This window comes from Phaseolus vulgaris, chromosome 10, assembly GCF_051622355.1.
Source record: "Phaseolus vulgaris cultivar YP4 chromosome 10, ASM5162235v1, whole genome shotgun sequence".
In the NCBI taxonomy this organism is placed as follows: Eukaryota; Viridiplantae; Streptophyta; class Magnoliopsida; order Fabales; family Fabaceae; genus Phaseolus; species Phaseolus vulgaris.
In genome coordinates, this window is record NC_143507.1 from 7,047,727 (window position 1) to 7,119,815 (window position 72,089).

Consider the following 72,089-nt stretch of genomic DNA (forward strand, 5'->3'; position numbering starts at 1 on the left):
AACAATATTTTGGTAAACATCAAATCCCAACAATAAATCATGTGAATGAACATTTACTCAGTCAAAACATAAAAGATTTTCGCTTTATCTTACCTCGTCACACCAGTATGAACAAAATAAAAAAAATAAAAAAACAAAGTTGATTAAAACGAAATAGTTAGTTTAAAAAGAATCAATTGATGTTCATTTTAATCAATTAAATTTGTATTAAGAACTATTACTTAAACTGATTATGCCTAATTCAGTTATAAGACAATTGAACATGTCTCTTGGAAGTGGTTTAGTAAACAAATCAGCTAATTGTTTTTATGTTACAATGACTTTTATTTTACAGTTTCCATTTGCAATATGTTCACAAAGAAAATAATGTTTAATCTCAATATGCTTTGTGCATGAATGCATGATAAGATTCTTTGTCAAGTTTATAACAGTAGTATTATCACATAATAAAGGAACGTTATTCAAGATTATCCCAAAATCACTTAGTTGTTGTTTCGACCATAGGATTTGTGCACAACAACTCCCTGCAACTTTGTTGTTGACAAAGCCACACAAGCTAGCTTCTTGCAATGTCATGAGATTAAGCTTGAACCATGCAAATGACAAGTTCCACTTGTACTTTTTCTGTGTATCTTACATCCTACAAAATCATAGTCAGAATAGCCAATTAAGTTTAAAGAAACATGACAAGGATACCACAAACCAACTTCTTTAGTTCCTTGCAAGTACTTTAGAATCCTCTTGACAACATTGTAATGTGACTCATTTGGTACAGATTGGAACCTTGCACACATGCAAACAACAAACATAATATCGGGTCTACTTGTAGTAAGATACAATAGTGAACCTATCAATCCTCTATACTTGGTTTGTTCCACTGAGTTTTCAACATCATCTTGATCTAGATGACATCTTTTTGATATAGGAGTGCTTACAACTTTACATTTGTCCATTTCAATTTTTCTTAGCAAATCCTTACAGTACTTTGTTTAACAAATAAAGATGTCATCCTTCAATTATATCATTTGAAGTCCTAAGAAATAGTTAAGCTCACCCATCATAAACATTTGAAATTCACTTTTCATAGCCTCCACAAAATCTTCACAGAGAGTTTCATTGGTTGAATCGAAAATGATATCATCTATATATACTTGTACCAAAAAATGTCATCTTTCTTTTTCTTAATGAAAATTTTCTTATCTATTATGCCTTTTTCATGTCCTTGAGATAACAAGAAATTACTTAACATTTCATACCATTGCTCAGTGCTTGCTTCAATCCATATAAGACTTTCTTGAGTTTGTACACATGATATAAAAATCTATGATCTTCAAACCCAAGTTGTTGTAATACATATAACTCTTCATTGATATAACCATTCAGAAAGACTCACTTCTCATCCATTTAAAATAATTTGAATCCACTCATACAAGCAAAATCTAAAAGAAGTCTAACAACTTTCAACCTTGCTACAAGAGCATAAGTCTCATCATAATCAATGTTTTCCTCTTGGTTGTAACCCTTTGCAACGAGCCTCGCCTTGTTTCAAGTGATGAAACCCAGTTCATCCATCTTGTTTCTAAACACCCATTTTGTGCATATTATATTCATCTCACCTGTTCTTGGAATCATAAACCACACTTCATTCTTAGTGAACTGATTTAACTCATTCTACATAACTAGAATCCAATTTTCATCTTGTAATGCTTCAGTAAATTTCTTTGGCTTAACTTGAGAAAAAAAGGCCATTGCTTCACATAAATTATTGAGTGAATTTTTGGTTGATACATCATTCACAATATTCCTAATGACATTATCCAAAGTCAAATCTTTGGGAGTTCTCCGTTCTTTAAGCAAATCTGGATTTACAACTTTTCCTTCAGCAGAAATAGAAATAGTTGTTTCTCAATCAATCGATTGATTTTTCTGAAGTATAGTTCTAAAATGATATGATTCAAGCTCATCTTCAACAGGCTTATGCATATAATTGTTAGTCTCATAAAAAAAACATGAACAAATTCTTAAACAGTTAAAAGCCTTCTATTATAGATTTTATATGCATCCATTCAAAGCATACTAATAAGAATTCCTTCATCAAATTTTGCATCAAATTTTCCAAGATTATCCTTGCCATTATTTATAACAAAGCATTTACAACCAAACACTCTAAGATGACTTATATTAGGCTTTCTACCCTTATATGACTCATAGGTTGTTTTCTTTAAAATTGGCCTAATTAATGTTCCATTTAAAACATATGCAACAATGTGTACAACATCAGCCCAAAAACACTTACGAAGATCAAATTCATTTAACATAGTCCTAGCAAGCTCTTCTAGTGATCTATTCTTCCTCTCGACTACATCATTCTGTTGTAGGATTCTAGGAGTAGAAAAACTATGTGTAATCCCATTTTTTTCACAAAACATATTAAATCTTTCATTTTGAAACTCTCCCCCATGATCACTTATAATGGATTTAATACTGTGGTTGTTTTCATTTTGTAAAACCTTAGGCAATTTCTTAAACACATCAAATGCATCAGTCTTAGAAGCAATGAATAATGTCTAGGTATATCTTGAGAAATCATCAACAATAACCAAAGCATACAAATTTCCACCAAAACTAGTTCTAGATGGTCCAAATAAGTTCACATGCAAAATGTCTAAAGGATTTTTAGAAGAAATTACATCTTTGAGTTTAAAGGAAGATCTAGTTTGTTTTCCTTTTTGACATGCATCAACTATTCTATTATTCTCAAATTTTATCTTTTGGAAAACCAAAAACTAAATCTTTACATTTTAACCTGTTTAAATGATTAGTATGAATATGTGCAAGTCTCCTATGCCACAACTAGGATTCATCATCTTTATAAATAAGACACTAATTCACAAAGATATTATGTTGAATATTAAGGTGATAAATGTTATTGAACCTCTTACCCGTGAAGACTACCTTATTATTGTCTTTATTGCAGATTTGACAGTTTTTAGATTCAAATTTCACCTTGTATCTCTTGTCACAAAGTTGACTAATGCTAAGGAGATTGTGTTTCAACCCTTCAACATACATAACATATTTGATGGTTTTTTATGCTTCAGTTCCTATATCTCCTCTTTCAAGAATCCTCCCATGGTTGTTGTCACCATAGGTAACCTACCCTTCTAATTTTAACTTTAGCATAGAAAACTGAGATGTATCTTCTGTCATGTGTTTAGAACACCCACTATCAAGATACCACTAATTTAACCCTCTTTATTATTTTGCTTTCTACAAAACAGATGTAAACAAAATAAATATGGTACCTTTAGTTTTGGGTCCATATGAGTTTTTACCTTTCCTTAGGTAGCCATTTGGTTAAACCCTTTGGAATAAGATAATTTTTTAGCATGAAAGACCTAGAAGTATGACCACTCTTCATGCAATAAAAACATGATATTGAATGCATATGTTTAGAACTGTTAAATGAGGCATACTTTGTTTTAGCAGGAATAAAACACTACATAACTTCTTAACATTGTTCTTCTTTCTAGGTTTATATCCTATACCACTTTTACCAAGCGTTTCAAGGTTGGCTCTTCCCATGGTAAACTTAATAATGTTTTCAGATGATATTCTATCTTGCTTTCCAAAACTTTGCAATTTTTATAGTATTACATTTTACTAGATTCAACACATTTACAAGAAGCATGCAAACATATTAGTTCAAGATTAACAAGTTGTGCTTGAGCATCATGCAATTCTTTTTCTAAAGATTTTGCTTTGGATTCAAGAAAGCTATTTGAAATTTTTAACTTGTTACCTATAACAACAAGCCTATTTGCTTCCTGGTGTGTTTCATGAAATGCAAGGAAAAATTGATCATAACTTCTAGAATCAGTAAAGAAAACACATATTGAGTCATTGTTCGATCCTCCATTACTGGCCATGAAAGAAAGATTAGCCTCTTCACTCTTTGTAGAGGTATCATTAGATGAGGACATGTCATTCTCTTCCCATGATATATGTTTTCTTTCTTCTGCCCTTGTATGCTTTTCTGCTTAGTGATTTCTCCTTGTTTTGATTGATTGGATAGTCAACTTCGATGTGTCTTGGCTTACCACAACCGCAACAAGTAGTTAACAGAACTAGATTCATTTGTTTAGAAACATACCTCTTTTTAGGCTGAAACCTTCCACGATTTTTCTTCTTTAGAAATCTATTAAATTTCTTTGTGAGCAGGCTTAAGGTTTCATCTTGATCTGAATCCTATTCATCCTCACTCAAATTCTTGTTTTGTGCATTGGGCTTGAGAGTTATGCTCTTTACTTTCTTTTCATAATTTTCCTACTCTTCCAGTCTGTTCCGCTCTAGCTCGTGTTCTCTCAACTTTCCAAACAGAGTTGTTGTAGATAGTCTTGACAAATCCTTGGATTCTAAGATTGTTGTAACTTTTGGTTACCGACTTTTATCCAAGCATTTTAGCACTTTGATATTCAACTTTTTGTTATTAAAGACTTTGCCCAAACTTGTCAAGTGATTCACTATGTGTGAACCTTTTTTGTACATCAGTTATGGTTTCTTCCTACTTCATCTTGAACAACTCATACTCCTGAATAAGAGCATGTTTCCTTGTTCTTTTGACATCGTTAGTTCCTTCATGTGTGACCTCTAGAATGTTCCACATCTCCTTGAAAAAATTGCACGGAGAAACCCTGAAAAATTAATCCATATTCAAAGAAAATGTAATAATATTTTTTGCCACATAATCATATTGATCTTTTTTTATTTTTAGTTTCAAACCATTCAGGCCATACTTTCTTAACATATTCATCTTTAACCACATGTATAGGAATAAAAGGACCAATCTACACAAAATCCCATTTATCCATATAAATAGATTGCATAAAGATCTTGATTTTAACTTTACAGAAAGCATAATTGACGTCACCAAACATAGGAGGACCATTAATAGACGCACATTGAGCAAATGGTAACTTAAACTTAACCATACTTAAAAGAACTTGATTAACTTTCAAGCCCTAACTCTTGATATCAATTGTTGAATTAAGGGGAAGCTAAGTTCAAGAGGGGAGGTGGATTGTACTTAGAAAGATTATCGCAATTAATTGTTTACAACAATTTAGACAAAATTTTAACAAATTATTTTTCAAAACAACGTATTGATTTTATAGAGAAGTACATTGATTAAGAAAACAACATTTCTTTTATTAAAAAAACAATTTATTAAATTCTTTAATACAAAGATCTTAAAACATAATCTTATAAATCAGAAACATAGTTTGAAAATATTTGAATCTATTTTAAAGAAACATATTTCTATATTAATTTCAACAGGTTGTTTTTGGAATTAAAAGATTGCTTTTTCTAATTGAGAATAACAAAAAAGATATTTGACAAATTCCAAGATAAGTGCAAAACTCAAATGTATCAAACAATGTCTTTAAGAAAACCCTTTGTTTCAATTTAACTTGTTTAACTTGTAACAAATACGAATGGATACAAACAATATCAATATACAATGTAACACTCAATATTGCTAATCACAACTATTTTAGTTATTACACAAAAACAAACAAATTTGCAGATAACAAAATAAACATGTTGGTTTTTACAAAGAATGATTGATTATACTAGTACAAAACATAATGTAAGGGAACAAATAAACCTTGATCGTGAACCAATAAATACAACAAGACCTCTCCAATTCATAACTGCAATGAAGAATCTTTGACCTTTATCTACATGATGAAGATTTGGATCCAAGAACACTCAAAGATCTTTTAAAGACTATTTTTTTCAAAAACTTTTCTCACTAAGATTCTCACATATGTAAAAATATAAGTTGTATGAGTAACATTTTTCCTAAAATAATGCATACCCTTTTATAGAGGTTTAACAAAAACGGTTTTAACAAAAATGTGTAGTTAAGTAAAATTAACATGTTAAAAAATTGAAACAATATGTTTATTTCACTTTAAAAGTGCAATATGCATGAAAATTATTTTTTCTCAAATAGAATGTACTCAAACTAAAAAAAATTCTTATGTTACATATTAAAACATGGTTTTCAGTATATAAAACATATTACAGAAAAATATAAAACTATTTCAGTATTTTTAATCAATTGATTTAAAAGATACAAATTTAAAAACTATAAATTTCTAAAAAAAAAGTTAAAACTAGTTGAAAAAAAAATTGTTCTTGGATTCATCATCCTTCCTAAAGGAAAAAAGATAAATCAAGACATACAAAATAAAAACTAAACTACCTAGAGACATAAGGCAACAAGTCTTTAATCATGGCTTTATCAAACACTAAAGTTGGATGCTTGAAATGTCCAACATTTATCACTTGTTTGAGCCTCATGGATATGTCTTTATAAGTCATTATTGATATGTACTGAGTTCAATTTCATTCCATCATGGCTTAATGTAATTGACAAATTCATGTATGTGATTTTTTCCCAAAAAATCATTTCTTGAATCATCAATGAGGAGACATGCAAGAATTTTCTACTTAAAAACATCTACCACTACATTTGCCTTTCATGGATCGTAATGTAATTCAAAATCATAATCTTTCAGAACCTCCACCAATCTTCTTTGTTTCATATTTAATTCCTTATTATCAAACAAGTATCTAAGACTCTTGTGATCTCTAAAAACCTCCAATTTACCACCATACACATAATGTCTCCATATTTTAAGTGCAAAATAGTGACAACTAGTTCTAGATCATGGGTTAGGTAATTTTTCTCATGTGTTCTTATTTGTCTAAAAGAGTATGCTACTACTTTTCTATTTTGAATAAAAGCACATCATAATCCCATTTTGGAAGCATTACAAAATATCACAAAGTGTCTAGTAGGGTTGGGTAGACTTCTTGAAAACTATTTTCACATTTTTCTATCCGTTCAAAGTTCTGACCTTTCTTAGTAAGTTGATTTAAAGGCATGACTATTCTAGAATACCCTTCATCGAATCTTCTATGATATCCTACTAAACCTAGAAAATATGAATTTCAGTCACTATTTCTTGTGGTTCCCATTGTAGAACTAATTCTACTTTGGTTGGATCCACTAATAGTCCTTCTTTGGAAACCACATGTCCAAAAAAAAATTCTCTAACCAGAATTCACACTTACACAACTTAGCATACAATATTTTTCCTCTCACAGTTTGAAGAATAGTCTAAATATGTTTCTCTTGCTCCTCAACTATTTTATAATAAATGAAAATATCATCTATAAAAACAACTACAAATTATCTAAAAATGGACGAAAAAATCTTCTTCATACAATCCATGAACACTTTAGAGCATATGTTACACCAAAAGGCGTCACTTCATATTCATAATGACCATACCTAGTCCTAAATATTGTTTTTCTTAATATTTTTTTATCTTTACTCCTATTTGATGATACCCTAACCTTAAATCTATCTTTTAACAAAAAAAATAAAGACTTCTTCCGATTGATCCACCAAATCATGTATATAAGGAAAAAGTATTTATTCCTAATAGTAAATTTATTTAACTGAGAAAATTTCATGATAGAGAAAATTTGGAGAGAGTTTAAAAAAATAATTGGAAAGATGATGAGTTTTGTAAATGAATAACTAAATAGTTGAACATAAAATTCTTTTTCTTTGAAATATGGCTTATAATTTCACATTTATCATTCTAAAATCAATTCTTTTAAACGGTAAAAAATCTTGATTCTTATACAATTAGTTAAATATAAATATATTGTAATTAGAAAAAAAAAATGATGAATATGATTTTATATTTTGAACATTGATAATACCACCATAAAACATACCTTATGCTTTTGGGTTTTAATTTTTTAAAAGATTTAATTTAAAGCCTTTTAAACTTTTATTTAGTAGCTAAAGTAATTATACATTATGATGTATTTTGAGTGATTTTTGGTTAGTGAAACTGAAGAATTTCATTTAAGCAAAATGTTGACCTAAAAGTCCAACTACTTAGACCCAATAAATTTTTTATTATAAATAAGAGTATAAATTGGACTACATTATGATGTATGGAGAAGAATTCAAAATTCTCATGTTGGATGAAGTTTTGGTTTTGAAACTCAATCTTGTTGTCTTACCTTTTTTTTATGGGTTGAATAGTGTTTTTTTAAAACTTTTTCATAAAGATGTAACCATTATTTATATTTTTTTAGAAATAAAAGAAAATTATTATTTTTCACTAATGCATTTTAAGCCAGAGTAATTTCAAAAGTCACTTCTAAAGATAACGTATGTATTATTTTCTTAGCTTATCCTAATTAATCACAAGAGTATTCTTTACAAATAAGTTTACTCTTAACAAGGTATTTATAGAATTGCATGATTTTCAATTTAATTAGTTCATAATACATAAATCATTCTTGAACCATCCAAAAACATTACTAGTAGTAGGTGTTCTTCACTTCTACCGTATGCCTTTTTGTTTTTTTTTTATTATTTCTTCATTCAATTTCTTCTTTTCTTCTTTGTATGTCTTTTAATTTTCTAAATCTGATTCAAATTGTTTAAAGTCATGTTAATTCCCAAAAATGTAAAATATTCCTAATAGTACTCTCTTAAAATTTGAGTCTATTGCATAGAATTCGTATGAATTGATGTGGGTTGCAATGATAGGTTCCCTTGACTTAATATAGTATACCTTATTTTTGACTAATCTTGGTAGCACATGCTACAAATGAGGTTTATGACAAAATAGAACATAATGAACAAAAGGGAACAGAGATGAACAAAATAGTAAACTGACGACAAATGATATGAGAATGAATATCTCTTCTTTCTTATTATTCAAATCAAAACAAATGGTATGAATATATACAAATAGTACATTCATTCTAGGTTTAACTAAAGAAGGAAATAATCAATAAATACTAGAATCATAACACACAAAGATAAGATAAAGGTTATTCCCTTTTATAAAGAGAAATAACTGATAATTAGAAAAAGACACCCAATTATTATCTTATATAGAGAGAAACAACTGATCATTATAAAAGACTCCCAATTAACTCTGGTATCCGTTGTTCAATTGTTATGTATATACAAGAAGATGTGCAAAGTAACATATGTTAGAGCAAGAAGAATGATGATTGTGTTTGATTGTTGCAATGATGATTGAATTTCAAAAATATCTCTCACAATGATCTTACGTGTTGCATGCTAATGATGGATCAAGCACGACATGTAATAAAACAATACGTTAAGTTCTTTTTTATTATTTTTTTTCACATTAAATTTAGTAAATAATATTAATTTATTGGAGTTTTTATAGACTTTATCTAGAAACTTAGAGATATCCACTCCAAACTTATAGGGGTGCCCATATGTGGATGACATGCACCACCATTGTATCATCCTACTACTATTATTTGAATTTGCATTTAAAAGAATTGTTTTGTAATGCAATTGTTGTTTCGAATACTTGTCATACAAACTAGTTTAATATATAAATTTTGCATATAAGTTTTTCTAATTTAAATATATAAAATTCTATCCATTGCATGTGAGTAAGTATCTATCCATTATAAAAAAAAATAAAAATTCTTGTTCTTGTCTATAAATAATTAATTACATAATTTATTTCTCTTAATGGTCATGATAAATTGAATAATAAAGTTGTATTACTGTAAGAGTTTATACAGATATTTTTGTAACAAAATATAAATAAATTAATATTCTAATAAATAATTAATAGTAATTATCATTAGTCAAATTTGTTTTATATTATTTTTTTATGAAACATTAATAATTTAAAATTAAATGTAACAGCAACATTTAATATTAATTTACATTTAAATATTTATTTTCATTAATTGCAATATTTAACATTAATTTATATTAAATTATTAAATTTAATTTAATAATTAATATTCAAATAAAATTAAATGAATAATACTATTTATTAATATTAATTGTGATTAACTTTCTTAAAATTCATAAATTCACTAACAATAAAATATCTATTAATTAATTAATATTAATTTAGCTTCATTTATATAAAAGTCATCAATTTTATTCAACAGATTAATTATTAATTAATTAATTTAATAAAATGAATATAAAATAATGGGTTCCTTTTGAAAGGCCTCATCCGAAATCTAAATGATGGGTTCTCTGCATTGCCATTGAAGTGTTATTCCCACTCAACCATTTCAAACATGTAAAACTATTTTCTGGATTTTTAAAACTATTCCTCATTTTTTGCCTTTTTTTTATTTAAAAAGTGCATTGGACTTGTAGTTAAAAACATTTTAGAGTTACAATATAAAAGTATATTTGAGATTGAATAATTTAGAAATGTATTTAAGATTGTATACTTTAAACTTCAGAAATACCGAATATTTTTTAATTAAAATAAAAATAAGAAATAGTTTAAACAATTAAGATCTTTGTATAATATTATTTGAAGAATGTAAATAAACAATAATATTATAACTTAAATAATTAATATTTATAAATTAATTTTGATTTATTAATTATAATAAAGTAACTTTAATTGTTCTAATAAAAAAATTAATTAAACAATCAAATATTTATAAAATTAAATATATTTTAATATATATATATATATATATATATATTAAACAATAAATAAATTGTTAAAAAAATAAAAAAATTGACAAGCTAGTTGGTCCACCAACCCATCATTTAAGAGACTGTTTCTTTCTGCACCTCCATATGTTCTTCTTCTACCCCTATACAAAACATGAAAACACCTTTTTATCCTTCTTGTGTCACTCCCATATTCCGGATTACATAATCTAAAAGTTAATCTCAGATTCAAAAATAACTTACGAATTATTTAATTCGACATACATTTTTAAAAATGGTATTCCAAATATTATGTAATCCAAACACATATTTATAAAAGGCTTCTAGATTATGTAATCCAGAAACTAATCATACATTTGAAAAAAGACTTCCGAATTATATAATCCAGAAGCTAATTATGAATTTAAAAAAATACTTTGAGAGAAGATATGGAAGCGGAGGAAGAAAGAGTCCATTTAAGAGGGTAGACTAATCTTTCTAACCATGTTGACCACCCTACCTAGTCCTATAACCCTAAATCCTAAAATGATTCACTTTGTCATTTTAGTTACACATTGTATAATTAAAACATGGTTTTAGATTGTAAAGTTTAGAAATAATTTTGATCTAAAAATGCATTTTAAATTATAAAATCCAAACTATTTTCTTATTATATAATCTCAAAATATATTATGAATTATAAAATTTAAAATATATTTTTAAATTAAGCAATCCAATAATATATTTTTACATTACTAATCCAAAATGCGTTTTCAATATATTTTAAATTATACGATTAAAATATTATATTTCTTAATTGCATAATATGAATTATATAATTTAAAATATCTTTCAGAAGATAAATTTGATAAACTTAACTCATCATGAAAAAAAATCCCATATTAGAAAAATTAAGCAATCCAATAATATATCTTTACATTACTAATCCAAAATGCGTTTTCAATATATTTTAAATTATACAATTCAAAATATTATATTTCTTAATTGCATAATATGAATTATATAATTTAAAATAACTTTCAGAAGATAAATTTGATAAACTTAACTCATCATGAAAAAAAAATCCCATATTAGAAAAATTTAAGAGTTTAGAAAGCACACACACTTTTATATATATATATATAATTATTTGAAATAAATTTTAATTGTGTATTTATTAATATATTAAACTATTTTTTATTTTTTTTTCTAATTCTTATATATATATATGTTTACATTCTTAAACGTCCTTTACTACTCTTTTAGAACAATTATATAAAAGACATTTGATTTGATTTCAAAATAAATAATCTAAAACATATTTAACACTATTTCAAATTATATATCCTGAAAGACTTCGCGTTATCCCATGTTATTTTTTTTTAAATGTGTCAAATTTCAAATATTTAATTTTGTCCATGAAATAAGAAGGCTGATTCTCCCTGCACCCCGATCATTTGTGATTGACACCCAATTGTAAACAAGAAAAGACTAAACTGTCCTTAATTAACATTGACATTTGGTTAGTGAGAGATCTGCATCCAACGTTTTCCTCTTCTTCATTTCTGCAGTGAACCTCACGACGCAGCCACCGTCACAGGCAGCACCGTCGATGGAGCACCACCGTCGCAGGTAGAGCAGGACCTCTGAGGCAGCGAAACCCAGGAGCGAACGTCGGAGAAGGAAGCATCGTCGGAGAAGACAAAGTAAATGTTGCAGATCAATTTATTCAAAATTCATGTATGCCTGCGGATATATTCATCCAGAACTCATGTGTGCCTACCAGATATATTTATCCGAAATTCAACTTTGTATACCGGATATATTTATCCGAAATTGATGGTTTGAGTTACGGATATTTTTATCCATAATACATTGTTTGACCTGCGGATAGTTTTTTTCTGGAAGTTGGGACAATGGAAACCTGCGGATGGTTTTGTCCGTAGTGAATACAATAGTTTCGGATGCCTACATCCATAATACAAAGTCCAGACTTTCGGAAGACGATATCTGGGATCGCATCAGTTTGAACGAAAACAAAGGGGTTGCATAAAGTTTGGAGTGATATGAAGAATATAGAAGCAGAAGGAACTAGCCAATAGTGTCAATGCAGTGTATAGTTTTAAGGAACACGGGGATAATGTTTTTGGGTTTTGGACTGTGTAGGCTACCAAAGGGGTTACATATTGTCCGACCACAACCACACTAAAAACACTTATTCTGCAATGAAGTTACCCTGCACCTCACCATTCAATGTTTTCAAAAGTGAAGAAGACAATTCCATGCATTCTGGATATTTTCATCTGTAGCACATTCCATGCATTCCGGATATTTTTATCCGTAGCACATTCCATGCCTTCCGGATATTTTTATCCATAACACATTCCATGCATTCTGGATATTTTTATCCGTAGCACATTTCATGCATTCCGGACATTTTCATCCGTAGCACATTCCATACCTTCCGGATATTTTCATCCGTAGCACATTGCCTTCTGGATATTTTCATCCGTAACACATTCACCATTCAATATTTTCAAAAGTAAAGAAGACAAGGGCATAATAGGATTTTTAAAAAAATGTCGGGTGCTAGTCACAATTGATCGGGTGCAAGAAGCAATTGCCAAATAAGAAAAGTGTGGAAGAAAATCTGTCTACTTAAAACATGGTTCCAACAATTTGTTGGATACTTTCTTCATCCACCTCCCTAATTTCTTCCTGCAACTCAATAAATATTTAATTTCCAAAAATATCCTTCAACAAAAAGGTGCATGATCTCATTTTCTAATTTTAGAATTCAAAGTATACTTTTGAATTTGAAAATACATTCTAAACTCTAAAATTAAAATAAAAAATTATAAAAGTGGAATTGTCATTTTACGTTTTTCATGAGGTGCATAAAGAAATTGTGGATCTTATTACACATTTCTTGTAGATATAACAAAAGATTTTTATTTACCAAAATAGGATAATTTAATATGTTATATGTTAATTATCAAAATGAAAAAAAAAAAAATTGAGGTGCAATTATACCAACACTAATGTACTAGATCCCATTAGAACTCTGCAGTTAAGTGTACTTGGACGAGAGTAGTACTAGAATGGGTGACCTTCTGAGAAATCCTCGTGTTGCACTTCTTTTGAACTGCATGCCCAAGGTTTTCTAAATTATTAAAAGAAGATTAATGAAAAAATTTATTTAAAAAAAGAAATAAATAAAAAATAAAAAATTATCGAAATGAATAAGTCATGCCAAAATACGATTTCGGTGTATCTGAACTAAAAGCATGTCAAAGTAACATGACTTACTCATTTTGATAATTTTTTTAAATTTTACCCAATTTAATAATTAATATATAAAATTAAACCAACAAAATGCGACTAAATAATTCAAGAAAATTTGAAGCTACAAATTATTATTTCTGTACGTACAGAAAATCATGAACAAATAAAAGTGAGGGGGTAGGTTGAGCTGAATCTATAGCACTTATTTAAGTAATGTAACTCCCTCTACCACCCACATGCATATGGTGTTATATTGTTAACTTAGCTTAAACAAATGTTAACACTGTTTTCACTTTCTTCCCATGATACACCTTAGCCTCTATACTAATGTCTGTACAGCAGGACACTACACATGGAATACTGAATATTACAAAACAAAAATAAATAAATAAATGATACTGTAAAGCCTTCTTCATCTGCTCAGTAATTTCTATTTTCTTCCATACAAAAGTGCAATTTGAGGTTATGCTCTCCCTTTCCTTTTTTCATCCAATGCCTATCACCAAAACAAGGTCCAAAATGTTGTCAGAAATACTTCTAGCAGACAATTTTACAGCATTTATTTAAAAAACTTTTTAATTGAACATGTTAAAAATGAAAGTAAAAAAAGACAACATAAAAACACTATAAAGCTAAGTGTGCAGTTACTACAAGAGAATAAGTGAACTTTAAGCCTAACTCAACCTCATAAAACCGGCTTATAAGGTGAGGTTTGCACCCACTTATATATTATGAAATGTCCTAATATGTAGTCGATGTGAGATCTACAACACTCCCCTCTCACACCGAAGCTACCAACTCATGTGTGGAACTATATATTATGGGTAATCCGACAACAACCCGATAGTGGCTGGCCTGATAAGCCCAACAAACTATCGTTAGGATAGGCTCAAAATAGCTCTGGTATCATATTAAGAAGTAGACTTTAAGTTTAACTATAATGAGGTTGCTTAGAAAATTAAACCTCAGTCGACTGTGCGTGTGCATCATCAACATGTGCCAGTATAAGATGATGGTAATAACTGTCTCGTTTGGCCAGCAAATAAACCCAGACTAAACATACTATATTATTTCAACAGCAGATCATCATCTTTTCGTAACTCCTTGAGCTTCCTCTTAGCATAGACGGTGTTGTACCAACAGTTACGCAGAAGCCAACAACATTGAGGATAATTTCCGGAGCAGATAGTGTGATCTTGATGTGCAGCATTAGCCAATGTTTTTATCAAAATTCCCGTATAAATTAAACAAATATTTCTGGCACCATTCCTACCAAGGATCCGATCAAGTAAGGCCAATACTTAACACAGGTTGCCACGGCACAATAGTTGTACAGTATGGAAACCCTGAGTAAAGCAACTGCCCGAAATTGATGAAACCAATTTCCCCCACCAGCAGATCTTAGCAGAGAAGCTTTCTTTGGATACTTTTCTAACCACTCAATTTTATGATGGAAGATTGAACCGATCATGAAAGGAAGTGATACTCCGATTGCTGCAGAAATAATTAGCAAGAATCCAAAGAAATAACCAAATGTCATCCCAAACACCCAAATAAAAGGCGAGGATGGCAAAACTAGGGTAGGGAATAACCCTATAGTAGCAAACACAACAACAGCTAATAACTCCAGAGAACTGAATCTGTTTGTCCCCAATTTATCATCGGAATAATCACCTTTTCTATGAACAAATGGGTCAACCCATTTGATAGCAACGAGAGCCATGAGGCCCAAAGGAAACAGAGCCCCAATTTGACCCAATACCATAGACGCGATCCTCTCCGGTCGGTGGTGGTTGTGGCCTCTGATTGGGGGTTCCACCTCAATTTGACGTATTCTCCTCCGTCATGATTACGCATCATGTCCTTCGTGTGATCAATGTCGACGTGAATGCCATCCTCATTGAAATATGTCATTGGAATTTGACAGGCTCGGATGGATTCGACGCTGCACACGAAGGACATGATGCGTAATCACGACGGAGGAGAATACGTCAAATTGAGGCGGGACCCCCCAATCGGAGGCCACAACCACCACCGACGGGAGAGGATTGCGTCTATGGTTTTGGGTCAAATTGGGGCTTTGTTTCCTATGTTTGGGCCTCGTGGCTCTCGTTGTTATCAAATGGGTTGGCCATTGTTCATAGAAAAGGCGATTATTCTGATGATAAATTGGGGGACAAACAGATTCAGTTCTCTGGAGTTAGTTGTTGTTGTGTTGGCTACTATAGTGTTATTCCCTACCCTAGTTTTGCCATCCTCGCCTTTTATTTGGGTGGCTGGGACCATCAAAGCAGCAAAAGAAATTGCAAAAACAATTTGCATATAACTCTATACTCGAAGTGACGAACGGGCCATCAATCTGGATGCAAGTGAGATTCCCAACATTGAAGCCAACATGAAAGTTGCAAAAATAAAACCATGGGGAATCTCTTCATCGTTTGGGCTCAATGCAGGAGTCCATAGAAACACAAAGGTGTACATTGAACCTTCAAAGAGAGACTGTATGGCACCAAGCAAGGCGATTTTTTCATCTGAAGCAATAGCAACAACAGTACCCCTGAATTGGGTAAGCAAGTCCTTGTTCTCGGAAGGATCCTCATAATTTTTTGTCCATGAAGATAGTATAATGGCCATACCAATAGCAAGAAAACATGAAGCAGCATCAAAGGGGGCCACAAGAACCAATGTATCAACAAGGACGTTTCCAAAAAGATGAACAAAATAGCAACAAGGCCATTTAAGACGTTTCTTCCTTCGACAAGGTTTTGTTCCCCTCCAATGGAATATCCCGAAGGACACTGTCAAACTTGTTTGGATCAAACACACCAGCTAGTATAGTTGTGACAAGACAGTCAGACTCACTCTTGGAAAGTGTTCTTCCCTTTACCAGACACCAATCTTTCACAATTTCATATTAAAAAGTAGACTTTAAGTCTAACTCAACCTCATAAAACCGGCTTATAAAGTGAGGTTTGCACCCACTTATATACTATAAAATGTCCTAATCTCTAGTCGATGTGAGATCTCCAACAAAATGTAAAATGAGTTAGAAGGAACAAAATAAAAAAACTGTACTTATTATTGTACTTATGGTAGCTGTTAAAAAAGAGTATCAGAATGATTCCATTATGGTATATTGGTTCCATTAAAAGTGTTAGATATAATTAGATATTATTAAATATTATAGATATTGTTAGATATTTCATATTTATGTAATGAGCGTAACCCATATGTTTCTTTTCCTATATAAACATAATCCTATGTGTTCAATATACACAAGGGGATTTACCCTATTCTTTTTTTTACTTTAATAAAAAGAATATTATGTTGAAATTGATCAACCAACTTGCCGATGTGTATAAAAATGATAGTATTTTAAATCATTACATGAAGATTACATTTTTGTATCATCTATAACACATCTTTTAAGGTGTATGTTAAAGAATGGCATGCAGACCATAGTCTTCAAACTCCTAAGGATATAATAATACTAATGAAAATGCTTATCTTACTTGGAGGAATTAATTACGTGGATCAATTGTGGAGAGACAATTAGACAAGCATAGGTGTCAGGGAAGTTCAGTGAGAAAGGTAGATTAAAAGGTCACCTAAGAGCAAAGTTGTCACTGGTGGATGGAGGAAGGAGAAAACTCTAGGTGTAACCATTTGAAATTGTATTGCTAATATATGACTTGAGGGTGGAGGACCGATTGTGTGAAATACTTTTATATGAAACAGCTAGTTTCTTCAATTGAATAGTAATTTGAATACACTATTTCAGATGCCAACTTCCTTGCATCTTTACAACTATTATTGAAAATATTAGGATTAATATTACTTGTCATTGCTACTTGATGTTCAAGCAATTGTTAGCAATAGATAGAATACCTTACTCTGGAAGAATCGCATGGTTAACACAAGTGTGTCTCTCATTCTACAAAGAAAAGGATAATGAACACTGTTAATCATGTTTGTAAAATACAGTAACATTCAAATTTATATTTGTCGTGCTGGAAATTGAAATCAAAGTCATGAATCACTGAGCAGAATAAATATCAAAGATGGAAGTAAATAAACTTTGGAACAATTGGTATATTACACGAGGAGATAAGACAAATGAAAGAGATTTATGAGTATATTCACATTTCAAAATAATTGTAATTGTTTTCAATGACATCGCAGAAACATCAGCTAGTAGCAGTTTACCTAATGAAGCATCCACTGGATGCTAAATTTAAGTCAGACATTCTCAAGGGCACTTATGGAGTGTAACCAACGGCATTTTTTCAATATCATTCATTCTAACATAATGTTAAAGCAAAATACAGCAATGTTATTATTACCTGACACTATATGTGCTTAGAGGATGAGAAGACCCATCTGAGCATGTTAACACAAATTGCACCGAGAGACCAGATGGAACCTTAATCTGAGAGAATCCATAAAACAAGTGTGATTTAAGTCTAAGAAGAAATAACATCTGCTGAAGAATTTTCAAACCAGAAGATAGCGTTATTATAATGATGAGTTTCCAACATATGTATATGTCAAGCTATATTTCAAACAATAATTTGATGTCATATGTATGCAAATATTTTCACGAGCGTTTTGCAGAAAAGCTATCAAGTTTGATCAATTCAATGCCGTTATAACCAGTAAATTTCTATCCAATTAAAAGAGAGAAAGGAAACTCCTAGACCTTTTATGCAAAGGTGAGGAGCTTAGCATTCACCCCAAGTCTGAGTTAATACACTTATATAAGTGAGTGCAAACCTCACCTTATAAACCGATTTTGTAAGGTTGAGTTGAGCTTAAAGTCTACTTCTTAAAATTGTATCAGTGTCATTTAGAATCTATCCTAGCAAGAGTTTATTAGGTCTATCTTGCCACCTACTATCGGACTATTTAATAGTCTCACGCATGAGTTGGTTGGTTTCGACGTGAGGGGTGTGTTGGAGATCCCACATTGACTAGAGATAAAGTTAGTGTTGCATAATCAAGAGAATTATGCTGTAATTAAGTGCAGATTCCATTTTATATTTATTAGGACAGATTTGTTAGTGATTTGATTTGATTTGTACAGCTTTAAACAACCATTATAATTGTCTTTTATTACCTATTATTTCTTTCCTTAATTAGGTTGTAAAACAGTCTATAAATAGAGATTGTAATCACATTTGTAATACACATTGGAAATACATTCTATCTATTTCTTTCTATTCCTTTCAACTTGGTATCAGAGCTCCTGATCTGGGAGACTCTGTTTCTGCAATTTTTTGGCAGCCTTCATTGCTGCAATTACTTTTCTAGGCAGCCTTCATTGCTTGCTGCAAATACTACTGTTGCCAACCGTCGACTACCACCGACCTCTGATGTCGACCTCCGTAGCCGACTTCGACGGCGACCTCTGCTGTTGACCAACGTTGCCGACCTCCGTAGCCGACATCGACAACGACCTTCGTTGTCGACCGATGTTGCCAGACGTTGCCGACCTCTGACGCCGACCTCTACCTCCGCTGCCGACCTCGACGCCGACCTTCGCTACCGACCAACGTTGATAGACGTGCCAACCTCCGACGCCGACCTTTACCTCTGCTGCCAACCGACGTAGCCGACCTCGACGCCAACCTTCGCTGCTGACCGACGTTGACAGACGTGCCGACCTCCGCTGCCGACCGAAGTTGACCGCTGCTGACGCCGACCTCCGCCGACGTTGACCGCTACTGCTGGATTTTTTTTCCAGCATTTTTTTTCCAAACAGAATCACCACCAGTTTTGTCGTATTTCGGTCAACTCTTACCAATGTCGACTAACAACACAACCTCTCTTAGCTCCAATGATTTGCCGATGTTGCAAAGCAGTTATCATCTGGAAACAACTACCTACAATGGGCCCAGTTGGTTCGTGCTACTCTTAAAGGAAGGAAGAAATTGAGTCACCTAGAAGGAAACCCTCAAGCCAAAACTGATTCGAAATATGAAGACTGGGACAATGAAGACTCTCTTATCATGACCTGGTTATGGAATTCTATGACGCCAGAGATTAGCCGAAATTGTATGTTCTTCTCCACTGCTAAGGAGATTTGGGAAAACCTTTGTCAAACATACTCTATGAAAAAAGATACTGCAGCATGGTACGAGATAGAAAACAAGATCTTTCATACCAGCCAAGGGAGCCTTTCAGTAACTAACTACTATGGTATGTTGAATGGTTTATGGATCGAATTAGATCAATAGATGAAGTGCACAAATGACTCTATTGCACTAACACAATTTCTTGAAAGGGTACGCATATTTAAATTTCTTTTTGGATTAAACCCTGAATTTGATCCAATTAGGATTCAGATTTTGGGAAAGGAAAATTTCCCTTCTCTCTCAGAGGTTTTTCACATTGTACGAGGGGAAGAAACTCGGAGGTTAGTAATGTTGGATGGGGGCAACTCCGTTGATAGTTCAGCTCTAAGTACTAACAACTCTGGTGATAGTTCAGCTATGGCGACTGGCAAGGGCCCTATAAAAGGTTCATTTCCTTCATTTGGAAAGTCTCCCACAAAGGCTAATCGTGAAGATCGTTGGTGCAGTTATTGTAAAAAGACAGGTCATACTAAGGAAAGGTGCTTCAAACTTCATGGAAAGGAGAAGGTCTTGGAACGTATTGGAGGATTCAAAGGTACCATACAAAGGCATGCTAATCAAGCATCATCTGACTCTGAAAGTACGACCTTACCTTTCCCTCAAATAGCAGAGGAGGTCCCCTCACTCAGCAAAGAAGAGTTGGAACGTTTACGAGCTCTCATGTACTCTCTTAGTAAGACTAGCTCTTGTTCTTTAACCATGAGTGGTAAGAATTCTAGTTTCTTATCCTTTAATGCTTATGGTACTGAGAATATCTGGATTATAGACTCTGGTGCGACTGATCATATGACACCTCATTCCTCTTATTTTTCATCCTACAATGCCTTATCTTATAACCAACATATTACTGTAGCTAATGGTTCCAATACCCCCATTACTGGTCGTGGTAATATCCACCTTCAACCTTCCTTCCTTTTAAAAAATGTGCTTCATGTTCCCAACCTATCTAATAACCTCTTGTCTATTCATAAGATTACCCAAGATTTAGATTGTGCAGTGACATTTTTTCCTTTCCATTGTGTTTTTCAGGATCTTGCCACGGGGAAGACAATTGGACTTGCTAAAGAGCAGGGCGGGTTATATTACTTACAATAGGAAGAAACTAAAAAATGTGTTAAACTACAGGCACACACTTCTAGTCTTCAGCAAGGCATTGAATCTTGGTCATCTTCTCAGATATGGCTTCAACATAGACGTCTTGGACATCCTCCTTTTAGTACCCTAAAATCCTTATTTCCTGTTTTATTTACAAAATTATCGGTTGAGTCTTTTCATTGTGATGTTTGTTAGTTTGCTAAACACCATAGAACAACTTTTCCTTCGAATAATAATAGAAGTTCAAAACCTTTTAATCTTATTCATTCTGATGTATGGGGACCTTCATCTATTCCTAATATCTCGGGTGCAAAATTGTTTGTTTCATTTATTGATGATTGTACTCGTGTTACCTGGATATTCCTCATGAAAGATAAGTCTGAAGTTTTTCACTTGTTTGTAAATTTTTACAAAATGGTTCAAACACAATTTGAAAGTCCAATTAAGAGATTACGTTCTGATAATGGACGAGAATATGTCAACCAGAACCTTTCAAAGTTTCTTCAGGAAAATGGAGTTGTTCATGAATTAACCTGTGTGGACACTCCTCAACAAAATGGGGTTGCTGAAAGAAAAAATCGTCATCTCCTTGAGGTAACTAGAGCTTTACTTTTCCAAATGTCTGTTCCAAAATCTTACTAGGGGAAGCCGTCCTGACTGCCACTTATTTGATTAATAAATTACCCTGTCGGGTTCTAGAGGGTGTTACTCCTATTCAGCTTATGACCATATTCTATCCTTTTATTCCCATGTTAACTAGTCTTCAGAGTCGTGTCTTTGGTTGTCCAGCTTTTGTCCATGTTCATAGCCCGTATCGAGGTAAGTTAGATCCTCGTGCCATCAAATGTGTCTTCATTGGTGATGCCCCCAACAAAAAGGGGTACAAATGTTATCATCCTCAAAGTCGTAAAGTTTATATTTCCAAAGATGTCACCTTCCATGAAACAGAGTTTTTCTTTCCTAGTTCTCAGTTTCAGGGGGAGAGTATTCAAGAAGCTGCGGACCTTGAGTTGCCACCTTTTCCTTTGTTGCAGAATTTCGTTCTTAGGGAGAATGACAAAGACCCTATGACAACATCATTACCAGAGAAGAATAATGAGGACAAATACTTTGGGAAACAATACCAATGAAGGCAACAAGAACCCGTCCTGATCGAACAACAACTTCAATTGTCCGAACCGGAGGTAAGAACTCATACCTATGAGACTTTTGAGGACACTTTAAATGAAACTAACCTAGATGATTTACCTATTTCCTTGAGAAAAGAAAAAAGATCTTGTGCCAAATATCCTATATCTCAATTTGTTTCTACAAAAAAACTTTCTATGTAGCACCAAAGTTTTCTTTCAGCTATTGATTCTATTAGAATCCCTACATCAGTACAAGAAGCCTTAAAGGATGAGAACTGGGTTCGAGCCATGAATGAAGAAATGAAGGCATTAGAAAAGAATGAGACTTGGGAGATTGTAGAGAGACCAAAGGATAAGAAGGTAGTGTGTTGTCGGTGGATATACACAGTGAAGTATCAGTCTAATGGCACGTTGGATCGATATAAAGCAAGGTTGGCTGCAAAAGGGTACACTCAAACCTATGGGATCGATTATGAGGAAACTTTTGCTCCAGTAGCAAAAATGAATACAGTCATAATTATTCTCTCCTTGGCAGCGCACTTTGATTGGGAGATGCATCAGTTTGATGTTAAGAATGCCTTCTTGCATGGAAGCTTGGAGGAAGAAGTATACATGGAGATTCCACCGGGTTATGGTAATGTTAATGAAGAAAATAAGGTGTGCAGACTTAAGAAGGCCTTGTATGGTCTTAAACAATCACCTCGTGCTTGGTTTGGAAGGTTTACTCAAGCTATGGTATCTTTGGGGTACCGACAGAGCCAAGGTGACCATACTCTATTTATAAAACATTCTCAGAATGGTAAACTCACTCTACTTTTGGTCTATGTAGATGATATGATTATTACAGGTGATGATGAGATTGAAAAACAAAATTTGAAGGAGAGACTAGCTGCTCAATTTGAGATGAAGGATCTTGGGAAGCTGAAGTACTTTCTTGGGATAGAGGTAGCTTACTCAAGACAAGGCATCTTTATTTCTCAAAGGAAATACATCCTTGATCTTATCAAAGAGACTGGTAAGTTGGGTTGTAAGCCCACTGGAGTGCCAATAGAGCAAAATCATAGGATTGAGAATGATGAGGAAAACCCAAAAGTGGAGAAGACACAATATCAAAGACTTGTGGGAAAACTCATTTATCTATCACACACTAGGCCAGACATAGCCTATGCAGTTAGTGTGATTAGCCAATTTATGCATGATCCAAGGGAAAGACACTCACAGGCAGTAGATAGAATTCTTCATTACTTAAAAGCCTCTCCAGGAAAAGGATTGTTATTCAAAAAGGGGAAAAACTTATCCATGAAAGTATATACTGATGTTGACTATGCAAGATCAATTGTTGATAGGAGATCCACCACAGGCTACTGCATGTTCTTGGGTGGAAATCTGGTGACATGGAGGAGCAAGAAGCAAATGTAGTTGCAAGATCAAGTGCAGAGGCAGAATTTAGAGCCATGACTCAAGGGGTGTGTGAACTATTATGGATGAAGATCATACTAGATGACCTTAAAATAAAATATGAAGCTCCTATGGGCTTTGCGTGTGATAATAAGTCCGTTATCAGTATTGCACACAATCCGGTTCAACATGATCGAACGAAGCACGTAGAGATAGACCGACACTTTATTAAGGAGAAGTTGGATGATGGTCTTATAGCCACTGAGTACATCCCGTCAAGACTACAATTGGCAGATATGTTTACTAAAGGACTTCCCACAAAACAATTCGAAGATCTTACTTGCAAGTTGGGAATGATAGATATACATTCACCAACTTGAGGGGGAGTGTTGCATAATCAAGAGAATTATGTTGTAATTAAGTGCAGATTCCATTTTATATTTATTAGGACAGATTTGTTAGTGATTTGATTTTATTTGATTTGTACAACTTTAAACAACCATTATAATTGTCTTTTATTACCTATTATTTCTTTCCTTAATTAGGTTGTAAAACAGTCTATAAATAGAGACTGTAATCACATTTGTACAATAGTTGCTAAAGTTACTTTACTTAGGGTTAACCTATTTAGGGTTGTGAATATGATAATCTCTTTTATCTGACCCTGCTTAGGTATTTATGGCCAGTAGGAAGACAAAAGTTAGAGGATGACCAACGAAACAATCCATTTTGTTCTATTTGCCAACTGTAGATACCATTTACTTCAATTTTGGCAACAAAAAGCTCCCCTCTAGCCAGTCGTGATCGCTCTTCCCATGACCCCAACCAGAACCTATGCAATAGTTGGGAAGAACATTGTGTGACCATGGAAGTGGGCACTGACAGTGCAAGATAAAAACAGATGAAAAAGAGGGGATTGAACCCGAGAAATGATATACCATATATAAAGGATTTTTGAAATTGTGTGCATCTAGAAACATGAGTATTCTTATTTATAGCGAAGGAAAAACATACTAATAAGGAAAAAATTAGTATAATGAGGATTATCTGCTAAGATATTTCTCTATTTAATGTAATCAAATGATAGGTGAAGATTACTGAGTTAGGCAGATTAATTTCCACTCTAGGTATTCCAATCGCATTTGTTTGCATAAGTTGTTATATGATTTGAATAAGTTCCTAGGAAGTGTTATAAATGGTTTATGCATTTATGATTTGTAATTGATCCAATAATGGCACTTATGATAGTTATTTGCACTAGATGTTGGAATGACATACCGATAAGTCCTTTGAGAATTTCTCAGAAACTACTGTAGCTTCAGTACCGTTAATTCTAATTTGATATCCTGTTCGTCTTAAGTACAGGGTTGCTCGTTCCCAATTCTCGGAAGAATCCGTCTATTGCAAATAATTAGAAAAAAAAGTAAGGATGCATATAAGATGCAAGGATAACATGGTATATTTTGTATACAAGAGATAATATTGAACCAAATTAGAATATAAAAAGTGAGTACAAGTCAAGATTCTCAACTTAATTTTAGTAGAATAAAATTAAAAAGTTTTAACAAGTTGATAAACATTTGAAATGTCAAACCTATTCAAATGAAACAGTTTCAGGTTATTTGAAAGGAACTTTTCGTTTGTGCACAATTAAGTATACTTCTACCTGTTTAATATTTGATATGTTGTGTTATATCAAAGACAAGATCAGCTGTTTCATGAGATATATTGTATTGCTCAAGAACTCTTAAGTTACATCATGAACCACATAGATTATGCATAAATATAATGAATAAGATCAGATCATAAGAGGAATTTCCAAATAAACCAAACCTACCAAGAGTAGAACACTGAATATTGCTTCTCCTTTAGACAGATTTGTGTCAATCTCATGTTTCATTTCAGAGTCTATAAAGTCAGCCAACAGAAAACTATGATTAGAGAACATTAAAGGAGAAAATTACTAAAATAATATCACAAATATTATACCATACTTGCATGAATATAATGATATTTTATTAACAAGAGTTGGTGGCTCTATTAGAAAGTGAGTTTAGACCTACCTCAACTTCATAAAATCAACTTATAAATAAGGTTTGCCCTTGTTTCTATATTATAATTTGATTTGATGCTGAATTTTGAACACACTCTCGCTACTGAGGATTGAACATTTCAAGTGTGTGAGTAGCTATTTGTGGGGTTGATGGTGGCTAAGAGCGAGTGGTACAATAGACCCAACAAACTTTTTAAGATAAAGCCTAATACCATCATAGAAAGTGAGCTTTTCAATAGACCCAACAAACTTTTTAAGATAAAGCCTAATACCATCATAGAAAGTGAGCTTAGATGTAACTCAATCTCCCAAAATTGAATTATAAGATAGGTTTGCACCCAATTATACATCATAATTTGTCCATATCTCTAGTAGATGAGAAAACTTTAATATTGGCTACAAAAAAATCCTCCATATAAACATGGCAGATTGTATTGTTATGTGGTGCACACCAATAAATATCAGTGGTGTGAATCATAACATTATGTAAAATGTAATCTTCATTGATCTAATTGTTGAATTAGAATCATATATTCTATAAGTTTTGTGATAAATCTAAGTCAAAATTGAACAATAATAAGATAATTAAAATTCAAAAAATTGAAACCACCATGGGAGACTATTGAAGGGCTAAAATACAAAAGGTAATGTTGTAAATAGCAGATTATTAGGATAAAAATATTCTCAATATCTCCATGGTAATTAGGAAAAAATATACTCAAAATCTTCCTATTCATTTTAACATTTTTTTATTTCCTCATCTTAAAAGATTAGATTATTACAAATAGAGATGGCGATAATGTTATTGGTGTGATGGTTATCAATAAAATAATTCTTTATTGGTTAAATAGTCGATTCAAAACAACAAGTATTAACATATTTCGTTTTTAGTACAATAAGAAAAAAAGAATAGTCTTTGTACAAAAAATTTAATTCCGTTAGTTTTGTTTGAATTCCGTTAATGGTTGAGGTAATTGGGTACACGTTTGGTCTTTAATAATCGTCATTGTGTGTTTATTAAAGGAAAAATTAACGCTAATATGCAATTACCCTTTGCTTTTGCTTTCTAAATTTAAAATCCTTAGTGACTCGCTTCAAGGTTAATTGCATATTATTGTTAATTTTCTTTTAAATAATCACACATAGTAATTTTTTAAAACCAAACATGTCCTCAATTACCTCAACCTACAGAATTCAAACAAAACTAATGAAATTAAAGTTTTGTACTAAGGCTGTTTTTTTTTCTTTATATTATACTAGAAACAAAATATGTCAATACTTATAGTACTAAAGCGACTATTTACCGTTTTTTATTTCCTTACATTGTTCAAGTTGGTATCTTGGGAGTCCTGTTTCTAATATTTCATTAATAGTCACTACTGCCACCACCATTGTTTGCTATTGTTGTTGAGGTTTGTGGTGAGCCAAAATGTTGTGCCCCTACTCTAGCGACCGAAAGGTGCATTGTCAACATAGTTGCCACATAGTGTCATGTGTTACCACTACTATCAACACATGTAGCCCACACACCTTTCTTGGAAATCCCACTCGCTATTGCCATAAACAGGGTCACCGAGACCTCTTGAGCCCATTCCAAAGGGTGATGACGTCTAATTTGAATCTGATTTGAGTAGATCTATTTTTTTTTTCAAACAGACTCTTTGTTACGAATCAAAGTAACAAGGATTGAATCTTTGTTATGTCATCACTTTTGTGTATTTTTTTTCAATGTCCAGCATGAAAGACGGACTTCATCGTTTGAAAACAATTACTAAGTCCTTTGGATTGTATACCCTGTCCCTGAAAGGTAAGACTACATTCATACTATTGTTGGCCCTTTGTCTCAAGGTGTTTGGATTGTTGATTCAAGAACAACTGGTCACGTGACTCCATTTCTTAAGCTCTTCAATTCACATGTCAAAAAGATCAAATAACAACTCATTACAATTGCAAATGTGATAGTGTACCCATATGCAGATTGAGAATATGACTTTAGAATTATCTATTGTTTAATATTTCCTACAACTGACCAATAGTCTTATCCTCATAAAAAAACTTAAAAAAGATTTGAATCGTTCAGTAACTTTTTTCTCTTCTTATTGTCTATTTCAGGACCTTGTCATGAGCAATAAGATTTTAATTGCAAAGGAATAAAGTGGGTTGTATTTGTTGGAATCCAATGACCAAAACAAAACAAAAGTTATTAGCTAACAAGCAACATCAGAAATATGGGCAAGTTCCCAAATATGGTTCATCATAAAAGACTTGAGGATCACTCATTCAACCTTATCAAATCTTTATTCCCTTGTTGGTTTACTAAAGAGTTTGTTCAATCCTTCAAATGTGATATTTTCCAACTGTCAAAACATCACCATGCATTTTATCCCATATGTGATAAAAAGAGAAATTTTCAATTTGACTTTATTAATGTTGATGTTTGGGGACCTATTTTGGAATTCATTTCTAAAGAAGAAAAATGTTTATTACTTTTATTGATGATTGTACTCATGTTAAATAAACATACATTACGAAAAGTAAATCTAAGGTCTATCAAATCTTTATTAATTTTTTCCATCTTTTCCAAAATCAATTTGGAAAAACATCACAAGAAATATATTTGATAATGATACTGAATATGTGAATCATAAATTCTCCAAATTTTTGTCTCATAATGGTATTATTTATGAATCAACATGTCTTAAAACTCCAGAAGTCTATTGCCAAAACCTATTGGGGAGAAGCTCTATTAACTGTCACATACCTCATCAATAAGTTACCCACTTGTATCTCAAATAATGTAAGTCCTATTGAGTCTTTTTGGTTTTGTATTCCCTCTACTCTTCTATTGTCAACTCTACCTTGTCGAGTAACTGGATGTTCTATTTTTGTTCACTCTTATAATCTTAATTGCAGTAAATTAGATCCTAGAGATCTTAAATATGTAATTATTAGTTATCATCCTAATACAAAAAGGTACACGTGTTATCATCCTGATTCGTCGTATCTTTATCACCAAGAATGTCACCTTTCTTGAAATAAAACCTTTTTGGTCAGCACTCCGCTTTAAGACTTGAAGTGAAGGAGCTCTTTTTCCTGTCATTAACATCTATCTTCGTAGGATGCTCAAGAACCATATGATGAAGCCATAATAAATAGGATCTAACCAACTCACAGTGAGGAAAAAGACATTCTTTGGCAAAAAATATCAAAGACAACTCACTTTGACTTTGGAGCAAGAAGAGTTGTTTGACTTGAAGGTAAAGAACCCTCAAACTAACACTGAGGAAGTAAATGCTACCCAGAATTTACCCATTGCGTTGAGGAAGGGAAAAAGTTCAATGTGTTAAATATCCTATTTCTAAATATGTCTACACCGGAAATCTCTATAATAGACATCGAAACTTTAGTGTTGTCATTGATATCACAAATTGCTATCTTAGTTCAAGAAGCCATGTGGACTAAAGCCATGAGAGAGAAAATGGACGCATTAGAAAGAAACTTAACATAGGAGATTGTCAACAATCCTAAAGACAAAAAGGTCGTACGAAGTATATGGATATTTATAGGGAAATATAAAGCAAATGTGTAAATAGGCAGGTATAAAGCTAGAGTGGTTGCAAAGGAGTGCACTCAAACGTATGGAATTGACTATGAGGAGACTTTTCTCATGTAGTAAAGATAAATACAATTCAAGTTGTTCTAACTCAAGCAACTCATTCTAAATGGAACTTATATCACGAAGCTTTAGAAGAAGTGTATATGGAGATTACTCTCGGATTTGAAACTCATAGTCGAAAGAATATGGTATGTCTCTTAAAGAAGGCCTTGTATGGTCTTAAACAATCTCCAAGATTTGAGAGATTTACAAAAGAACATAATTTCATTAGAATATACCAAAGTCAAGGAGATCATACTCTATTCATAAAGTACTCCATTATAGGTAAACTCACACTACTGTTAGTCTGTGTGGATGACGTGATTCTTGCAAGATATGATGAAATAGAGAAATTGAATTTAAAGGAAAAATTGGCAACCAAAAATGAGAAAGTTGTTTATTCAAAAAAGGAGATTTTCATATCCCAAAGAAAATATGTACTTAATCTCCTCAATGGGTGAGTTGGAAGGTAGAACTAGGGATGTTTGCGGTGTGGTTTAGTTCGGTTTATGGATAAAAATACATCCAAACCAAACATAAAAATTGTGGTTCGGTTTGAATGTGTTGAAGATCCCACATCAACTAGGAATAAAGCCAGATTATAATATATAAATAGTGCAAAATTCACCTTATAAACGGATTCTAAGGTTGAGTTAGATATAAACTCAATTACTAAGATGATATTAGAGCCATTAAAAACCTATCCTATCCTAATCAAGTTCTTTACCGTTATTATCCTCCCACTAGATCACTCATAAATATCTAATCCACTTCTTGTTAGACCACCCATAAATATCAAATCCCATGCTTGAGATGTTGTGTAAAAGGGTGTTCGAGATCCCACATTAATTAGGAATAGTCAAATTATAAGATATAAATGGAGTACAATCCTCACCTTACAAGCCAATTTTGTGAGGTTAAATTGGACATAAACTCACTTACTAAGACAACAAGTGTTAAGTTAATGCCTTGCCACGAAATTTGAGATTAAGACATTAGGAAGATTTAAATATTTTTTTAGAATTGAAGTGGCACATTCCAAAAAAGGAATCTTCATATCCCAACAAAAGTATATTATTGACTTGCTTAAAGAAATAGGAAAGGCAACCTGCAAACCAAGTAGTACTCCAATTTATCCAAATATAAAGTTGGGAAGTGCAAAGGAGGATATTGCAACGCACAAAGAAATGTATCAAAGACTTGTTGGCAGACTTAATAACTTATTTCACACAAGGCCAAACATTGTTTTTGTTGAGTCTAATTTTATGCACCAACCAAAGGGTTGAACTACATTAACTTTGAAAGAATTATATTCAAGTTGGGAATGAAGAACACTTACTCACCAACTTGAGGGGAAGTGTCAAAACTGTGTTGCTCATTATGTGGTTTAGGAAGTTTCTTATTTTATCCTTGCTATAATTTTATTCTTTATTGTGTATCTTCCGATTAATACTAGGATTATGTATTTAAAAACAATCTCATAATTACAAAAATTTGTTTCCTTAAAATTAGCTCTCTATATTTCCTAGAATAATTTTCTCCTTCAATACAATCAACTCCTAATTTAACTATTTTAGCTCCTAGAAAAAAAGCTATAGCCAAGTGAACTAAATTAATTATAAAAAATTTCAACAATCATTATTTTATCTGATTTTGGCTATCAAAATATTATTGAGCATCAAATAGATAAAAAAAAGTGCCAAGCTAGAGTATAGTCTTACAGATTCAAGAGAAAATGAACTTACCACATGTTATTTTGTTTTGATCATTAGCAAAAAGCTTGACCAGTTCCCCCTAACAAAGAACAAATATGACAAAAATAAGTTGAATAACATTCTACTGAACAGGAGATATATCTGCAAATTCCATAATATATGTGTAAAAAGGAATAAATTCAAATATATCAAATCTTGAATATTAAATTCAGAGAGATGACTATTAGATTTATCCTCAAAAGGAGGAGGGAAAATCAAAGGCACACCTTTAAAAAACTATTTAGACTGCAGAAGAATATCCTTTTACTCCTTTTATTATATTCAACTTAGGCCATTTAATGTCACCAAAGCATCTAAATCCCCTCATTACATTAAAGTTATCTTCACAGCATTACAATTTTATTTTATGGCATGTCTGTTGACAACTGTGCTTATTTTTGGAATCAATTTTTCTAGAAGAATAATTCCGATCAAGGTCACATTGTTCTGATTTGATCTGATTTAGGATAAAGACCAGTTATTTTCTTATTTTATCTGATTTAGGATGAAGATCAGATTGTTCTGATTTGGTTATTATTGTGGGTCAGAATCAAATATCTCCAAGTTGATTTGATCACCTTTAATTTACTTCCCCTTTTTCAAATGTATTAGTAAAAAACTCAAGCCCTACATCAACTAGAGTACCAAAATGCAGTATATAAGCTGATTTTATACAGTTGTGTTAGACCTAAACCCACGTACAAGAATAATTCTCCCTGTCAAATTGTTATTCCTCCCGGCAGTCCTTAAAATCACATGATATCAGAACTTCAACTGTGATCGTGAGGTAGCCTTCCATGTTATTACTCCACCTCGTCTTCCATGAATTTTGGTGGTAATGAAAGTGTATCATCCCTTATTATAGATAATTCCTTGTCCACATGTAACAATTTACAACTTGTGATCCAAAAGCTGAATGGTAAATATATGTTGAATGAGATCTGTTGCATAATTATTTTGTAATTAAGTGCATATTTCATTCTCTAATTATTAGGACAGATTTGTTAGTGATTAAATTTGATTTGTACAGCTTTAATCACCCATTATTTATTGCTTTCATTTGTAAAGAGTCTATAAATTGAGACTGTAATCACATTTGTAAAACATCTCAGAAATATATTTCATCTATTCCTTTCAACTTATCAGAGCTCCTGATCTGGGAGACTCTTGCTTCTGCAATCTTTTTTTTTAGCAGTCTTCATTGGTGCAATTATTTTTCTGGGCAGCATTCATTGCTGCAATTACTTTTCTGGGCAGCATTCATTGCTGCAATTATTTTTTTGGACAGCCTTAATTGTTGCAACTTTTTTTTCCTTATCTTTTCTCCATTGACCACCACCTTGCACCGTTACTGCCAGCCCCATTGACCATCGCCGACCGCCGCCGCTGATCGCCGGAAACCGCCACTGGCAACCGGAAACTGCTGCCGGAAATTTTTCCGACAAACTTTTTTTATTGAACAGGACCAAATTTTGTCAATCTGCAAAGCTCAGTTGGTTTTAAGCTCTCATGGACTCCCTTAGTAAGACATCTAGCTATTGTTCCTTAATTATGAGTGGTAAGATTTCTAGTTTCTTATTCTTTAATGCTTCTAGTACTGAAAATATTTGAATTATAGACTCTGGTGCTACTGATCATATGACAACTCATTCCTCTTATTTTTCATCCTACACTGCTTTATCTGGCAACCAATATATTTTTGTTGCTAATGGTTCCAATACCCCCGTTACTGATTGTGGTAATCATCCTCCATTTAGTACCCTAAAGTCCTTATTTCCTGTTTTATTTACAAAAGTGTCTACTGAGTCTTTTCATTGTGATGTTTGTCAGTTTGCTAAACACCATCGAACAACTTTTCTTCCCAATGGTAATAAAAGTTCTAAACCTTCACCTATTCCTAATATCTCGAGTGCAAAATTGTTTGTTTCATTTATTGATGATTGTACTCGGGTTACCTGGATATTCCTCATGAAAGATAAGTCTGAGTTTTTCACTTGTTTATAAAGTTTTACAAAATAATTCAAACACAATTTGAAAGTCAAATTAAGAGATTACGTTCTGATAAGGGAAGAGAATATGTGAACCAAAACCTTTCCAAGTTCCTTCAGAAAAAATGGAGTTGTTCATGAATTAACTTGTGTGGACACTCCTCAACAAAATGGGGTTGCTGAAAGGAAAAATCGTCATCTCTTTAAGATTACTAGAGTTTTACATTTTCAAATGATTGTTCCTAGATCTTACTAGGGAAAGCAGTTATGACTGCCACTTATTTGATTAATAGATTACCCTCTCGGGTTCTAGAGGATGTTACTTCTATTCAGCTTATGACCACATTCTATCCTTCTATTCTCATGGTCACTAGTCTTCAGAATTGTGTCTTTGGTTGTCCTGCTTTTGTCCATGTTCATAGTCCTTATTAGGGTAAGTTAGATCCTCGCACCATCAAATGTGTCTTCATCGGTTATGCTCCCAACAAAAATGGGTACAAATGTTATCACCCTCAAAGTCGTAAAGTCTATGTTTCCAAGGATGTCACATTTCATGAAACAGAGTCTTTCTTTCCTAGTTCTTAGCTTTTGGGGGAGAGTATTCAAGCTGAGGATCTTGAATTGTCACCTTTTCCTTTGTTGCAGGATTTCATTCTTAGGGAGGATAACAGAGACCCTGCACCAGCATCATTACAGAGAAGAGTGAGGACAAATACTTTGGAAAACAATATCAGCGAAGGCAACAAGAACCCGTCCTGGTCGAACAACAACTTCAATTATCCGAACCGGAGGTAAGAACTCATACTTGTGAGACTCTTGAGAACACCTTAAATATTGCTTTTGAACCTAACCTAAATGATTTACCTATTTCCTTGAGAAAAGAGAAAAGATCTTGTGCCAAATATCCTATATCCTAATTTGTGTCTACAGAAAAACTTTCTATGCAGCACCAAAGTTTTCTTTAGTTATTAATTCTATCAGAATCCCTACATCAGTACAAGAAGCCTTAAAAGATGATAACTGGATTCAAGCCATGAATGAAGAAATGAGTGCATTAGAAAGGAATGAGACTTGGAAGATTGTAGAGAGGCCAAAAGATAAGAAAGCAGTAGGTTGTAGATGGATATACACAGTTAAGTATAAGTCTGATGGCACACTGGATTGGTATAAAGCAGGGTTGGTTGCAAAAGGGTATACTCAAACCTATGAGATCGATTATGAGGAGACTTTTGCTCCAATGGCAAAAATGAATACAGTCATGATTAACACTTTGGTTGGGCAATGCATCAAATTGATGTTAAAAATGCCTTCTTGCATGGAAGCTTGGAGGAAGAAGTATACATGGAGATTCCACCGGGTTATGGTAATGTTAATGAAGAAAATAAGGTGTGCAGACTTAAGAAGGCCCTGTATGGTCTTAAACAATCACCTCGTGCTTGGTTTGGAAGGTTTACTCAAGCTATGGTATCTTTGGGGTACCGACAGAGCCAAGGTGACCATACTCTGTTTATAAAACATTCTCAGAATGGTAAACTCACTCTACTTTTGGTCTATGTAGATGATATGATTATTACATGTGATGATGAGATTGAAAAACAAACTTTGAAGGAGAGACTGACTGCTCAATTTGAGATGAAGGATCTTGGGAAGCTAAAGTACTTCCTTGGGATAGAGGTTGCTTACTCTAGACAGGGCATCTTTATTTCTCAAAGAAAATACATCCTAAATCTCCTCAAAGAGACTCGTAAGCTGGGTTGCAAGACCATTGAAGTGCCAATAGAGCAAAATCATAGGATTGGAATGATGAGGAAAATCCAAAGGTGGAGAAGACACAATATCAAAGACTTGGGGAAAACTCATTTATCTATCACACACTAGGCCAGACATAGCTTATGCAGTTAGTGTGGTTAGCAAATTCATGCATGATCCAAGAGAAAGACACTTGCAAGCAGTAAATAGAATTATTCAGTACTTAAAAGCCTCTGCAGGGAAAGGATTGCTATTCAAAAAAGGGGAAAACTTATCCATGAAAATATATACTGATGTTGACTATGCAGAATCAATTGTTGATAGGAGATCTACCACAAGCTATTGCATGTTCCTAGGTGGAAATCTGGTGACATGGAGGAGCAAGAAACAAAATGTAGTTGCAAGATCAAGTGCAGAAGCAGAATTTAGAGTCATGGCTCAAGGGGTTTCTTAACTATTTATGGATGAAGATTATACTCGATGATCTCAAAATAAAATATGAAGCTCCTATGGGTTTGGTGTGTGATAATAAGTCTGCCATCAGTATTACACACAATCCAGTTCAACATGACCGAACAAAGCACGTAGAGATAGACTGACATTTCATTAAGGAGAAGTTGGATAGTGGTCTTATAGCCACCGAGTACATCCCTTCAAGACTCCAATTGGCAGATATGTTTACTAAGGGACTTCCCATAAAACAATTCAAAGATCTTACTTGCAAGTTGAGAATGATAGATATACATTCACCACCTTGAGGGGGAGTGTAGCATAATCAGGAGAATTATGTTATAATTAAGTGCATATTTCATTCTCTATTTATTAGGGCAGATTTGTTAGTGATTTGATTTGTACCGCTTTAATCACCCATTATTTCTTGCTTCATTACCTATTATTTCTTTCCTTAATTAGGTTGTAAACAGTCTATAAATTGAGACTATAATCAGATTTGTAAAACATTTCATAAATATATTTCATCTATTCCTTTCAACTAGCTCAATTAGTGAAATCAAACTTGTCGAAAAGGGAAAGTTGGGCTACTGGACCGGAGACACTCCTCGACCTATAGTGACCAATAGTCAGAAAATTCACTAATGATCCCATGACATGTCAAATTGAAGAAGGACAATTCAATTGGGAAGCCATACTTATTCCTCCCAATTGCAAAAGATGTATTGGAGGATGTTTCTGACTGCAATTATGACCTGCAGAACACTTACCTTTTTTATTCCTTAATAATACATACAGGAATAATTCTTCCTGTCTTGTTTTTACTTTCTACTAGCAGTCTCTAGAATCACCATACTTTAGCACAGAAGACAAACATCGCTTCAAAATTCAAACATAAATTCCACATTTTGTTTTTGCAACCTGATAGAAAAGTCTTATTTGACAAGCATATCCTAATTTGAAATAATAAATCCTAGTGCATTTATAGCATCCATAGATATGGTAATAAGTATATCATATAACATGCACAACATATATGATAGACCATGCATATAACTAATATATTTCAAACCTGACGGCCTTTATCATCCATTGGAATACACTCAACTGCTATCAATTTATCAACATCATCAGCTGTAACAACATACTCTGGATTTGTGGCTCCTAATTCAAGAAAAAACATACATGAAAAGCAATAACAGGCACAAAATTCCAAAATAAATGCCCAGAGTTATAAGTCCAATCTACCTTCAATGTAGTGTCTAGTGCCATCCTCAAGATGCCGAACCCACTGATGTGAACCCAAGAGTAATGGCAATATCAGTAAATAATAGAGAGGAAATTATGGATGATATGCTAAGTTCATTATTAATGGAAACAATATTCACCTGAAAAATACAAAGATAAGTTCCACGGACTGGATATCCACATCCAAGAAGCTTTTCTCCCGGAATAGCATCACCAGAAATTTGAAAATTCTCAATGCCAGGGGCATCTAGAAATATCAGTCGGTATTACAAAAGATATACTATCTATTATAATTTGTAAATATATATATGAATATATATATATATATATTACAATAAAAAACATGAGTTACCCTCAGAAACAGAGGAGGCAGTCTCATCCAGCTCAGGTTGAGGTTGATACATGTTGGCATTAACAAAATTTCTTTCCATGTTTTTGTCCTGCACTCCAATTTTATCAATTGAACCATGCGGGAAAGAAGCTACATCCCTGAACAAGTCCAACCATAGGATCATACATGTATGGTCAACATGAAAATGTAAAATCATGTGACTTCCTAAATAGTTGTCACCTTCAAAAAAATTCCAATCTTGAACATTCAAGTGAGATCAAATAGTCAAGTTGGTTTCTCTTTTCTATTGTGTGTTTGTGTGTAAATGCGTCTGTCAAAGTTGAAGTGCAGATAGACAAATGGTAAAATAGAAGTAAATATTTCCCATCATTTAGGTCAAAAAACCACCAGTCGCAATTTCATGACCATTTTCATTGATCTTTTCAAACTGCCAATGGAACTAAAAGACTAGATAGATGGCCATGAGTGTTGTGCAGACCCGTAACTATTCCTCCCAATGTCATGCTACACATTGTTCCTAACTAATGACAGTTAAGGTATATACACTAGTAAAAAACACAAGTGGATAAATAATACTAACCTATCGGGCTTAGGAATCTGCTGATAGTTGAATGCTTTGATTGACCAGTTTACATCAGGATTAAGTGCTGGGTGCATATATCCTGCTATATTGCTTGTTAACTGATGAGTTTGTTCATTCCCAATAAGATTCTGTTGGGAGAAATTATGCTGAAACTGAAATTATAGTTAAATCATAGTTAACGAGGACAAAAAGAAAATCTATGATGATAAACCCAAAAAATACAAGGACAAAGCATGAAAGAAGATTACATGCCAATAGTACCATGAAATCATTATGATTGTGACTTGTCAAATTTTCAGAACTTGGACTTTCAACAACATGATTACCATTATCAGCACGGCTTTCTAACACAGAGCTTAACTCTCCAATTCTATCCTGTCCAAAAAGAGTAGTCACTGATCTTTTAAATACTCAATCAACCATTGACTGCAAAATTGACAAAATCAAATGGAGACTAAACTCAAAACAAAAGTATAAACCAAAAAGAGCTATAATGTTAAATGCATAATGCAAATGAAAGTAAGGGCATCAAGATATCGTTAATTAGCCATATAGTGGAAACAAATATTAAAATGAATAACTTGGCGGAAGAATAAATGAGAATACAGTAAAAACACACAATCATGTACAGAAACCTCTGGAGAGGAAGACTGCCTAAAATTTATGAAGCAATGAACATGTAATCAACAATGTGAACAATGGTTTATGTATAGCATCAGTTTCTTCACTATGAACATGTGATATTATAATTTTCAGTATAGATGTTTAACACCGCTTGTTTCACAAGGATTTAGCCAAGATAGTGATGCAAACTATAATGCTGAAGAGAAGTAGTGAATCATCAAAAGTGCAGGACCTTACATGTGAACTTCGAATCCTCCATTGTAATTGATCATGTAAATGCTGGACAAAGACCAAAAAAAGATTTAGAATATCTAAAAACATTGAAGAGGAAGACAATGATGCGTAATATATTCGGATAATTTGTTATCTTAGGTAGAATTTTGTTATGTTTAGGAATTGTGTCTTGTCAGGAAGCTTATGCTATGCACGTTTAGGAATTTATCATGGTCTTGTTTAGACTATCTTCTCAATAAACACTGTAAAGAAAATAAAAAGGCAAAAATTAATTAGGCTTCTCCATAAGTTAAAATTAGCTTGGGTACAAGTTAAATGAGAGAACATACGTAAAATTTGAAATCTATAAATTGATTTTAGCTTATATAATTCATATTGGCCTTTTTCTACCTCCAATAAGTGTTTATCGAAATTTTATCTAAAGAAGGCCCAATCTTTATCAAGATAAACATTCCTTCATTTAGGTTATTACGTAGCATCTAACCCGATTTTGGTGTGTTTCTCTTATCCTTAGAAAGAGAAGATATGATGAACACAATTATGTAGAAATTCTGAATACCTAAAAAGCCTTTTATAAATAAAGTAAAAAAAAGGTAGAGATTCCTTAAGCTACTTCTAAGGAAGGCAAGCAAAAAGGGATGAGCCAAACATAATTAAGATTTCAACTCTCGTATTAGTATGAATAAGTGTGAAGCAATGTAATATAAATTGTCATCATTCATTTGGATTGATGGAGTCAAATAAGGAAATAAAGAATTATTTCATTGATCACAATTACACCACTCCTATCCGTGTCAGTCAGTAACAGTTAGATTCTGTAGCCTTTTATTTGGTTATATTTAGTTGCAAATTCAAGTTTGTTTCAGCAAAGAAAGAATAAAATGGATTCCAAAGCAAGCTTTCATCTCTGGCTTTTCAATAGACAATAGCAAATACGGTACCATGCTAAATCAATCCTTTTCTCATTGTTTTCTTGGGTACTCCATATCTGCACTCTGAGAATCCACTCAGTTCTGGTGCACTCCAACCAGTAACTTAGGGCTGAAAAATTCTAAGGTACAGGAAATTCATTCATTCCATAAGTTGCAATATGCATTCACGAGCATAGATGGTGTGAAAATGCTTTAGATTGATTATTGATGCCAAGAGAACCCAGATTCAGATTGGGAGTCATTCAAACAAAAGATTCAAGCATAGTTAGGGTAGCGACATCTTTGAAAGAATGACTACCTTGAAGCAGGAAGAGAAAATTGAGATTGGAAAACACGTCAAAGAAGTGGAGACACTAATGAATGTATCCACAGTAAAGAATGAGATCTGTTCTTGGGCAAGATAAATGAGTGACAGGATCAAGCCCTTTGGATTGGAAATGAAATCAGAGCCATGGTATGGCAGTGACTCAGTGTCAAACTGTCAAAGACAGTGTCAAGTCAAGGGAATGAAAGTTAAGGAGCTATGTAAAGTTTGTGAGGCACAAAAGATTGTGGAGGAGACAAGACAGAAGTAAAAGGTGAAGATACAGAAATTACCCACTGTTTTCAAAACCCGGATTTAGCTAAGTTGACAACAAAGGAGTTGTAGAAGGATCTAATTACTACAGGACAAAAATCCAGATTCAGCTAAGCTGATAACAAAGGAGTTGTAGGAGGGTCTTGTTACCACAGGAAGAAAATCTCCACAATCAAGGTTGTGTCCTGGTGTCAATATAAGCATGGAGATGGAGAAATACTTGTGTGCAGTAATTACTATCATGCTGGCTGCGAGGGTTTATATAAGTCTTGTTCCTAGCATAGTAGAAGAGGCAAGTTCCTGCCAATAATCACAATGATTTCCAGAGGAGGTTGTACTAGGTTCATGGATTTTCAATTTTAGAGCTAAAATTGCCATTCCATTCATTAGTTAGACATTTCTGACAAATATCTCAACACAGTATCCCATTCAAAACAGAAGAGATGGGAAATGAATGCAATATTATCCCCACACAAATAAGAAATCTCTCATAAAAAATTTCCATTTTGGTCTATTTCTCTCTATTGTGGAATCAAATATTATAAAATCAAATATTGCACCAACATATAAAATTCTGAAACAAACAGCTATGCACTGCACCAAATACATATCAACAATCCATAGATCAATGCTTTAGTCTCTCAGGATCATTCAACCTTCTTAATCCATGTCCTAGAATTTTTTGTGAACTCAAACAAAAATTGGCATTCAAAGGTCACTTAACAATTCATGAAACAAGTGACATGACATGAGTACAGGACATGGCAAAGATCAATGCCTTATAATGTTTAACCTATCATATACAGGACCACATATTTCATACCTTTACACAGGTAGATATTGAAAAGGCATTCATAACACGAGGCCAAAGACCATATTCAGCAAGCAACCCCAGCATAGATGACATGAAGATGTATCTCTCATCATCTACAGCCTATAAGAATCATGCACATCAATAACAGTAACCAGAAGTACAAGAAAAAAAAATGATATATATATATCAAATCCATACAGTACTTAATCAATTTGCAAAAATAAACATATAACTAGTGCTTGATTTGTTAAGGAAATAATCTCTATTAATATATGACTTCAACGATAATATCCTTTTTATAATGAATTGATCATTTCCTTCGTCATTTTAGATCTTTTAATATCATATTTAGCTCAATTAACTGATGGCTGCATGAAATATTTGAAGAAAGTTTCCTAGAATAGATCCCTGTTGGTTTCTGATCTAGCAGTACTGTAAGCAACCTGAACTAAAAATGAGAACAAGGTGATTCTGGCAGCTGTTACAAAGCTAAGAAAATGCTATAACTTTCAAGTTTAGTTTGAAAGAAATTCCATCATTTCAAGGTTGCAAATCAGCGCAATAAATAACACCAGCCATGCTATTTTCCAGTAACTAGCATTGCCTGGCTATAGATTCAGCCATAAACAGTACAACATTGTCACACAACCAGTAGTTAAATGACCAACTATGCTTATAAGAAGATGGCCCGATTATAAAAAAAGACCCATCAAACATATATCAGGCCTTGGACTGTGTACAGAAACTAAAGATCCAGTGCCTAAAGAACTCTATGGGAAACTTAGTTGTAATAGAGAAGGTATTGCTTTGAAAGTTAGTAATTGGAGCCATCAAAGATAAAAACCTTTAGAGGAGAACTAGAACAAAAGGGGAGAGCCATCAATGAGCCATCTTGGAGATAGAGCAAGTTCCTCCACAGTTATCAAAATTAGGGAAGAGAGACTTGAATAAATAAGATAGAGGAAGAACAGTGTATTATGTTGTGCTTTTTTTTTATGAATATATAGGAGCTACAAAATAAGACAAGACACTTACCTTAAACTCTAACCCTAAAGATGGGTACATACAAAAGAAATAATAATAAAACATCATTACATTTTAACATAGAGAAACGTTGAGTTGAAACCATGTGTTTCTGAAAGAGCATGAGTGCTTTATTTATATTGAGAAAAAGGAATCAATATGATAAATAGAGGAGATTTGATATTCTATAAACAAATATATGATACAGAAATAAATAAATAAATAAAAATTTTAATAATACATATATAATCTAAATACTCTTGATTATATAGAATGAGCTCTTTGTTCCTATATTTAATATTTTTCATTATATAGGATCAGCTCTTTATTTCTATAATTATAACCAAAACAGTGAAGGAAGGAAATCTCTTCATTATTATGTTTGATTTTTTATCATTGACAAAAGGAGAAAAACAAACTTCCAGTCATTCTCCTTTAACTAATTTGTCTATATACATTGTATTTCACATCTCCATATATTAATTAGCATTTTATTTTATTTTATTTTCCTAAACACAACAATAAGGTACTTGCCTTGTGACTCGGAGGTCGTAGGTTCAGATCGAGGGAGTAATCTCTACCGCTCCTAGAGGTAAAGCTGCATAAATCTACATTTCCCAAACCCCACTCTGTAGGATTCTCATGTACTGTGTTGTACTGTTTCATTGTATCTTATCTTACTTTAGTTTCTTTTGTTTGAGCCTTCACTAATCTAGCTTTACTTTGTTTACTTTATTTTATATTATCTTACTTTACTTTCTTTACCATAAGCCAACATTTATCCTGGCGTTATAATTTGTTTAGTTATCTTCTGCAGGAATGAACTGTAATGACTACATGATTAATTTCTACATGATGTCCATACTTTGGGTTCTTCACTTGTTGACGAGGAAAAAGGGTATAGAGTACCCTGTACCCATTAATATCGTTTTGAGCACCAGCCAGTCACGATCTTCTTGAATATGGAAGTTATATTTTAATGCCCTCCCGCCTTTTAGGTTGATCATATTGCCCAATGCCCAAAAAATAGCCGAGATTATTCTGTCATTTTGAGAGGAAGTTTTGGAAACTGGATATTATTTCATTCATAACATACTGAAAACAGAGAAAGAAAACTAATATATAGACTTACGAACAAAGCTCATATACAGTTCAAACAGAACAAGGCCACACATGGCCCAAACAGAAAACAGTAAACAGAAAGAAACAATCAGCAAAGCATTCGGTTGAAAACAACCAATCAAATGTCTACATTATACAATACTAATAGATGTGAACGACCACTATACAGAATAAAGACACCAGCTAACTTCAATTGTCCAGGTAATGGTAGCATTCCATCTCTACCAATAAAAAATAGCTATAAAAGTAGCAAAACAATAAAATAATGAAAAGAGGGACAATAAAATACTGATTTCATCAGGAAACTATACTTACTTTCAAATCATGAGCAAGTTTTAAATTTTCTTCAAGATAACCTTTTCTATGAGCCAAATCATTAGAAGCGGAAGAGATAGCTTCACTTTCCTTCTCATCAACTGCCTGATAAAAAAATGTAACATTCAAAGTTTAAGACTAATGTTATGTATGTAAGATGCTAAAATATAACTATAATTTGCAAAGACATTTACTAACCATTCTTAGTTCAGAGAATTGCCTCTCCAGTTTGCATTTCTCATTCAACAGCTGCAGTTCCTGCTGCCATTAAATTTAGTTAATTTCCTCAGAAGCCGAAGATGTAGATAGACATAACTTACATATATTTCATACCTTCATGCAGGCAAAAGCAATCTGTTCACGGAGAGAGAGGATCTCCTCTTCTAGCCCCCTTGCTCGTGAATTAAGTTCCTACAAATAAACTTATAATCTGGTGGAATTGTATGAAGCACCTTGTATCTTTCAAAGAAAAAAAAAATGCATGAAGGCACTGTAACGCCTTCTAGCATTCTTTTCTGCCAGAATGTCCTGTATAAAAATTACTGATTAACTTTATTACCGTGGCTTGTGTGGCATCTTGGTCCTGGATGTGATTGTGTGCATCATTGCTTTTGAAATTTCTTTGAGTCAGTTGTGTTTCAAATTTATGCCTACAATGGAAACATCAAATTTATTACATCACAACCTGAACATAACAGATTGTAATTTTTAATATAGCTCAGAAACACCACAATCACTTTCCTTAAGATGGAACCTTTTTCCTCTAAATTATTTGTAAAGCCACTAATTCTAAAAAGTGTATACTCTTTTTTTAATAAGGTATCCACATAAGAAAGTATCACAACAAGAATATGACATCCCAACTAGGTTGACATCTCATACCTCACCAATGACCTGCTCTCCCAAGGATATGTATATACAAGAGAAAAAGAAACAATAATACAAAAAAAAATCATGGGGTGACCTATTCAAAACCTATGAATCAAGAAAACATATACTCTGGCAAACCAAACTTATTTCTGAAAAAATGGAAACCTACACAAGAAGGAAGAGCATCCAAGCACACGAACTCAATCTTAGACTCAACTCCCAAATTAGCAAGTCTATGAATGCATCTATTTCCCTCCCTAAAAATATGAGAAACTTCAAAATTCAAAATATTACACATAGCCAGACAACACTTCCATCTTCCCCAGATAGACCAAGGAACCATTGAAGGATTTTGAAATGCTTCAACCACAACTGAAAATCACTTCCCAACCTAAAGCAGTCCATCCTCTAATTACTGCAAGCTCAATGGCTAACATGGCTCCCAGAAGTTCAGCCTTATGAGTTATGTCATTGCCAAGAAAGGAATAAACACCCCCCCCCCCCCCAAATTCACCTTTTCTACCACATAAAATACCAAAAGCTGCCAATCCAAGATTCCCATGAGCAGCGCCATCAATATTACATTTAATATAATCCAAACCAACCATAGCCACTTGAGGAGACTCTCGAGTTAAAAGTGTATACTTTTATTATTAAGAAAATCACATTGAATATCTAAGACCTTTGACAAATCCAGGTAGGTCGTAACCATACTTGGGAAAGTGAAGGCCAAAATTTTCCTGATTCACAGTTGATTGGACTGGAGATGAGAACAACAATTTTTTAAAATCTTTAAAAAATGTAGAAATAAAGTATGGAAAAGAACTTTAACAGAACAGATGCAGAATATAATGATAATCGTAAAAGGGGAAATATACAACAATGATGGAATTTTTTATCAAAAATCATATTATAAGAATCAATATATTACCTCCCTAGAATCTTAGAGCCTTGGTCAGGAACCTCATCATTTTTATGTACATGCGAAGAATTTGTAACAGAAGACATAGAATGGCCTGCAAAAGGTCCTCTTCAAAATAACCTGTAATTGAATGGTAGTCGATTCAATCCATTATTACCAATAAATTCCTTCACACTATCCCTTTATTCAGGTCCAAATCAAGGTTTCTGAATGATTTGATTCTTACCAGGAAATGTTTCAAGAGGAAACGGATACCAAGGAGTTAACAACTTATTCAATGCCCAAAACATATCTTATTAATTCACAATACATTACTTCACACATAACTACATGATCCTTTGTTTCAATACCTTTTTCTTAAAAAGCTCCCTTAGAAACCACCAAAAGAAGGTAGTTATTTACCACAATAAGCTATAATCCAAACACACCAAGCGCACACACAATTTTCCTTTTATAAATGTTATCTGTTAATATGTACCTTTTGTTAATAGGAATTCTCAAACCCACTACCTATCCATCCCCCCTTTCACTTTTACCATCAAGCCAATTACACGTAATGGTATATTCTTGTACCAGCAAACCTCAAAGCAGTATACACAACAACAAAGCTAGCAACTTACAGCACAGACACAGAGATCATTTAACAGCAAAAGAAGCATTCTTCTCATTTAAACAGAAACAAATTGAAAATGTACATAACAGAATATCTTTCTGTTACATTAAGTTTTGCTGTTATACAGAATAAATAATTAGTTTAGCTATTATCATTAGTTTTGCAGCTACATTTATCATTTGAACTCGTCTTAATCTATTGAATTATTCTTGTAACAGGCTTTCTCCGTATAATAATAACTCTGCTCATAAACTTCGTTACAAATTACAACATACAATTATGAGTGTAACCATCAAATTAGCAGCACAAGCACCACCAACCAAACTCCCAAAATAAATCCATTTCATTTCACCACATCACTGACGACCAAAATTTCTCACACAATCATGAGCCTCATATCATCCTATCACAATTCCCAAAGATCGGGAACTCTGTTAACGCTCATTTTTTCTGTACGCAAAAAACACAGTTTAAAAAATAACAAGAAAAGAAAACTACAGCAACTTGAAACACAGTAGCATCAACCACAAAGCATTTAACCAAATTAACGAACTAACACAAGCAATTGCAAAAACGAATTTAAGAAGAAGAAGAATAAAAACAAGTAATTAGAATATGAATAGAAACTCACCGACAGCAAGTACAACGTTGGCAACCTCCGAGAAAACGAGATTGTGAGAAAATTAGAGAGAGAGGGAAAGGAACTCAGAAGTTGTATATGACGGGGGCAGAGAGAGAAAGTGCGAGGTTCGTGATGCAAGTCAAAGGGAATTGGAGAAAATCGTAGAACTGAGCCATTTCCAGAGAAAAATACTTAAATAAAAATAAATAAATAAAATATTATTGGGCTCAAGTTAATATAATAATTTTAAAATGTTTTTTATTTAATAATATAATAATTCTTATAAGCGATTTAACTAATAAATGTGTTCATGCTATAAACATGGAAAATAATTGGGTTGAAGAAAAAGGAAATTGCCCTAATAGATTTTTCTTAATCTCTTAATTTATTCATTTTAAATTCTTGAGATTTTTAATAATTTCTAAAATATGTTATAAAAAATTCTATGTTAAAAATAGTTTTTACTAATTATATAAAATGAATACTCATTGAAGTACCAGTTTATTGTATTTTTACTAAAAAAAAATTATCATTTATTGTTGCTTGGTAAATCTATGTTATTGCTAAATAAAGAAGAATGCTAAAATCGCTTTCTGACACATATTGGTGAGAATTTATTGACAACTACAAATAATAAAGATACATTAAATACGGTTTTGGATCTATAATTTGTTTTTTTTTCAAATTTTAAATAAATTTCAACCGGCATTAGAAAATGTGTTCTTATTATTCCTTTTAAACATATCTACAGAGAAATATGTTTCTAATACTTCTCTTAGAAAAACTTGTATGAAATATTGGTATTGTGTTTTTCTCTAAAGATACGTTTAGATAAAAAAAATTATAAATATTTTCAACATAATAAAATAAAATAAAAACATAAAAAATTATAAGTTAAAATTACTCAAATGAATTTATAAAAAAATATATTAAATTTTAAGTATGTTCTAATCTATAAAAAAATATTAAATTTACCAATTAATGGTTGTCCAACATTATTGATAGGAATTAAACGGTTATAGGTTATTCGGAGAGGTTTTATTAAGGATGGCAAAACAGGATGGGGCAGCTATAGTCTGCCCGAAAAATATGAGACGAATTGTTTATTTTAACTCGTTAGTTCATTTAGGTCTAGTGCACATAACCTAAAGTTTATGGGGTCAAGTGTGAGATGGGATGAGACATGATGATCTGCATAACTCACATATTTTAAAAATTTCTTATTATAGTCCCATAATTTCTTCTTGCAATCTTATATCTTCCAAAATTCTAAAATTATTCGTCCCAAATTCTATGATCTATAATACAAATTTGTATTCTATATTGTTCAATCTTAAATATTGTACAATATAAAACATAAATTTTAACTTCCAAACTTTACATACCAGAAAGCCTTTAAATTTCACATTTTAATCCATATTCTAGAATTAAAGAAACAATATTCAATGAAAAATGTCAAAGGTATGAATTGGTATTGTGTTTTTCTCTAAAGATATGTTTAAATAAAAAAAAAATTATAAATATTAATGCTCTCACGCCTGTGTCCGCATTTTTTTTTATCATTACAACACATGTGACACCATTAAGTAATAAACCAAAAATTCATCATCAACTGTTCAATCAACATTAATCATGAAAAATATTATATACAAAAAAAGAAAATATAATGAAATATGCTTCTTTTTTCTTTGTCTTGGACCCGCAGAGAGACTTAGTCAAATTATTTCTATCATTTACCACCACCGTCAACCACTTCCCATTCGTATCCTTCATCACCCCTCCCTCCTTATTCTTAACCCTCTCAAACAAATATCAAAACGTAAGTTTTCGCTTGTTTATTCTTCCCTCTTCCGATCCATTTTCTCCCTCCTTTCGCTTATAAACTAATGCGCCTCCCCTTTTCTCCCTAAGCCCTCTCTTTCTCATAGACTAATCCCTCTCACTCCCACTGGTGCACTTTTATCTAGTACATTTTTTCCCCTTCCAATTTTTATTCAATGTACAAAATTCTACTAATCTTTTTTATTTTATTTTCTTTAATAGTTCTATTATAAGTTTGATTAAGTTGTTGTCTTCGTGTATTTTATAACATTATTTGTGTCAGCATAATAATAACAATATTGTCATCATACAATGTCAAAGACATGCATAAAGGAATAAAAAAGAAAAGTAAATCCAGACATTGCATTTCCATCTTTTACTTTATAATTGAAAAATAACACTTACAGGTTGGTTTCGTGGTGCTGAAAGGAAACTATGACTTCTCATATTTTGGATTTTGAATATGAAAAATAGAAAAGAAGATGAACGGGAGAAAAAGATGCAATTGTGCAATGTTCCTCAACAAGCCTCACTTTGTCATGTTTAGTTTTGAATTTATTTATTTTTTAATTTAAAAAGTTCAGAGAGAATGAAAGAGAATAGATAAAAAAACAAAAAATTTCACAAAATATTCAAATGTGTACTTGCATAATATTGACTAGAAAACACACCTAGAGAGAATGAAAAAGATACGAAAAAAAGTGCACAAAGATACGAAAAAACAAATTTATAAAGAAAAAAATAACAAATTTGTAGAGAAAAGAGAGGAGAAATAAGGGACGAATAAATATAGTGATAAATAATATATAATCATAAAAAGTTTAACAAAAAAAGTTGGATAAAGTGAAGAAGAAAATGTGCATACATAAGAAGAATGAAATAGTTTTTTTTGTTGAAAGCATGAAATTTTCTTATTCTTTTTTGTCTGCATCATTACACACGTTGCACTTTTGGGAGAAATGTTCACTTATTAGATTCAACGTTAATTGAGAAAGTTACATGTTTAATAACGTTGCGGAAAGATGTTCTTGGATGTGTAAGTGATTTTTGTCAACCATTGAAAAAGAAAGAGAAAAGAATGAGGTTTGAAGGAAAATGTTTGGTTGAATAAGTGATAAGATGAGTAACTCAAAACATTTTGAATTATGTTTACAATTATTCCAAAATTCATAATTCAAAATTTAAAATTTAAAATTCAAAATTTAAAATTCAAAATTCAAAATTTAAAATTCAAAATTCAAAATTTAAAATTCAAAATTCAAAATTTAAAATTTAAAATTTAAAATTTAAAATTTAAAATTTAAAATTCAAAATTCAAAATTTAAAATTCAAAATTCAAAATTTAAAATATAAAATTTAAAATTTAAAATTTAAAATTCAAAATTTAATTTTTAAAAATAAAGAAGTCACAAAATGACAAATATCTCCTCTCATATATTTTTAAAATAATAAAATAAAATATAAGTATAATGATAAAATTTAAATAAAATAAAATAAAATGGAAGTTAAGAGGGGATCCCTTTATATAGTTACTAGCAGGAACACAGGCGCTGTGTATCCGTATTTCTCATTTTTACTATTTATATATTCATAAGATATGTAAATTATCTAAATGCACCATTGATAATAGTTTTATTAATATTTTATGTTAATTTTTTTTTATATTTTCATTTTATTGTTTTTTAATATTAAATTTTGATTTAACTTGGGTGTAATCTTGAACTTTGTAAGGTTATCCAGATTAAAATTAAGGTTTAAAAAAAATGGACCAGCAAACAATGTCAAAACATAATGCAAATGTTTGTATGTTGGAAGTTGTAGAATCTATCACCATATCAATTGAATTCACATCTTCCATGGCAAAGGAGTTGAAAAAAAATAAAACAATAAACTAAATACAAATTACCAAACTTCCAACTTATGTAATATCTAATAGATCAAAGCACCAATAGACATAAAAACTTTGCCCGCAAAGTTGGGCTTAAGATTCATACAAAAATATAAAAAAATTTAAGAAAGCAATAGAAAAAAAATGTTCAAATCCTATAACAATGAGACACGTTTCTGCTTCGGAGGGAAGTGCAAGCAATGGTGATTGTTGTTGTACAGTGGTGGAAGAGGGTTAAAAATGTGTCAAAATTTATGAGCATTTTTTTTTCTTTGGATTCAATGGTGAAAACTACTCCTTAGGGTGTGGAAGAAAGTGGTAAACGCTCAACTACTCCTTATAAGGGAGTGGATGTAACAGATGAAAACTACTCATTTGTAAGAAAGTGGATGTAAATGGTGACGGTGAAAACTAGTGAAAAAAGTGTAACCGCTCAGTAATAATCAAATTGTTCACGTTTGGCCACTACTCACATTTCCTAATATTTATTTGTCTCTCATAAAACAAACACTCCCTCTCATTATGCAATTAATTTTCAAAATAAATTATCTCTTTCAATTCAAACGGTTGCTCCATTTATTTCAAATATTTTATTAAATTTATTTCTCTCTCATACAACAGACAGTCTCTCATTATGCAATTAATTTTCAAAATAAATTATCTCTTTCAATTCATAACCACTCATCCACCTCTCTTTCAATCCATAACGGTTCCTACACCTCTCTTTCAATTCATAATTGTTCTTCCACGTCTCTTTCAATTCAAAACCATTTTTCCACCTCTCTTTCAATTCAAAATCGTCCCACTAAGTATACCAAATATTGTAGAAAAAATAAGAAATGACACCATAATACAATAATAAAATTAAATATTAATATAATGATAAAATGAGAAAAAAAATTAAGAGCAGTTAAGAGGGGAATAAGAAATGACACAATGACCATAATACAATAATAAAATTAAATATTAATATAAGGATAAAATAGGAAAAAAAATTAAGAGCAGTTAAGAGGGGAATTCCCTTTATATATAGGTATAGATAGGTATAGATTATATAGAAGTATAGATTTTCAACAAAAGAAAATAAAAATAAAACAAAATTATAAGTTAAAATTATACATATATAAATTTATAAAAAAATGAATTAAATTTGTAAATAAATTAAATTTTAATTTATGTATAAGTCGTGATCAGTTATAATCTATAAAAAAATATTTTATTAAATCTTTTGGGTTAATGGCTGTACAACACTAATAGGAACTCAACGGTTATGATTATGCATAGAGAGGTTTCATATTTTTTTAGTATAATAATTAAATTAAGAATATGTTATATATATATATATATATATATATATATATTAATATGTATAATGATTAAACTATTTTTTTAACTTGAAGATGGCTGGTTCAATATTTTTATATTTTTTTTATATAGTAATTAAATTAAGAATATGTTATATATATATATATATAAAAGATTGATTAAATTGTTGTCTTCGTGTATTTTATAATATTATTTGTGCTAACACAACAATAACAACATTGTCATCATATAATGTCAAAGACATGCATAAATGAATAAAAAAAAGAAGTAAATTCAGACATTGCCTTTCTATTTTGAAAAATAACACTTACGGGTTGGCTTCGTGGTGCTGGAAGAAAACTATGATTTCTCATATTTTGGATTTTGAATATGAAAATAGAAAAGAATATGAACGGAAGAAAAAAAATGCAATTGTGCAATGCTTCTCAGCAAGCCAACCTCACTTTGCAATGTTTAGTTTTGAATTTAATTTTTTTTAATTTAAAAATAATGTTATCTCTTTTATTATCATTTTGAGATATAAAATTAAAACTGCTCACAAAATGACAAATATCTCCTCTCATATATTTTTAAAATAATAAAATATAAATATAAAGATAAAATTGGAATATAATAAAATAATAATTAAAGAGGGAAATCCCCTTTGTATAATATTTATATAATAATAATAATAATAATATATAATATATATATAGGTATAGATTTTCAATATAAAAAAATAAAAATAAAACAAAAAATTATAAGTTAAATTTTAAAATAATATATTAAATTTTAAAATAAATTAATTTTAGTTTATGTATAAGTCGTGATCAATTATAGTCTATAAAAAATATTTTATTAAATGTTTTAATGGTTGTACAACACTAATAGGAACTAAACGGTTATGATTATACCTACCTATAGACACTACAACAAAATTGAATTTTAATAGGTTTGTTAGCTGAGGTTATTATAACTTCTACGTAGCATGGATACGAACAGTGACACGACACTAACACGGACACGAAAATGCGTAAAATCTCTAAAATGTGGATATGAGACACGGATCTATATATTATATATAATTATGAATTAATTTCATTCGAGGGAGTCACAATCCGCTCAGAAGGTTAAAAAAAATTGATCTACTACAGTAAAAGAACACAACTGAATAATACACTCCACAAAAAACGAAGTGTTATGGCGGCGGTGGCAAGAGATCGTGGTAGAGGAAAGGAGGCAAGGTGGAGGGGGAAGAGGGAAGAAGTCTGGAGAAGAGAGGCAGACCTCAAGACAACATCGTTGGTGAATAACTCTGGAGAAGGGATCTCAACAACCTTCTTTTTCTCAAATTTCCCTGACAACCATGGAGAGTACGACATGTTTAGGATTTTCAGAAAATGGGCCAGAGTGAAAGAGGTGTTCATTTCCAGGCGACTGAATAGGTGGTGAAGAAGATATGGCTTTGTGAGATTCTATCCAGTCCCTAATAAGGCCAAATTGGACAAGAAACTGGACCAAATTTACATTGGCAACTTGAAATTACACGTTAACTTCCCAAAATATAGGAGAGCAGAGGTTGAAGTTCATAAGGGAAAGCCAAGTACATCTAGACATGTTATCTCTCGAGCTAGGAGCCCTAAAGGTAAGATGAAGGAGAAGGAGGTCTGGCGCGGTTACAGAACAATCCGAAAGGATGAGACCCAAAAACCTAAACAGTCCTATGTTGAGGTTGCGCGTAAGCATTCAAAAGGTAGACGGACTGGCCCCGCTTTTGAAACAACGCCTAATGCGCCGTCGTGGTTGGTTTCGAGTGCAGTTGGATGGATGTCTTCTGACATGTCCTTCGATACCTTGAACGAAGAGTTTGTCAAGGGGGGTATGAGCAGAATCAAGCTTAGATTTATGGGTGATAATCTAGTGCTTCTAACACCCAAAGATGGTGATAGAATGGAGGATATCATTAAGCTTAATAATGAATGGTTCGTCTCCCTTTTTTATGATATTGCACCCTGGTATGAATCTCTTGTAGCAGAGTATAAAATAGTCTGGGTGAGGTGTTATGTAATCCCTTTAACCTTGTGGAAAAAATAGTGTTTTACGAAGGTGGTTGGAGAAGTAGCATCCCTGGTAAAGATTGACGAGTCTACTAGACTGTGGGAGAACCTGGAGTTCGCCCGTTTGCAGGTTAGGTTACGCAAAGCATGCAAAGTGGATATGGTGAAGGAGTTCAGGATTAATGGGCAGGTCTGTAACATTGTCATTACAGAGGAGATATTCAGTAAAGAAAGAGGAGAATGTTCATGTCATAATGATCACTATGCATCATCCGATAGTATCTCGACATCGGATACCGTGGTGGAGGAAACATACCATTCTGGAAGGTCGTCCGACAAAGGGGACAAGTGCGGAGGCGTCGATTGCAGCGGGACGAGGATTTTGAGGTGGTAGGGCTGACCCAAACCTCGATACCAACAAATTGGAAGTTTTTAGAAAATAAGGCTGTAAGCGATACTGGGTGTCAGTCTAAAGGTGGGTTCTCTTTCCTTAAAATGGAAAAACGTGTGCAAGGAGGGTCTGAAGGAGGAGCACCTTTAGCTGCTGTTAGCCAAGTCAACGAAGCATGTAAGGTGTTTCAGGATTCGCTGGCCAACCTAATAGAAGGGGCCTATGGGTGCAACTTCTTAGCTAATGGGCCTAAGCAAGGTGAGGCCCAATCAACAATGAGAGGTACGGTTAGCAAAGAAGGAAATACAAGGGGCCCAATGTCAGGAAGCAAAGGGGGAAAAACGGTTATTCGTTGTGAGAAGGAAGGGCCCGCTACCATGGCTGCGCCAATTCCTCATCGTACAAAGGAAGATGGGGATCACCGTGTCGTGTTGCAAACGCAGGTGAGCGATTCTGATGTAAATCCATGCCATGCAATTCACTGTAGTAATGAGAGAGAGAGCTCATCTACGGGGAGCTCAGATCCTTAATCAAGCGGAAGTGTTAAGTGGTGCAAGACGACCAACGACGTAAAATCAATTGCAGAACACGACGCTTGTTCCAATGGAGAAGCAGGCTGCAAGTCATCACCGGAATTCTGTAGACTTAGGGCTACGCGGGGGTTAGGTACGCAAACTGCTCAACCAAAGTGGAGGTCGAATGGGGGAGTAGGATCACTCCATCATGGGGTAAACTCTTCCTCTAGGCTTAGCCACTGTTCCTTGGCGGATTCGAGTACAAACATTCATCACTGCAATGATCGGTTGAAGCTGGAAGTCAAGGATGCGGAATCAGTTCCAATTTGGGAGTTGGGACGCAATCTCGGTTTGGAGTGCTCAGGGGGCGAGGGGAATCTGGTTGGAGAACTGGATCGACTAGAGGAAAGGGATAAGGACGATAAAGAGGTATCTCGGGTGGGAAGTTTGAAGGAGTTACCATGATTATAATCAACCTCAATATTAGAGGGTTGGGAGGGGGGACAAAAGCAAGGTATTTTGGTCACCTTGTGTCTAAGGAGGGTGTTGATTTTCTCTGTTTGCAGGAAACAAAAACTTCCTCCTTCTCAGATGCCAGATGCTTTCTCTTGTGGAGAAGTTGTAACATTGGTTGGGTCCATCATGAAGGGACTAACGGGGCAGGAAGTATGTTAACAATGTGGAATAAGGAAGCATTCGAGTACGGAAGTCACGTTGTAGGGGTTGGCTTTATTGCTATAGTGGGCTATCACCTCATAGCAAAACGTCATTGTGTGGTGGTAAATGTTTATGCAGCGTGTAATTTACAGGATAAAATACTTTTGTGGGAAGCTTTAACGATACTCAAGCAATCCTACCAGAACTTGGCTTGGTGTTTATGCGGTGATTTTAATGTCGTAAGGAGGCCCGAGGAGAGGAAAGGGATTAGAGGCCATTCAAGCCAAAAGAAGAAGATTGAAGGGTTTAATAACTTTATTGAAACCAATGGTTGGATGGACATTCCCGGTGTAGGAAAAAAGTTTACTTGGTTTAAAGCGAACGACACAACAAATAGCAGACTAAATAGATTTGTGGTCTCTGAAGAGTGGCTTCAAATTTGGTTGGCATCCAAACAATATGTGCAACAGAGAGTCGTCTCGGATCACTGTGCTCTAGTCTTAAAATCATGCGTTAAAGATTGGGGGCCTAAACCTTTTAGAACCCTCGATGTATGGCTGAAGGAACCAGGGTTTACCGCAATGATAAAGGATAAATGGGAATCATATTAGGTGGAAGGTAATCGCATTTCCGTTCTTAAAGAAAAGCTGAAACTCTTAAAGGCTGATCTTAAAGAGTGGAACAAAAGTGTGTTTGGTTGTGTGGAATCTGATAAAAGACGTATTGAGATGGAAATTGAGAATTTAGATGGGGAGGATGACATTGATGCTTTAGAGGACGAGGGGAGGTTGAGAATGATGGATATGCTCAGTCAACTGGGGTTGGTTAATAGAAAGTTAGATTCCATTTATAGGCAAAAAGCAAGAGTGAATTGACTTAAACATGGGGACTTTAACTCCAAATTTTTCCATTCCGCGATTCGATGGAGAAGGCTAAAAAATGAGGTCAAAGGTGTTGAGGTTAACTCTCAGTGGTGTGAGGAACCGAAAGTTGTAAGGAGGGAAGCAAAGTTACTCTTTGAGAAGAGATTCATGGCTACGCAGGACTTTGGTGTACATTTAGGTTCGGTGGAATTCAGATCGTTGCCTTTGGAGGAAAGCAAAAATATGGTTGCCAGCTTCACTAAGGAAGAAGTGAAAAATGTTGTATGGGAATGTGGAGGATCAAAAAGCCCGGGCCCGGATGGGTTCAATTTCAATTTCATTAAGAGTTGTTGGGAAGTGCTTAAGGCAGATGTTATGGCAGCAGTGCAACTTTTTCATACCACGAGTTTTCTTCTGAAAGGTTGCAATGCTTCTTTCATTGCGCTCATTCCCAAAGTAAGTGATCCGTCTTCGCTCGATCAATTCAGACCCATTTATCTTGTTGGAGTAATCTACAAGATTATCACTAAAGTTTGTCAAGTCGTATGAAGAATATTATGCCGTTAATCATTGATGAATGTCAGTAAGCCTTTATTTGTGGTAGAGGATTATTGGACAATGTCGTTATGGCTAATGAGGTCCTCGAGGATATAAAGAGAAATGGGAAAAGCGGGGTGTGCTTCAAGGTGGATTTTGAAAAGGCATACGACTCAGTGAGATGGAGATTTTTGTTTGATATGCTCCACAGGCTAGGCTTCCATGACAAATAGATTTTGTGGGTTAAAGGGTGCTTGGTCTCATCGTCAGTATCTGTGCTGGTTAATGGGAGCCCTACGGAGGAATTCAAACCTTCCAGGGGGTTGAGACAGGGTGATCCAATGGCTCCGTTCCTTTTCTTAGTGGTTGCTGAAAGTTTAGCAGGGTTGGTCAGACAAGCGCTGAGAATGAATGTCCTTAGGGGTCTGAAGGTGGGAAGAAACAACGTTGAGTGTTGTTTGTTACAGTTCGCAGATGACACACTTTTTATGTGTGAGGATTCCTTTGATAGCATTTTTGCAATTAAGGCTATCCTTCGTTGCTATGAGATTGTATCGGGCCTGAAAGTCAACTTCCATAAGTCTAAGTTGTCCGGTATTAACGTGGACGGCTTTGCTATGACCACGTATGCTAAAACTCTGAATTGTAAAACGATGAAGCTTCCTTTCCAATATCTGGGGGTTGAGGTGGGTGGAAATCCGAGGAAGATACAGTTCTGGGATCCGGTAGTTAAAAAGGTCGAAGCCAAACTTAGCTCTTGGAAAAGGAGATTGCTATCAATGGCAGGGCGAATCTGTCTGTTAAAATTGGTGTTCATTGCCATTCCTTTGTTCTACCTTTCAATTTCCAAAGCTCCCGTAGCAGTGTACAATAAAATCAGTAGCATTCAGAGGAAGTTCTTATAGGCATGGGGAAAACAGAGCAAGTCGATATCTTGGGTTAACTGGGATAATGTGTGTAAGCCTTTAGAGTTAGGAGGCTTGGGGGTGAAGGAAATGAAGAACTTTAATGTGGCTCTCCTGGCGAAATGGTGATGGAGGCTCATGAGTAGTGAAGGAGGCAAATGGAAAGAGATTATCTCATCTAAATACGACACAATAGCAAAAAATATACAGCTTAGGTCGAAATACCAATCATGGTGCTGGAAGGATCTCACTAAAATTTGCGATGAAGGTGTAGAAGACGGTTGGTTCCAAAAGGCCATTGGGTGGAAAGTAGGAAACAGAGCCATAATGAGATTGTGGGAGGATTTGTGGCTTGGGAATGAATGTCTTAGATCGGCGTATCCTAGACTATTTTCCTTGTCACTTGACCAAGGTAAAAGTGTGGGGGAGGTAGGAGTATGGGAAGAGAATGGTTGGCGGTGGAATTTGAATTGGAGGAGGGACAGGTTTCAATGGGAGACGAATATGGAGGCAGCCATGTTGTTCAGACTAAGTACGGGTGCTTTGTGTAAGGATTCCCTTGACCAACTTCTATGGAAGGGGGACCAGAAGGGTACGTTCTCGGTAAAGTCAGCATATTCTATGTTGGATAATCACCAATGCTCAGCCGCAAGGGAATGTGTGTTTAATCTCCTATGGCAAGCGAAAGCCATGCCCAAAGTACTTACTACAACTTGGAGAATCCTCATTGATAGATTTCCTAATAGAGTTAATCTGTTTAGAAGAGGAGTGCCTATGACCTCAACCCTTTGTGCTCTCTGTAATCTGTTGGAGGAATCCTCTCAACACCTCTTCTTAGAATGCAGTTTTGCACAACAAGTGTGGTCCCGATGTTATAGGTGGATTGGTATTCTAGGTGTCCAAAATAAGGACCTCATGAACCACTTTATGAATTTTCATCTAACACATCTTTCTAGTCAACAGAATCAAATATGGTTAGGTTTTTGGGCGGCTATCGTTAACTGTATTTGGGAGCATAGGAACACAGTGATTTTTAGACAAGGGGTGCCTGACTCCGATGAGATTTTCCAGAACGCTCAGCTGCAGTCCTGGTTATGGTTAAAGTACAAAACATCTGATTTTTCGTACGCTTTCTCTAACTGGATTTTGTATCCAAACCAGTGTCTTCTCTTGGTTCGCTAAGTGGTTGGATTTCGAGTTGGAACATGTATGGTATAATAAGGTAGTGAGGTTGGTGCTTAGCAGGTATAAGGTGATCATTTTTCTGTCATCGGTAGTAGTCGTGTTTCGGGAGTTGGTCTATGAAAGCGGACATTTGTCCACAATTATACTATCATCTCTCTAATGTTAGACAAGTCTACGCTAGAATCATATTAATTTGACAGCAAAACGACAGCTATCAAATTTGGCGCCGTTGTCGGGGAATTCAATTTGATTTTGGTTATCAGGTTTTTCTTTTTATCTGCATAATTTTTTTTATTTTCCTAATTTTATTTTCTTCACATTTAACCTTTATTTTCTTCCTTTTAGTTTTTATTTATTTATTGTAGCAATAAAAAAAACGAAAAATAAAATAAAATAATAAAAAAATCTAATATTTAGGATATCTCTTACCTTTGTTTTATTTTGATTTGTTTTTATTTTCTTTCTATATATCTTTTATCTTTATTTTGTTTTGATTTGTTTTATTTTCTTTTTTTATATCTTTTATCTTTATTTTTTGTTTTTATTTTATTCCTTTATATCTTTTATCTTTATCTTATTTTGTCTTTATTTTATATCTTTTATGTTTTTAGTTATTTCTTTTATTTTGTTTTTGTCATCTTTATTTATTTCTGTTTTTGTTTTTGTTTACTGTTTTTATTTTCTATATTTTATTTATTTATTTATTTATTTTAACATAATTTTTTTTTCTCTAACTTTTTTTTAAGCATTAAGTGTAGCATTTGCATTAGTTTTTTTTTTTAGGATCTTGCATTTAGGGTAGACACTTCAGTTGCTACTCTTTGATTTTTTAATATTGAAAGCAATTCAGGGAAGACTCTGGCTAGGAAAGACTTGGTTTCTAAGTTTGTCCACTTGTGACTCACCTCTCTTTCCTGGGAGTTTACTTGGTTTGCTTTTCAATTTAAAAAAAAAAGAGTTTGCTCTAAGGCGTCTAATAGGTGTTGGTGTCCATAATATACATCCCCTGTTTTCAATTCTAAAATGGAACGGAAATTAGCTGAAGAAATTTACAATTATGATATTTATTATGAGCCATATTTGCAGCAACGTTCACAGTTTTATGAGCAGCCTCAACAACAATGTGAACCATATTTTCAACAACCTCAACATTTTAATCCATATTGTCAGTCGTCATATGAGCTACCTCAACAACAACCATATTATCAGCAATACTATTTTGATGAAAGTGAAACACCTTTTCAACCATTTTTTCAAACTGATAATATTACTCATAATCTTGAAGAGCCATCTTTAGAGGAGCTGGTGAGACAATTAATGGTAAATACAATCAAATCTCAGCAAAGCATAGATGCTACTCTATCAAAATTAGAAGAGAAAGTTGGTCAATTGACTAGACAATTTTAAGATATTTCTAAGCAAAGTTTGAATTCACATCATGATCCTAATTTAGATATAGAAAATTTTTCCAACTTTGATACAGGCTATACTTGTGATCCTGATATATGTGTTGAGATTAATTTTGCCATGCCTCCAGTTTCCATTTCGTTTGCAGGAATTAAACCTTTTCCAGACACTCCCGAAGTGCATATGACTGCTGAAGACATAGAGGATTTTGATGATACATGCGCAACATGTTCTGTGATGACCAAATGCATATCCTCTGATGATATAATTTGCAGTGCAGACACTGTTGATTTGCAGGTTGTTAGGATCTATGAACCATTACCAACTAATGTCCAACCTCCACTGATGGAGGAAAAATCATTGCTTAATCAAGAGGCATTAGACTCTATGACACATGCAGGTCTTGATAAAGAAGTTGTTGATGCTGCTATACTTGCCGAATCTACTGAAAAAGATTGCGCACTAGCAAATGGCTCTGACATAGTTTTGGAGGTAATACAAGAAGAGGAAGAGCAGGTGTTACCCATCCTTCAAGTAGACACTGCTAGTGGAGAAGAAGATGATATTATTCTTCCATCCTTAAAGCTTCAAAGAATACAACCTCCACTATTTAAGGTGAAGCCCATATCACTCATTCCATCATCTCCACTGGCTACACCTTCTACCATAATTGGAACGTTTGAAAGCAGCCTTTACCAGCCACCACCACCTCCTAACTTACATTTCATTCCATCTCCCACCCCAACTAGATTGTCTACCATAGCTAGACAGTCTAGCCTTAGACCACCACCCTTAGACGATCCCCAAACAGTTAACCATATTAGATCGTCTATGATGAATGAATTTTTGTCTTCCATATATACTCTAGAAAGTACCATCATCCATCAATGGAAGAAAATGTACCATTTCACCCGTCCTCCAGACCCACCGCATTTTCATCTATTAATTCAAGGCTTATTAGTCATAGCATGTTTGTTTCATAGTTTACCAATGTACTGCATGCCTTGGCAAGACCTTCCAGCAATCATCATCTTTGTGCTACACTATACGAAGGCCCTTGGATTATATTGTAGAGGAGATGGTTGAAGAGATTTGTTGCAGTTGCCACTTCCCTCAAGCTGAATGAGGGAGTACTTCTTCTCTCACTTTTATTATACACATTTATTTGTTGATTTTACATTGAGGACAATGTATGATTTAAGTGTGGGGGAGGAGAATCATAGTTTAGGATTTATCTTTTGTTGATTTATTTTTGTGTTTTTTGTTTTTTCTTTTAATTGTTTGAATTTCTTTTTGCTTTTGTTAATAAATAAGCTTTTTAGGATTGTCTAATGGCTGACATGTTTTATAATTCTTGAAAATCTTGGTTTCTTGATATTTTTTGTTTGGATTTTCTGAAAAATTGATAAATATAAGTTGGTTATGAGAAATTTTGGGTTGAATCTTTTGATAGAATGTCCCTAGTGAGTTTTGAGCCTTAATTGATATATAATTTAATACTCTTTTTAGTGTGTTTTCACTCATGTTTGCTTATACTCTAGAACTTAGCTTTATTCTTTGTTTTACAATTGTGATTTACGTGCATGAACTGATATGATAGAGGCATTCTTTGTTTAAACTAACCCACTAGCCGTATTAGCCTACCTTTATGATAATCCATTTGTTAACCCCTTGAGCCTATAACCTTTTTATTATTTTTAACCCTCATTACAAGCCTCAAAACAAGAAAAACCATGTTTGTCCCTACCTTAGAAGATAACGGAGCTTTGAAATCATTTGGGAATAGGTTTTTGAATAAGTGTGGGGGTGTATCTCATTTTCATAATTTACCTCTTCAGTTTTAAAGAAAAAAAAGGGTAGAAAAAAAAGGAATACAACAAGAAAAAGAAAAGCAAAGCAAAATAAAGAAAATAATAGTGGATCCTCTAATACATTGGATTGACTGTTTATTATATGAAAAAAAATTATGTCTTGAAATAAAAAGAGGAGTTGAATTGTCATAATACTTACACTTGTTTTTAGACCTATCCTCCATTGCTCCTTTGTTTTTCTATGGTTTTAAGTCTCTTTTCCCCTTTTACCTACCTTTACCTTAGCCTCATTACATCCCTTATGAAGTCCTCTTGATCTTTGATTGCATGTTTTTTTTCGGTTGTTGTGAATATTAGAGTCTTGCTAAGCATATGGTAGTGTTTGTCTGCATGGGTGCTGAGTGTAAATACAAACCCTAAACACTTGAGAGTAGGAGAGTGTCCAGTGAAGTTTTGTCAATTTTGATTCAACCTTTGATTTCAATTACCTACTTGTATATTAAAATATAGGAATTTCCATTCACATTTTTCTTGATTCCTTGATTTCTTGAAATTATATCATGTCTTTCATTATGAATTCTTAGAATTTTCTATTTGTTATTTGCACTGTTTTTCTTTTCTTTTTAAACCTTAGAGTGTTTTGCCCGAGAGTGCAAAAGGATAAGTGTGGGGTATTCAAATTTGATAGCTGTCGTTTTGCTGTCAAATTAATATGATTTTAGCGTAGACTTATCTAACACTAGAGAGATGATAGTATAATTGTGGACAAATGTCCCCAAGTCGTCTCCCAACGAATCCAATAGTAAAATCAGTTGATTAGGGTTTAAAATCTATCTGCAAGCAATAAAAGTTAGCAATAACAATAAAGATAAAAATGGGGGTTTGAGATAGTTGTGTAGAAAATATAAAAGAGATTGAAATAACAAATAAAAAGTGGTTGATCCCAAGTTCTTCCACCATTGAATTCTTCACAGGTTCTCTAAAGATTAATCTTTTCTCAATCCTCCAACAGAGCTAAACCAGATTGAACATGCGCCGATCTGATTCAACTGAAACTCACCAGTAAAGCATGCGTCTACTAGTTTAATCAATACCCACTTTGTTCCATGCGTATACTCCATGGGAATGCTTACCTCCTCTCTCTTAAATCATGCGCCCAAGAAATTTAATTAGAACAATACGAACTAACTAAGAAACCAAAGTTTAAGACAAGGAAGACTCTCAATCATGCGTTCAAGTACAACCTCTTACAAAAACTAGTTTTCCGGGAGATTAGACAATAAAAACAACTGCTATAGAGAATTAAAAATCGAAACTTTTATTGAACAAAACCTTAGAACTCAATGGAAAATTACAAAGGAATCAACCAAAAAGGTTTAGCCTTCCATGCGGAGGCAAAACAAAAGAATTACTAAGAGGAAAATAAACTAAGAAAACCCTATGAAGCTCTCTCTTCTCTCCTTGATGCTTGTGTCCTTTTATAGGCTTTTCTGCACCAAGGATCTTGGGAAAATATTGCAGTTTAGATTTTGTAAGCAGTTTCCACTTTCCATAATTCTTTTTATTTTGCAGAAGATTTGCTTCCAATTCTGTTTCTGGAATCTTGTAGCTTTTGTTTTCTCTTTCTTCTCCTCAGAATTTGTTTTCTGTTTTGGTTCAAGAAGCAACTTGGAATTTAGCATATTTGGCCCATTCACAAAGGTAGATGCTTCCTCTGGATAATTTACTCTAAAAACACAAAATTAACAATAATAATAGTTAAAGCCCAAATAAACCCAATTATAAGAATATTAATTAAAACAATGGATTTATTTATTATTATAGTCCAATAATCTATGAATAAGGCTAGTGAGTGTGAATAAATATATGCTCATCACTTTCTCTGACTGGCTTTTGTATCCGAACCAGTGTCTTCTCTTGGTTCGCTAAGTGGTTGGAGTTCGAGTTGGAACATGTATGGTATAATAAGGTAGTGAGGTTGGTGCTTAGCAGGTATAAGGTGATCATTTTTCTGTCATCGGTAGTAGTCGTGTTTCGGGAGTTGGTCTATGAAAGCGGACATGGTTCCCCCCTAGGTCAGGCCCTGTGGTGTTTTTGTAGAAGCAAAGGAATTCTGGTGCTAATTTAATCTCTAGACAGACCATATCTGCTGTGACCATATTTCTTGCTGCTTCGACAGAGTTTGTTTTGCGGGATCGGTAGGGGTGTGGTAGGAGTGTGATGTGGGCAAACCCTCTTGGCAGGCTTGATCATCTACAAATAAGGTCCATGTTCGGTTTTATAGAGGGGAAGACTGCATCATGTAACCGAGAAGACGCAGTTCATTGTGTTAGACGCTTCTCTCCTTGTCATGGGTCTGGAAAAGCAAAGCACCCTTTACATCACAACGGCTTCTTCATAGGGGAGGGGTTGTTTTCCTTTGCACCTGTATGTTTGGTTACGTGAGTTTTTACTGGGACATGCTTTGTCTAAGGTGGAAATATTGTATACCAGTTATTTATCCATATTGGGGAGGTGTAAACCCTTGCAAGGGGGTGGACCACCGTTTCTTTATTGGTGGTGGTGCTGCTAAGGCACATATAGTGTGTTTCGGGGTTGTCATATTTGATGAATGGGCGTGTTGGACCTGGCACAAAATTTTTGTGCAACAGCTACCAGAAGGCTGGAGCTAACGTTTATTTTGAAGTTGTGCAGGTATAGTGATGGTCAATTATAGGGCTGAAGGACTGGTTTCCCTCTAGAAAGATGATCCACTGGCTGCTGCTAGTGTGCTGCCATTCCCGGGAATTCGTTTTTGGGCACATTTGTGTGCTGCCGAGACCTGTAATACCAACAACTGAATAGCAGAAACAAGGGAATGACTGGTGGTGACTGCTCAAAATGCTACAAAACACTGAATTCTATAGCCTTCAGTGGGGATCCATATTTTTTGGAGCCTTTTTGGAAGAAACATGCCAGAATGAGTGCTATATTAGTATCAGGGTGGCACAGAATGGGTTATACTTATAGTGATGGATCATACATCTCACAATTATTGGTGGACCATATCCAAAAACTTCATGACATAGTTGGAAATGCAATCACAGAAGGAAAACACATTGTATTTGGAAGTGGCTCAACACAACTCCTAAATGCTGCAGTTTATGCCTTGTCTCCTGATACTTTTTCACTATCTCCAGCAAAAGTAGTAGCCACTACAAAACACTGAATTCTGCAGCCTTTAGGTTTTTTTCAGTTTTGTCAGGCTATATAGATTGTGAGGATGATGGAGGTCTTGTGGTTTGTGGGGATGCATGATGGCGTTGTTGCCACAATTTGTTTTAGTTTTATTAGTGTTTTAGAGGTAAGGTGTTTTTTAATGCTAGTTTTTGTAGCGTTTTATAGGAAACAGTTCGATCTCTCCTCCTTTGAGGGTGTTTCGTATAAAAGGGTTGGGATACCCCTTTGTATCTCCTTTAATTTTAATTTCATTCTTTGCTGATAAAAAAATAATAATTATAAATTGTATAAATTAACAATAAATATTTATGTGCACAAATATATTTCAAATTTTTTTGGGAGCAAGAAGATGTTTTTCATGACTGATTCAAAATAATTTGTTTCTTATTTCTATAATCATAATAAAAATTTATACAATAAATTTAAATTTTTAAAAAATTATTGTATTTATCTTTTTTAAAATTGTGTTAAAACCATACAAAAATTTTCAGAAATTCAACAAATATTTTTTGAATTAAACACTTCACCGATAAGTGTCCTACGAGGGTCGAACCGATACCTATGTCTGACACGGATACGTCATTTAAAAAAGTGTCCAAGCCTCATAGCTGATAAGTCATTTGCTTTTGGAGTTTACTAAACCCTAGTAAATTTTCACGATTATTAAAAAAAATCTACAGTAAAATTAATGTATTTTAATTTCTTATTTACTTTTTTACATTTCGTGTTTTCTTGACACTAACATTTTTAACCAAAGTTTCGCGGCATAGTCAATACTACCCCTTTTAACCTAAAATTTTGGAGACATAGTGTCAAAACGGAGTACATCTATTCATAATTCAAAAAACACTTTTCATCGAGTTCCTTTGAAGAATTTTTGTTACAAAGATTTCTCTATTAGGTTTCCATTTGGTAATTTTTTTACCCTATTTGATTTCTGGTTTCTTTCACAATTTTTCAAATATACCTTTGACAGTTGTAGGAGTCAAGTTGTAGGAGTCAATCAATATCAGTTTACAAGAAAGCTATCAACCAAATTCAAAATCCAACATATCATACATGAGCTAATAGAATGAACACATCAATAGTCTCAAACAAAATCCTCAATTAAAATCCCTGAAGTAAACCCTACTTCTAAGCTTTTGCAGGATAGGGTTTCATGAGCTACCGTCGATATCTCAAAAAGAAAGCCTTCCCCTCTAGTTCACAGCGGCGCCGCCAGTTCTCTCACTCCGCAACAAAACCACATCCGTCGTACCGTGAAACTACACCGCCGAAGCTGAACCCTAAAACTTCAGGGTAACGATGCAGCACGACGAGGTCATATGGCAAGTTATCAGGCACAACCATTGCAGTTTCTTGGCCAAGTAAACAGTTCCCTAACTTTTTTTCAAGATTTTCTTTCAGATATATGATTTTGTTTTATTAATGTTGCTCTTACGAGCTCAAACTAATTGTTCACTTTTTTTTTCTCGTAGAATTACGACGGGAAATTTTTGTAGAAACCCTTACAACGTTACTGGGGTTTGTAACAGAAGTTCGTGCCCTTTGGCTAATAGTCGCTATGCCACTATTCGAGATGAGAATGGTACTTTTATTTACAAACATTTTTTTTTTGCCTCTTTAGGCTAGGTTTTGTTTTCGCTAGAGATTGATGCTATGCACTATGTAGTAGTGCTGTTTAAGTCGCTTGAGTTATCATTTTGTTGGTACTATAATGTCTTATAGTCCTGTTTGGATGAATTTCTGGAATTTACAGAAGGTAAAATCGACTTATGTACTTCGGTTTATGGAGAAGTTAGATAGGAGAGTTTTTATGAAAGTTGTAGTGTGTTGAATGTTGATTTTTTTTCTCATTTTCTTCTCTGGCAAGTACTTGTTGAGAAGTTTATCCAAACATTTCTATAGTTTATAGTAAGCTTCACCGTAAAGCTTATTGAAATTTGTTAAAAAGAGTTTGTGCCAGCCACTTTCATAATTTTAACCAGATAGCTTCAATTTTCTGCATAACTACCGAAGATAAATTTAACTAAGCTCATATATGCTCCTCTGAACACCCCTAAATGGCTATCTTCATGAATGACAAGTCCATAAATGGGGAATTCATGAAAAGGCAAAATATGCTAATAATCATAATTTTTCTTTGGGTGTTGCAGGAGTGTTTTATCTTTACATGAAAACTATAGAAAGAGCTCACATGCCGAAAGATTTGTGGGAAAGAGTAAAGCTGCCGAGGAATTATGAGAAGGCACTTGAAGTCATAGACAAACATCTGGTACTGATGATATATGTAGTCTTTCGCATATTTAAGTATTCAACATTTTACTGGTTAGTGGTTGTCAAGAATGAATGTGTGTTTGACCTTTCTGAATTGGCAGATGTATTGGCCCAAGCTTCTTATACACAAGATAAAGCAACGATTGACTAAAATGACCCAAATGCGGATACGTATGAGAAAACTTGCTTTGAAGACGAGGTTTGAAATCATACTCTCATATTTAGTTTGTTTTATCATGTTTACCCGTACATATTTTTTATATAAGTAGATTGTGCTCCAGATGCTCTAATTTTCGTATCACTTGAATAACTAGTCTGATAAATGCATTTTTGCATGTGTGAAGGAAAATTAATTCCGTGAAGGAATAAAATTGTCATAGAAGAATTTTATCACATGGAGTAAAACCTCAATACCCTTCCGTATTACATGTGATTTTCAATAAATGTGTTGCTGATTGTATAGATTTTGGGCTAAATTTGGTTTGTTTCTTGAAATAAAGGAAACCAGACTAGCAAAGTAAATGTTTGGCTATTGCTGTCATCATGCTTAACTCAGCTGCTGAAAATCCATTTTAGGGAAAATAACACATTATATTGTTTCAGCTTAGGGAAAAAAATGGATCTTCCACCTGTAGATATAATTTTATAACCTTCTCAATTTTAATTTTTACCCAATATTTTAAAATGTTTGTTAGGATTTTGGTAGTTTGACATGTAATTGCATTCCAAACTTCTTCAAAATGAATTCTGTGGAAAATTAATTCTTAGATGATAAGTTTATAAAAGAGGGGAGCTTATCTGCTTAATGAGAGGCAAATCACACTAGAAAGAAACTGTCGCCCTATATTCTTAATTGCTATTGATTTCTGTTTTTCAGGTTTTTCCCTCTTCTCTCTGTTTAGTTCCTCATATTTGTTTAATTATGAAACACTTATAAGAAATCATTTACTTGTATATTGTAATGCACCAATCAAACCATGTTTATTTAGTCAATTTATGTATTTAGAAATATAGGTCCCATGGGATTTGTTTTTTGTATTGAAGCATTTTGAGTATTTAGTAATCAATTATTCTATTTTTATCTCTCATCTTTTGAGCGCTAAATTATCAACAGCAAAATTAGTTAGTTAGTAGTAATCCCATTTTATTTGAGGATAAATTCCTTTTTCCAGAATTTAAATTGGAGTTCATTTGAATGCTGTGACTTCATATGTATTCTGTTACGAACCAAGAAAACGCACCCAAAGATAAGTCAACAACACAGAAAAACTACTGAATAACCTCTGTATTATTTCTACTGAACTTTACACTCGGAACATTCACTAAGAAAACGATTATTCCTTTTACACAAGACTTTCCCTGTCTACAAAACTGTATTAAAAAAACGTAACCCCTTTACTAAACCGGTTGGTAAAGACTAACCCTGCCCAACAACTAACCGCCACCTTACCCTTTATTCTTAACATTTTTCCTATAATATACCTTCCAAGTCCTTCCCTTATTTTGTGTCCTAACATATTCTTCTTGTCTGTTATTTATGCACATGTATGTATGCATTATTTTGAATACGATTTTATGTTTAAGGTGCGATCATACATTGTGTTATATTCATGCGACAAATTTTCTTATCTTTTATCTATAGTTCTATATTTAAGCTGATGTCTCTATTAAATGTTAATAGCAATTTATCATATTATTTATTGTGGTTGCTGTTTTACAGGGAGAAAATAATGACAACTCCAAGGAAAGAGAAAAAGAGAGAGTCTCGAAGAGAAGAGAAGGCTGAAAAAGCAGCTCTGTTAGAAAAGGTTATAGTTAATCCTACTGTTACCCATACACATTGAATTGTATGTTGTTTTCACTTTTCACTTTACTCATTGTTGCTTTTCAATATTATGTAGTCTATTGAAAAAGAGCTTTTAGAACGCCTTCAAAAAGGAGTTTATCAACAAAGTGATATATACAATTATCCGCTTGAAGAGTACAATAAAGTTCTTGATATGGAGAATCTTCAACTTGATGATGAAGAGGTTATCTACCAACCCATTTTTTTTGTCTGTTACCAATCATGTTTCAGTAAAAAACTATTTCAAATTGAACCCTTTCTAATGTATTTAATCTATCAATTTGTTTATTTTTTGTTTTTGGAATGGACAGGAACCAGAGGTAGAATATGTAGAAGGATATGATGAACTTGAAGAGGAAGAAGATATTGAGGATTTTGGTGGTTTTGCAACTCATAGGTCACCGGGTAATTATGTGATGAAGAAAATGGTCAAATTTAGTTTAGAGGCTTTGGAACATGCATTGACTATTTTTGACATGTTCAAATAGTGAATTATGTTCCCATTTTTGTTTTAAAACTTTGCTTACTACAGAAGGAATTTGCTTTTGCCTGATTGAAACCCAAATTCAAGGATTCTGACATGCATGGTATGATAGGATAGTATAATCTTTAGTTTAGTTTCAACTCGAAGTACTGAAAATTTCAGATTAGAATTTTTTTGGCTGCATAATTTTTTTTAATAATTTTTTTGTTTTCATTTTGTCTTGGTTTGAGGCAGGAATAAGATCTTCGAATTCTTTTTCATTTTTAATCACAAACTTATGGTAATTATGATGATAAAAGGAATTTTTTAATACAATGTTTACTGATCTACAATCACATCTTTACAAACTTAAGTCCCGCCCTAATAGAAGAAACAATAATTAGCTGTCACATACAATGCTGGTTTCTGCTTGGCTAGAATTTGAAATGCTCAGTTGTGTGTGATGTTTGTGTTATGTGTTGATTATTTCACTAATGGTTGGATGAGAGCCTTTCTTATTGAGAAGGAATCTGTGTATTCATGAGTTTGAAAAAAGTTCCAAACTGAAACATTGGAAAAGCAAAAGCATGACAGGGTACTTACCTATGCAGCCAGAAGCACTGATGATGAAGAGGATGATGAAGAGGAGGATGATGAAGCAGTTGATCAGAGTAGAGCAAAAAGGAAAATGATTTTAGCTTCCAAGAAACTTGAGAAGAACGGCCTTGATTCTAAATCAAAGAAGACAAGGGTCCTTGTTGAGGTAATTATACAATGTTTCCTTCTATGAAAAGAATATCAGCACTTTAAATGCTATTTGATATAGTAATTATATGAATTGCTGTCTGTGAACATCTTACCCTAGAGGAACTTTTGCATACAATAATTTCAATGATTTTTTCAAACAAATGATGCCACCGACTGCAATTTCATTACTCTGGACTTTCAAGATAGACTGTTAGAAAGTGGAAACCTTTTTGATCTTCCGAGGCTGAAAATAGAGCCAATGCCTCTATTTTTGGAAATTAGTTATGAGCAAAGCTAATCCAATTTTTTCTTCAATAATGTTATAAGTGCATGTCTAATCTATGTGATGAGTATTACAGACAATAATGTCAATCAAGTCTTTGTCGATATTTTCCCTTCTTGCTTGATATTACCTAGTTTTTGTTGGTTTTGGTTTGCCAAAGCCATTCTAAAAGTTATGACGATGATTTTGACACATGTTGTGATTTTTTTGATTAACATGCATTTATGTTTAAAAAGTACGGCACTCATTAGCTCCATTCCATCTTTGAAGTTTAGAAGTAACGTTTAGTTGCAAGAAACTGCTAAAGCGAACTGTATGAGTGTCAAACAGTGTTGAATTCAGTGCATTCCATATTTTAGAGAGAATTTCTACACTATGACGTTGATTGAGTTTTATTAGAAGGTGAACTCTAAGCATAACTTAACAATTGAATTGACTTGCATTGAAAATTGAATAACTCTAAGCATAGAACTGACTTAGAAAATTGAATTGCATCTACTTACATATTATAATTTAAATATATCTCTAGTTAATGAGATCTCTAACACCTCTCGTCGATGATGTACAAATACTTTTAAGTGGTCCGATAGTGGGTAAGAGTATAGGTCTAACAAATTTTCCTAGGATAGACTTTACTACCATCTTAGAAATGAACTCTACAGAATTGGCTTGGAATGTGACATATTGCTTGTCCATATGTGATCTCGAAAAAGTTTACAGATGAATGAAGTACTTAAATTAGTTTTTGGTTCAACATCTGATATTGCAACCTTGATTTTCTTTGGTCTCAGGTTGAGCAAGAGGATGCTGATGAAAGACAGAGGGTGGTACAATAGTTGTATTTACCGTTTTTATGGACAGAAGAAAACTACTATAGCAAAAAACGCAATTTTGATTGATGAGTCTTTTAATTTTTTTCCTATCCATATAAAAGTTATATACAATTTCCATTTCCCTTTTCAATTTATTTAATGTTTGTTTTGAATGAGTTCTGGCAAATGTCATAAAGTGTAGTCTAGTGTGGTTTTAGAGACGGAGCATTTAATCGAGCATTAATCGTGACTGATAATTTTCTTGTGTCACGCTGCTCAGCAAGGTTTTCGAGGCCTTTGTAAGTTTTAAGAAAGTTAAGCACATTGTATATTTTTTTCCTCAAACTGATTTTCACTTGCAGTTGCTTTGCTTACACCTTACATTACAAAAATAGGTTGCGCGACGTGAAATTCAACAGTAAAATATTCATTTGCCAATGGGTGTTACACTCGTGCAACAACCATAAGTCATCAACTTTTGATTGCAACCAATTTGATGATGGACTTGCATTTTTTTTATGAAGATTTTTTGTTATTCATACATACCACTCACATACATTAATCATTATTAGGTTCTAACTACTTGATATCATTGTTCTTTTAACATGGCAACACTCATAAATTGCAATGAAGTTTGTTGTTCAATCTTGAATGCAGATTTTAATGATAATGAGAATAAATATATTCGATGATCATCCAATTGAAGTTTGTGCCACTGATTTTTAGGTAGTAAATTGTTCTTTAGTTTTACTTGTAACATAGGAAGGTTTAATTAGTTGTATTATTTACAAAAATAACTTTATATTTTTCCTGCATTAGTCATTATTTGTTATCACCCCCAACACAATCTATTTTATCTTGCCTCTATTCAAAAGTAACACCTTGTTCAAAATCACATTTAATAGGTTGACTAAGTGACCACCTTAATGACATCAAGTATTGCATAAAACCATATTTAGGTACTTTCACTCTTACAATTGTATTTTTGTGTGAA

At 33.2% G+C, this 72,089-nt stretch overlaps 2 protein-coding genes and 2 pseudogenes across 10 annotated transcripts; 2 read left to right on the forward strand and 2 right to left on the reverse strand.

Annotated features, from left to right (window-relative positions):
- Positions 1–13,583: 13,583 nt before the first annotated feature.
- On the forward strand, positions 13,584–13,702 carry LOC137819841 (5S ribosomal RNA; annotated as a pseudogene).
- Positions 13,703–13,926: 224 nt separating this feature from the next.
- LOC137818316 (uncharacterized) lies at positions 13,927–46,314 on the reverse strand. 8 transcript variants are annotated; one of them, XM_068621657.1, is made up of 20 exons: positions 46,116–46,314; positions 44,881–44,991; positions 43,639–43,729; positions 43,413–43,490; positions 43,278–43,337; positions 43,080–43,184; positions 40,629–40,739; positions 38,300–38,341; positions 37,700–37,813; positions 37,436–37,590; positions 36,856–36,992; positions 36,644–36,750; positions 36,504–36,546; positions 36,328–36,419; positions 31,060–31,108; positions 25,444–25,514; positions 24,885–25,004; positions 18,193–18,278; positions 17,738–17,783; positions 13,927–14,345 (listed from the first exon to the last, which is right to left on the reverse strand). In XM_068621657.1, the coding sequence occupies exons 2-20, from the start codon at positions 44,955–44,957 to the stop codon at positions 14,313–14,315; spliced, it is 1,617 nt and encodes a 538-aa protein (XP_068477758.1). In that variant the 5' UTR covers positions 44,958–44,991; positions 46,116–46,314; the 3' UTR covers positions 13,927–14,312. The 8 variants fall into 8 exon arrangements, with proteins under 8 accessions (XP_068477758.1, XP_090152473.1, XP_068477760.1 ...); XM_090296347.1 differs by having other exon boundaries at positions 37,700–37,808; positions 46,116–46,286; XM_068621659.1 differs by having other exon boundaries at positions 17,743–17,783; positions 46,116–46,286.
- Positions 14,783–15,844, reverse strand: LOC137818317 (uncharacterized; annotated as a pseudogene).
- Positions 46,315–65,457: 19,143 nt separating the features above from the next.
- On the forward strand, positions 65,458–71,268 carry LOC137819025 (uncharacterized). 2 transcript variants are annotated; one of them, XM_068622727.2, is made up of 10 exons: positions 65,458–65,579; positions 65,816–66,034; positions 66,146–66,255; positions 66,824–66,942; positions 67,046–67,143; positions 68,665–68,752; positions 68,846–68,974; positions 69,102–69,195; positions 69,865–70,016; positions 71,075–71,268. In XM_068622727.2, exons 2-10 carry the CDS (start codon positions 65,973–65,975, stop codon positions 71,117–71,119), a joined length of 897 nt encoding a protein of 298 aa, XP_068478828.2. In that variant the 5' UTR covers positions 65,458–65,579; positions 65,816–65,972; the 3' UTR covers positions 71,120–71,268. The 2 variants fall into 2 exon arrangements, with proteins under 2 accessions (XP_068478828.2, XP_068478827.2); XM_068622726.2 differs by lacking the exon at positions 65,458–65,579 and having other exon boundaries at positions 65,596–66,034.
- Positions 71,269–72,089: the final 821 nt, after the last annotated feature.

Coding starts and splice junctions, on each gene's coding strand:
- LOC137818316 (XM_068621656.1), bottom strand. CDS start 44,957: ATGTCTTCTGTTACAAATTCTTCGCATGTACATAAAAATGATGAGGTT. Junction 38,342..40,628: donor CAATATCTACCTGTGTAAAG/GTATGAAATATG, acceptor GTCTTTGTCCAG/CATTTACATGATCAATTACA. Junction 36,420..36,503: donor CACTAGACACTACATTGAAG/GTAGATTGGACT, acceptor TTCTTGAATTAG/GAGCCACAAATCCAGAGTAT.
- LOC137819025 (XM_068622727.2), top strand. CDS start 65,973: ATGCAGCACGACGAGGTCATATGGCAAGTTATCAGGCACAACCATTGC. Junction 66,035..66,145: donor CATTGCAGTTTCTTGGCCAA/GTAAACAGTTCC, acceptor TTTTTCTCGTAG/AATTACGACGGGAAATTTTT. Junction 70,017..71,074: donor AGACAAGGGTCCTTGTTGAG/GTAATTATACAA, acceptor CTTTGGTCTCAG/GTTGAGCAAGAGGATGCTGA.